Source organism: Amblyomma americanum, chromosome 1 (assembly GCF_052857255.1).
Source record: "Amblyomma americanum isolate KBUSLIRL-KWMA chromosome 1, ASM5285725v1, whole genome shotgun sequence".
Classification (NCBI taxonomy): Eukaryota; Metazoa; Arthropoda; class Arachnida; order Ixodida; family Ixodidae; genus Amblyomma; species Amblyomma americanum.
Genome location: NC_135497.1, coordinates 310,259,073 through 310,331,161, shown reverse-complemented (window position 1 = coordinate 310,331,161; position 72,089 = coordinate 310,259,073). Strand labels below are relative to the sequence as shown.

The window sequence follows — 72,089 nt, the reverse complement described above, 5'->3', positions numbered from 1 at the left end:
TTAGTTTATAGCTTCATTGGTTAAGAAGATTTAAACTTTCTATTTGAATTCAAGAGCCTTCATCATGTGAAATGTAAACAGTTTGTTTTGATGCCTGCATTTAGTTTCACTTGACATGTTTTGCATGTATCCCAACTAGCTTTTAGCCAGGAATCCAGATGTTGTTTCAAATATGCTTTGTATAAATGTTCCGAACTAAACTTCAATTCAGTTTTACCATGCCCAGTGAACTTTAAAAGTTGCATGAACAACTGTGAAAAGAATTCAGGAAAGAGATTACCGACAGTGCGATGCAGCGCCTTTGAATGTGATCTGAGGAAGCTCCTCCGAGAAGTGTAACGAAGTACAGACTGCTGTAGCAAACACTATGGTGACATGGTCATCGAATGTGCTGCCCTAAATGAGGAAAACAAATCATTAAAGGCGGATTACCTCGCGTTGCCTTTTCACCCAAATGCACCGAGATCTGGGCCTCTGATTATGAACTAAGGCTGAATGGCTTCAAGCAGTATTCTAGAAACCAAAACCTAGAAATAACTCTCTGCTAGAATTCTGGACGGAAACTCTTACGGGTATTATTGAGAAGATTGAGGAGGCTCTTAAGTTGCCCATAAGACCTCACGGCATTGACGTGTGGCCCCTGTTCTCACTAAAAATTCCGCCTGCAAAAACAAAGTCGTACAGTTTCAGAAATGATCAAAACATCAAAACAAGACGCTTTGCTTGAAAAAGCCAGAAAATAAAGAATCACAACAAGGGACCTGGGTCACTTTGTAACACATCCTGTGTATATAAATGAACACTGGTGTCCGTCACTGAAGAAGCTGATGGAAATGACAACGGCTCGAAAAGAACACAAGCAGTAGATAGTTTATGTTTTATGGGGGTGTAAGGTACCAAGGCGACTCAGGCTGTCAAGGATGCCATAGTGAAGGGCTCCGGAAATTTCAACCACCCGGGGTCCTTTACCGTGCACAGCCATCGCACAGTACACGGACCTCTACAATTAAGCCTCCATCGAAGTTTTACCGCCGCAGCAGCCGACCGCCATAGCGATCTGAGCCACCGCGGCGACAGAAGCAGTCCAAGTTTGCCTCAACAAGGAATGGCCGCCCAGTACCAGGACGCGTGGCGTTTTGCGTAGCTGCATTCTAGGGCAGGCCCAGCAGTACGCGCAGCCTTTTCTTAATAGGGAGTTTTGTTTTACTTCCCAACACATGCTTACGTAGAAAGATTAAAACACAGCATTCGAACAATAACTGAAATAGCGAACTATTGGGGAGCATGGACAGCATTCTAAACGAAATTTGGCGTGCGTGTCGAGAGCTCACCACCTGTGGTTGGATGGACTACGGCTGGGTATTGTGTATCATCTGTGCCAGTAATGACTCTACGTCATAATTAACAAGACCTCCATTCACTGATTACTATTTTGACCATGTGTGGTACGTATGCACACAGCCTTTCTTGCAGCATCTAGAAGCCCGTTTAATGCAGTTGTACCTGGGGCTTTAACCGCTTCTTAGGAGTGAACAATCCCCCATAGAAAAACGGTCAATGAGTGCTCGCCGAGCGCTTCTGGGTTGTTAAACAAACAATGAAACGGCTAATGCATTCTTTTTATTTTATAAATTGGAATAATATTGACAACTGTATCCAGGTCGTTAATATCTAAAAAAATTATTCAAACTTAAAACTGCGGCTTCTGCTCTCTCGTCACTGCCCAGAGCCGGCCGAATGCGCTCCTGATGCTCACAAGCTCCATGCTCAGCAGCCTGCGTAGGTGAGAAAAGGAGTGAATGAGGGTGGCGAATCAAAAGGGAAACGCAGAAGCAATCACTAAAGAAATTATGTTCAATGCCGCAAATTGTTCGCTAGTGACCTCTGAGGCCCGTGCGGTGTAACACAAAACAACACACTGAGGTATAGTTCAGGTAACAGAGAGACACCTTCGCAAAATGGCGGCTGCTCTTTCAATGCGCTACACCGTAATGCGACAGCAGACGAGCTTTCGCCAGTCTTGGATATTCCACTTTATGCCAACATGAAACGAAAGTATTCGCCGGTATGCGAGCATGTTTTTTCATTTGATAGTCCTTATTTACGCTGTTATTCTACCAGACCGTTAAATAAGGGCCGTGGGATGCAGGCGGTGCTTGAGGCAGCGTTGGACGTTTTTTTTTTTTTAAACCAAGTCAGCTCATCTGAAGGAGGACGTGACGCAGATGAATGTGCTGCACGTTTATAAATTGGAGTTTGGGTGGCCCCGTCGGTGTAGACTCTCAGCACAAGCAAAGATGCTTGCATGAGTTCAATTGATAATGGGAACTCCAACTCTTGTTCTTAGTAAACCACCGATTTTGTGGCTCTTTATGGCCGTTTTTACCTTCAAAATCATGCCTAAAATTCACCACAACACTCGACAGAAGTCCCTGATATCATGACTGAAAACAATTGCATCATTACTGTTAGCCTAGCCTTAAAATTAAGCGCGTAATCACGCATCGCCCTTTGCTTTCGAAGACGGCCGCTGAAGGGGGTCACACGTGTTTCATTGCTACAGGTTTCATAGGCAGTAAAATTTTCGTTTCCAGTGAATGCAGCCGCTTTTGATAACAGCAGGTCAATTTATAGACGCAGATAAACATACCAACTGACTTATTCAGCGGGCCCTGATTTTAAAAGATAAATTTAGCCTTCAGGCGGTGCACTTGATCGCCCACGCTCATTGACTGCGTCAGGGAGCCAGAGGTGGCAGTTTCAAAAGTCTGGTGTGTCGCTGTTTACTCGATGGTTCAACGCATTATATTCAGTACCTCAGCTGTCATAAGGCGACCTGCAACAAGGGACTGACAAGATTATTCTCGGTTTAAGGAGGTAGCCATGCATACTACACCACGGCGTGGACAATGCGCGGCTGGAAAGAGCGAGAAACCGGTTCGGATAACTGCGTAAGTAGTGCAGCCTGGCGTGGAAAACTCTCGAGTTTTCCCGAAGCCTAAGAAACACAAAATCGCTTTTAACTGCTAGTGTGTTGTTCACCGAGGTGTCAGCTTTCGTCCCCCCTCCACCCCCCATGGCTGACAATGCCACAATTTTTAAGAAGTCATGGCACGGCGGCTCTCCCCTCTGCTCGCCTATCGTCGCTATCGCCTCTCAGTCTTCGCCCAGTCTTCCTTATCTTAGGCTGTATTTGCACGCTCAGCCTCTCAGTGAAAAATGCTATGGGAAGCCAAGAGGAAATCAGCGGAAAAATGCTGAGAGAGGCAAGAGTGGTCCGGGGGGATGGCCCCTTGCGGACCCGTCACTCACTCAGGGAACGATCTTCGAAGCTTCAGTGTGTGTAATGGCAACGCGAGGAGCATAAAACGATATGTAAAGTTTTTGCGAATGTACTAATTTTCCTTTCCTATTGAGTATATTTTTAGACCCACGTTCGCTTTTATTATTGGCCAACTTTCTCCCTCAGTGGTCTTCGGCAAATAAAAATGAAGTGAGCTGAGAAACTTGCTTCGCGAAAATAAGGCAGCACGAATTCAGCATATCAGCCGTGCCCATACACCAGCAAATTGTGCGCATTGCCCTTTCGATAACTGAGCGCACGGAGATCCCAGAGAAGGTGTTGAGATATGGGCGGGCAGTGTTCCTGACGTGCAGCCGCTCGGTATGAATTACTGGAAAATTCTGCCCATTGTGTGCGCTCTTTAGCGGACGTCAGGCACAAAGTGACACCTTTAGAAACTCTGTTTCTGAAGCAGAATAATGAGCTAAGTGATCTAGTTTGGATTTTTATAACTTCGGCTTCATGCTCCCAACGCCTCGCGTATGAGAAGGGCTGGATGATGCTTCTACGAATAGCTGAAACATCTGCTGCCGCTGTACGGAACAGAAGACACGCTTATGACGGCCTTATAACTGGGTCCTTTGTTTCTACCTGCTCGGCATTTTCTCTTTTTTTAATGCGGATAGCAACTAATGGTTTATTTCAATAACACTTCTTTTGGGCCTCGTTGGTGCATGGTCATAAAGAAGAACGATGTGCGCAAAACATTCCACGAACCACATACACGGAGGAAACACAAGGACTGGCGCAACACTAACAACTACATTACTCTTCTCACACCAAAGCATAGATACACATTTTTCCACGCTTGCGCAAGCTAACAAAAATTCCAGTCATGCGAGATTACTGGCAATGATGCGAGCAGAAAAAGTTCACTTCAGCGGAGTAAAGTGGTAAGGAAGTAGCGCTCACACATCATCCTTCAGCCTTTTTCTTAATATGGAATGCTTCGAGATCCAGCCGCGCGTGTTGGTTTCTGCTCCTGCCCAGAGTCGCCGTCTCTTCGAATCGCGGTTCACAATTGCTGCAGTTAATAATGTGTGACGCAAGATGCGCACCTTTGTCATTTTTCTTCCTCACATTTAGCGCATGCTCCCTGAGTCGCTCAGTTATGCAACGCCCTGTTTGCCCGATGTACATCTTTCCACACGAGAGTGGGAAATCATACACGACTCCGGTGGAGCAAGGGACAAAGGTTGTCCCATGCCTGATTTGGCAGCCATGCCTTGCATCACCGCACGTGCGGGAGCACAGCTTAGAAACCTTGTTCGGCGCAGAAAATGCCAGAGAGATTCCATGCCTGCTATCCGCTCTCTTGAGTTGGTGGGAGACCTTATGTATGTAAGGCATCACCAGAGGCCTGTAAGTTTCATATTCGGCCACCCTCTTTTTCGGCGCTCTGGTTTTATGTTTCCGAATCAGGGCCTCAGCAACAGCTGTCAAAAGCAAAACAGGGTAACCTGCTGCCACAAGCCGGCACACCTGATTATCAAAACTTGCTTGCGATTTATGCGCCCACGATTTTCTGAGGGCCGATTCCATACATGAAGTTGCTATGCCCCTTTTCACGATCTTTCAGTGAGCAGACTTGAAAGTCAAGAGATCCTTCTTTGGTCGTGGTAGGCATTCCCAGCAAGTATGGCGTTCACAGACCTCAAGCTGGATGTCCAAAAACTGCAAAACATTCCTCTGGGGTAGCTCGTGGGTAAAAAAAAGACCTTGTCTATATTGCTTAAAATCACGTAAAACTTCATTAATCGTATCCTGGTTGGAAGAGTCAGCCTTTGAAACCACTAAATGTCGTCAACGTAGCCAAAAAATTATTAAAATCTTCCCTGCTTTGAAAAAATGGTCTAAAGAACGGTCAATACAAGCTAAAAATATATCGCAGAGCACAGGAGCAACACACGAACCAATACAAATTCCATTCCGCTATGGAAATGGCTAGTCAATAAAACCATAAAAGTGACCTTAAGGTAGTATTCCAACAGATTTAAAAAATTCCCAACAGGAAGTCCAGGAGCATTTCGGAACGCAAATACATAGTTTTCTTCAATGCATGAATTTACCGAACTCGAAAGTTCACGCTGTGGCACTGAATAGAACAAATCTTGTACATCTACTGATAAAACATAACCAATATTTCCATTGCCCTGCAAAAACTGCACAACATCGTCGGATTTTTTGGTTCTGAACGGGTCGTTTACCGCTAACAAATTCAACTTTTTCTGCAGGAATTGACTTACGCAGTGCTGACAACAATCAGACTCTCTTACAATGGTTCTGAAAGGAATGTCCGGCTTATGCGTTTTCGCTGTAAAAAATACCGATAAAAACCTCCCTCTACTGTTGTCGATCTGCTTTCCCAACGATGTCAGTTCCACTTTTTTGCAAAATTCTATAAACTTGGTTTTTACTCTGACCTCGCTCTTTTTAACTGAGACAAAGTTTTTTCAACTATGTCTGATTTTTTTAGAAAGTCGATGACGAGACTTTACTGGTAATGAACGCAATAAATCAGACCATCAACAATAACTAAAGAGTTTATTGTGACAGCCGAACCATGAGTGTGTTCTACAGCGCTAACCTCGTCCATTGCGGCGGACGTAGCACATCCTGTATTACCGCGAGTGTTATTTGAAACGTGATAACGTGGTGAGGGCAGAAGCTGTGCTAGAACACTTTCATGCTACCCATGTTCCCGAGGTTAAACCTGCTCACCAGTTTGTGCAAAGCTTGGCCTTGAGGGTGACCTTGAGCAAACCATCAATAAGCAATAAAGTATTGCCGCGACTGTGATTCGAACCCGCGGGGCCCGAACAGATTAGCTTCGCTAGGCCACTGCATGAGAACAGGAAGCCACCACCGCAGCCGATCACGCCTTGTGTTTAACTGCAACACTCTCGCGCTGTGCATTGCACATCATCGTCATCATCAACTAATACTACTATCAACCTAATATTCGCGCTTTCATCTGTGTGGCGGTAGTGCCAGAGAGACGTGCGCTGCATGCGTTGGCGTGGACAACGTTGTGGCAGAAACCCGACATTAGAGCAATATGCGCTTGAATTGACAACATTGCTGCAGAAATGCAGAACTAGAGCATCTATAGGTTGACGGCGTACATTGCGTGAATGGGCAATTACGATGAAAAAGTTAAAGACACGCATAACTGTTTCCCTGGGACAGTGGTTACAGTAGTCGTGCTTTCACTTACGTGGGTGTGGTGTCCACCTGCTAAAAATTGTGCTTGCGATCAATATTTCGTGCTTAGCAATGCTAAAACACGAGCCAATTTTTTTGTTCCCGTCCGTATAATAGCATAAACTTCACAATGTTCCAGCGGCCACAGAGACGCTGCCGCCATCATCGACCGCATTATCACCGTCATCATCACAGCTACATCCACTGCACGAGAAAGGCCCCTCTCATTGATCTGAATTAACCTAATTAAAGCTAGAAACAAGCTTTTAGTTTGCGTTTGTATTTATCTCTCAAGGAGGGGTTGATGTGTGTACCAGCAAAGTGAGCCAGTGATCCGCATCCCTCAAATCCAGCGGAGTGTCTGGCTGCGAATAATGTGAGACTGGGTAGTAGGCTGCCTAATCTTATTCGCGGCTTTAACACACTTTTGCTTTTGAGGAAAGGGCGCATAACTGGCTCACGTTGTAGGTGGACACTTGAACCGCGCAGTGAGAAAAAATGCTTTCCTCTGGGCTGCTACCGCCGGCTAGAACGCGTTACGCGTGTGATGCTGATGCGTTACACGGCTGTCGTTGTACTTCCTATCATGTGTTTGACTTTAGCAATACTTTTACAGCTCTCGCTGTTAAACCCTGGAAAGTCCACGGCCTAGTTACGAGTGAGGTCCTTGTTCTTTGAAAGGAGGAGACGGCCGCTGCCACCAGCAACACACCGCACCTAGCCACCAGCTGCGAGTTCTTCCTCTACATGCAATACATCCTATATCCCATTCACTATATTCTGAAAAATTTACGGGCAGTGAGGTGCTGGTTCCGAGCATAAGGCGTGAAAATAAAACGATGCCCATGAACGCTATCCGAAATGGATTAAAATATCGATACTTCCCAGATACTGCAGGTGAGACCTGAGCGGCAACAGGCTCAGTCGTTCCGAAAACGAGCATCAACCGATTACCTTGAATGCGAGGTTTGGAGAAGCTTACAGGAAAATCCAGTCAGTGCACCGAAGCAAGCCGCCAGAGAGGGCTTAGAAGTAAGCTCAGCTCGCAGGTCGGTGGGGGGACAGCTGGCTGCTGTGCTCGGCATGGTGTACTCCGGCGGAGGCCTTTCTGGCAACTTAAGCTCCCCTCGGCCACGGTGGCAGTGGTAGTCGCCAGGGGTTCTGCTCCGATGGTACTGGTGCGGCATTGCCCCGAGGCGAGGAAGCAGTTCGCGAGCTCAGCGACCGGTGGCTGGCCGGGTGGGCGCGTGACCTGGGTTGCGCTGTGCCTGCAGCAGTCCCGGCAGCAGCAGTCAGCACCTTGTTCAAGGTCGTTCTGCACCAAGACCTGAAGTGTCCTGGCGGTTTGATGGAGCTGAGCAGCTGACAGGTCGGGACGGACTGGGTGGACGCACATAGCTTGGCGATGCCTCTTTAAAGAATGGGGGTAAACTAAAGATGGCGTGCGTTCGATGCCTCGGGCAGCTCGAGCAGCGGAGTGTGTTAGAACGAGTAGTAGTTGTTGTTGTTGTTGTTGTTATCCTCACACAATGGCACATACCCACAAGGGGGATTGGCCATAACCAGGCGGTGACTATTTAAATGACCAGTTGCATGTGGCAAGCATGGGATGACCTACCAAAATTTGGATCGCACAGTTTTCGTAGCCGAGGTGGTCGCAGGAGGTTAGGGGGGTCATACAAACTAAAATTTAGGCAAAGAAGGGGTTTAGGGATTACTATAAGAGGTTGTAAAAACAGAAATACAGAAGCTGATAATGGGAGCATGCGATTAACTTCAATGCACAGGTGCATTTCTAGCCTACAATCACGTAACGTGGGTGTTCTTCACGTCTTTGGGCTTTTGTCCGTGCACAATGGTAGATGGTTAAGTTCGAATGTCATTCATGTCTGACTTCTAAAAAAAATAAGGATGTAGATGGCCTTCGAAAAAGATGAATACCTGGGCGAAGGAAGAAAACGTTTGCCATTAAGCGTGAGATCAACATCATCATCTGTCTTCGACTCCAATCTTCTCTAAAATGCAAAAATTTTCCCGCCTTTTGTTCTGAAAGGATTATTAGGAGATCATTTAAGGAGCCTTCCTTTTAGCTTAATGGTATCAGTTGACGCCTCACCATGTAACGAAAAGGCACGCGTGGCGATATTGTGTCCGCCTCTATATTAAGGCGAATGCATTTAGTGGCTCATACTTGCGGCCATAACCTTGTACAGTCTAGTCATGCCCGATCCCAAGTCATGTCGCACCGATGACTCGATATTAAAAGAAAATCTTATGCACGGTGGGATTCGTACCACCATCCTTCCGTTCCGCAATCGAGCGTGCTAACGGCTACGCTACCCCTTTCGTTTCTTTATTGTATGGAAATAGTGCCTAAAAGAAAAATCTAAGCATGCTTACGCCAGAAAACTCGAGGCCACAGTATACCCCTGCACGACCCCATCTTCGAAAACATCAAAAGTCTGGGAGGCACACACAAGCATCCAGATAGGGTAGCCAGCGAGGCGGTTCTTTTAGGGTAGCATATACTCCCCGCACCAAAGCGTATTGCTCACGAAACAAATATTTCGACGAACGTGCTAATTCGGTTTGGCGCTCCATCATGCGTCTTTTCCAGAGATTAAATTATCCCAGCAACATGAACAGATCTAATGGCACAACAGTTTTTCTAAACAGGCGAGAATTGGATACTGTAGTGTGTGATGTCAATGGCCTTTTTAATAGTTCGTTGTAATATGACGCAGAAGAACACAGCGTCAATGCACCGAATAAAACCATGTTCAATTGTCTCTGCTGTATTTCACAGGCGTCAATTCACCGTCCAAGGCGCAAGTATATCCTTAGCATGAATTCATGCCTTCATAGGCAGCGTGACGACCACTCTACTTCCTGCGAACGCTTATGTACATCTCCTTCTCTAGCGTATGGACGCTGCAGAGTGTTTGCGGAAAGGCGTCGAATCAGACGGATGCCTTCCAAATGCTCTCCAGTGTTTCCAGCATTTAAGATTCACAAACAATTGTGTTAATCACAATTAATCAACATCTTAACCACTTATAAGTAACACAAGCAGCAACACCGCGCTGAAAGCTTCCGCCTCACCGCACATTATGTCAACAAAGTGCCCCTTGAATTCTTTAGTCCTTTCTTTGCCGCTTCGAGATTACACTGCAATTTTTGCTGTTTCTGGCAGTAGTGCTTGCTCTGCGCCACCTAGGCCTAACTCCTTTCGCAGCGGCACTCATTACTGATTCCTAATTAAAGTACTCGCTCCTATCTTCGAATATAATCTTTCTCATCTTAAGCATGCTTTAACAGCTTCAGCCACATTTGAGATTTGCATATTTCACATGGGTACCCGGTCACAGTTGTCCGACATCTGTGAGGCTGCTGATAACCTGGAAAAGGCGTCTCGCAGCGCTCAAACGTTACCTATTCTATCAAAGCAGCACGTATATCAAAGCAGCTAGGCACCACAGACGTCCGTTATTCAGTGCGCAAAACGGGTCTCTTATAGCATCTGCTGATTATGAACGCCGCTAACAATCCTGCTGCACGAAATTTATCTTACACGGCAGCTTGAAGTCTCTCTTACGAGGCTGAGCAGCCGTGTATCGCTGCTAAATTTCCTTGGCTCTGGTCTCGTTTGGCGCTTACTCCCTTGAGCGCATCTTGCCTTAAACCCGAATCTATCGAACATTGCTGGCTTTCTGGGGCGAAGGCACTACTTAACGGCGTCCAACGCAGCCAAGAATCTTGTGGCGTCGCTATCTTGAGGGTGCAGAAATAAAATAAATATTGTCGCCACTTGGTTTGGAAACCGCTGCGGGGCGAACAGATCAGCCTCGCGAAGAGCACTATGGTATCGCCGATTTTTTTACATGATATTTATTACATTGAAATTGTGTTCTATTTACTTGAATTACGTACAAATATTTCGGGGAACGTCACGGAAAACATGCCGATGACTCTTCGTGTTCAACTTCAAAGCACTGTCGCGCAGTACATTGCACTTCGTCGTCTTCAAGCGCTGCGAAGACTGTGAGACTGTCAGAGAGAATGATTATATGAGAAATATTGCCGGGAACTTTTTGAAGGGCCAAGCTAATAGGAGAAATTCAACAGAAAAAAATTGGTATAAATCTGGGACCATGATGGAGTAACTCCAATTTAAGGCGTGGGAATAAACATTACTGCTGCTTTTTCGCCATGTTGAAAGGAATTTGTGAAAATAACTGCGTGGCTCGGATACTGGAACAGATATTTTTCCAGGAGACCATTTAGCACATTGGCAGTCGAGACTTTGCCTACTGTGGCAGTGTATGGTCGAGTCAAACAGCTGGAGCAGCCGGTACAATGCTAACGCAATGGACGGGCCTAAGCGAGACAGCAATTCCAGACAACAGGTGCTCTGTAAACACAAATTGAAGCAGCTTGCATTGGGGTCATTATTCAAAGCAGGGTTTGTCAAAAAATAGGTGAAGCCAGTCCAGGCATTGGTTTAAGTCCCCGTAAGAAGGTGCGCATTGTGAGAAGCTGAAAGCGAGAGTTCAAGTCCCGTACGCGGGCCTCCAGAAAGAGGACAACATTTGCCACTGATATTGGCATACCCAGGCAAAGCCGTAGAGTGCGCCTCTCCAAAAGCTCCAGAGGTTTACTTTTGTATCTAGGAAAAACTAGACACACAACACAGCCGAATTACAAAACTGTGACGTAAGTCTTATAGAGAAATAATAGCGTGCCTCTACGCATACAAAATTTCTTATTGCTAATTCGCGTCAGTGACCGAGAGCCCGCTTACCTTTCTGGACAATTCTTTTGATACGAGGCCGCTAGTCTAAATGAGGGTCGTATATTGCACCTAGGTATTTTAGACTTAACTTGTGGGATTTAGGCAAGAGGATACTGTAGACAGATATAAAGAGGCATTGCAGTTGGGAAAACGAGAACGGGAGATTTGTTCACGTTGAGAATTAGATGTAACTTACACAGCCAAACTTCCAGGCATTGACGTAGGCTTGAAATAGCTGGTAAATTGAATGAATATCTCTAGCAGAGGCAAAAAACGCCCCGCACACTGCTTAGACATTCACTTTGATGTCACCCTGAATAGGTATGGCCCGCATGAGTATATATGTTAAAACGTAAAGGTGACAGGACCGATCCCTGAGGCACACCTCTAGTCTCAGAAAACGTTTCGGAAGTAAAAGAACCGTCGGAACAGAAGAAACGTCTATCTTTTAGGAATTCTTGTACCCATGCAAGTATGTAAAAAGGTGGCCAAATTTCGTCAAGCTTGTTCAAGAGTATCGAATGCTCTGCAGTGTCACATGTTTTGGCGATATCAAAGTGACTGACGCCACGACCTTTTTCTTCTCCATTGCAACCCTAATTTGGCTTTCCAGATCTAAATGAACAGTCCATATCGAGCATCCTCGAAGAAACCCTATCTGAGAAGCACTGAAGGCTTATAATGACATAACGTGATCCGTAAGACGGCTGTTAACAGTGCATTCAACAAGTTTTACTAAATTAGAGAAGAGGAAAATGGGCCAAATATTATCGATTGCAAATCTCTTTCTACAAAATTTGAGAAGTAAAGCTATTTTCGAAATTTTCCATTCCGGAGGGAGCCAAGCTGTCTCAAGGGACACGTTAACAAGATGCAAAACATCAGAGGTAAAGGTTTGCAAAATAGACCAACATACCGATAGCGACACGGTCGCATACAGGAGCTGTAGGTTTGAGGCAAGAAACTATGAAAAATAATTGAGAAGGTTGAATCGAAATGTAGTCAGCGCGCGATGTAGAGGTCGAATGGAAACACCAACTGCGCTCGAAAGCGCAGAGCAAGACCTTGAGCTATCTGGTCAAGATGATTTCGTCTTCTTGGGGCGGTAACACCATTGACTGACTCCGCTACATGAGATTACGGTGAATAATGATTGCGTTCCATGAACCGTAGAAAGCTTTGCAATTATTTGGAATGCACAGATAACAATTCAAATTCGCATTGTACTCCACATTCGCCTTATCAGTGGTGCTTTTAAATGAAGCCGCGAAAAATTGTTATTTTATCTTATTCCGCGGGCCATGGTAACGAGAAAAGCTCTTCCAGGCAGCTTTTCTATGTCGACATGCTCTCTCACACTCATCGTTCCACCACAGGTAGGGCTGTTGTTTTTTGACCGCAGAATGCGCCATGAACACGGAACGCTCAGTAGCACCTAACACGGAGCGAGAACTTGCTGACCGCGATCCAAGTTATCAACTGATGCAATGGGGAGAAAGAGGAACGCACAAGTTTTTCGAAAAGTGCATGGTTGACGAATTTCTGTGAAGAAGCAGTCGCCCTAATGGGACGAGATCCTATGGTGAAAGTTATTGAAAAGCGATCACTGCAAGTATCACAACCCACTGTAGACTACAAAGAGACCTGAGCCCCTTTCGCTGCCAACGTTAAAGTAATGACAGAGCGAGAATCGGCACTCATGTAAACTATTGCAGAACTGTTGTAGCAGCGCACGTTCCGTGCCGACATCTAGGACCGAAGAATGTGCCAAAATGCATCTGAAGGGAAGCCCCAAATTACGTAATGAGAATTGAAATCGCAAGCTATCGCCCCTCTGTTGCTAGAACGAAAAATATATTTTTTAATAATATCGTTACGATGACGTGGCAGTGGAAGACGAAGTGGCCTCTCGCGTGAAAGGACAAACAAACAAGAGGAGGCTAATGTGGCTCACTGTTCGTGTTGGTGCTCCCTGCTAGGGACTGTTCATTCTAACCCCTAACGCTTGTAAATAAACGTAAATCGTATTTCCCCCTAACATCCTTAGTGGAGGTGCGGCAAGACGGAACTGCGTAACGGACGATACCAACCACGGCCTACAATGACGGAAGCATTCCCCCCGAGATTCGGCAGCATCGGTGTCATCCATCGTCCTCACTCACCCTCGTGATCATGGACCCTCCTCTGGGGACGATGACGCCGATGTCGAGACATTGTTTCGCAGGTATGAACAGTGCAGCGCCAACAACCGCTGAGACTAAATCATGCTTGCGAAAGTAGTTTTTTTCTTTAAGGGCATGGTGTTCAAGTGGTATGATACCAACGAAGAGACACTGACCAAGTGGGATGACTGTAAGCAGAAGCTAATCGACCTTTTCGGCAAACCACTCGTCCAGCAGCTTGCCGCTAAAAGAGATCTTGCTAGCTGACAAGTGGAAAAAAAGTGAACAGAGGTTCAAGATCCCACTGTCCTGCAACAAAGATAATGTTTTAGGAATCACTTTCGGAGACCAAGTGAGGTCAGGAAAGTTAAAATGGCCTTGATATGGGTGCTGCTGGATGTCAGATAACATAGTTAAACACATTATGCAGCTGTGATGTGAAGTTCAGAGAGTAATTGGGAGGTCGATAGTATAAAATGGTTTCAAGGTCACCTTGGACTGTAATTTTTCAGGACTGTATGGTTTCAGATATAGCTGACAAGACACCGCCGCCTGATCGCAAGTTGCTATGGCAATGGTAAAGTGCAAACTGGGACAAGTGATAAAATAACTTACTGTCCTGTAGGTACGTTAGATTCAATCCCAAATTCTTTTACTGTGATGTTAGCCTCACACTTGTTAACAGCGGAGCTAAATAATTCGCATTTGTTACGATTGCTTCAAGCGCCACCTACCAAACGACTTTGTGCGATGGCGGTAAAGGCAGCACACTTCCCCTCGTGTCATGCTGTGGGTTCCCTGCCTCTTCGCTCATCTAAAGATCCGTTGCGTGCAGGGGAAGAGGGCGGCTCTGTGCACTTTCGCAAATGGTTGGGCTCGCAGTTCCTTAATACTCTTAGTTTCAGAATTAAAGATGTAGAACGCGTAATTAACGACCAGCATGTTATGTCGAAGGGGACCTTGGGGACTAAGGTAGGCTTTTCACGAATTATGATGTTAGTTTCTTGCGTGTTAGACGCGTGACTGAGGACAAACTGTTCACATATGCAAATGTTCTTGCTAATTAGCTATGCAGGGAGGTCAACTACGTTTCCCTTGTATTCGAAAGACGAAAGTTGGGTATAATGGCGATAATTTGAAGGTGAAAAAGTGCCAAGTCGATTGACGCGTTTTATGCGTTATTTTAATCTTTACAGATTTATATTTTAATGACTCCGAGAGATACGTTGGTGTTTTCTATAGAGCTGGACAGCGCAGCACAGCAAGGCGCAGAAAGAGCACCTCCTTTCAATAAATAAGTAAACAATGAATTAACTAAAATTAACTAAGCTTTTTATTTCCAAGTTTATGGGGCATGTTTATATTTGGAAAGTGAAGGCCGTCAACACCGAATGTGAGCTGCGTTTGTTTCCTAAATCGGTATCGTGGTTATAAACACCTGAAGTGAAAGATATGCCTTTGAAAGCTCGTTGAGGTGGGTTTATTGCATATCTCTAAAATGGCTTCTCTCACACTTCCTCCGCATCAAATACAGACAGTTGGTGTAATTGATGATGTAGAAATAGTGAACTTGATTACGGCGGCGACATGACGCGCAGCGGTGCCATTTTATATTTAGGTAATGCGGGAAAGCCAACTTAAAAAGGAATCAAGTGCACATTTTTGGCTTTCGGTATTTGAAAAAAACATTGCTGATTAAAAACATTTAAAACCAGGGCTCACCTAACATTTGACGGCCTTCAATTTTGCAGTACAACCGTGCCCCCTATAATAAAATAAATGTTTGTTACCTAATTGAAGTGAATTAATCGTCTATTTGCTTATACATATGAGTGTATAATGTCTGTCTTGCTGTGAAATCCAGCTAAAGAGAGCGCACCGATGCATCACTCAGGTTTTAAAATCAATGTTAAAATTTAAAAAATACATGCTGAATACCTATAATCGTGGATTCGCTGCAGATTGCGTTTGAAAACGAAGCATGTGCTTTCTCTCCTAATTCCATGTTTCAGGTGCATCAGCAATACCACGGAGAACAAGTTATTTCTTCTCAACTTGCCTTCCAGATCATTTAAACAAGATTCGAGCGTGCTTGAAGGGCTGTCAAATATTTAACGGCGTCCTGAATCGATGCCAGCCAGACTCAATATTAGTGTTTGATTCAAGAACTTTGGGGCAATTGAGTAAACTAAGATTTTACGTTATAGTGATGTTTTATTGTCTGTCACCTTAATGTCTGTACACAGCTGGGTCTGGCCTTTAGCAAATGCCAAGGCCCGGTCATTGATGCGTGTAAAATTGCCGATTAATCGTTGGTCGCCACAGGATAGGCCTCTGCTTCGGGTTTCGGACTTCGAACTGTCGGAGCGCGTCCTGGGTGTGCCGGCGGTTTTTTCAATGTTTCCGGACCAGAGTGAGTATCACGTCAACGCAGTCGCTGCAAGTTACGAATAGCACTCGTGGACGTAGGAGCAGTAACAGAAGCCAATTCTCCGATTTTTTGACGTAAACTGAATTATTTCTCCTGACCTGAGTACCGTATACCGGAATGATTGGTCTATACCACGTATGGGTGCACTCAGTCTTTCTTCTAGCCTCTCGAATTATTGACGCGATATCGTTAAAGGCCCCACTGTCCACAAAATCTGTTGTCGGCGTTGTGAGTTAAAAATCACGAGCATGACTCTGGCCGGTGGTGCCAAGAGAGCGACCCAGGAAGAAGCAGGCGACCTAACTCACATGACCTTGCACCATCACACACTAGCCTCCTGATGAGAAAACTGGCGGCCGTGGAAGCTGGCGGTTAATTTAAAGATTGGTCGCTTGGGAAGATCAACCAGGGCCGCACACGAGGCCCATCGCTGGGAGTACCTTCCATCGCAGGGCAGTGACGCATCGCAAAACCGCTGCACCACTGCCGGAGGGGCACAAGGCCTCCCAGGGATTCATGAACGTAGAGAATGACCTTCTGCAACACGGAGAGTTAAACGAGTGCCCTACCGCGTCATTCATTTAATGCGGAGCTTAATGTTCCCTCTAGGCGTCCCTCATAGCCTGACTTGCTTTGGGACGTGAAACCCCATAATCGAAACGTATTGTTCCCTCGATTTCTTTTTAAATTGAGTTATACCTGCAATTTGACCCCATTTTGACGAGTGAACAGTCCCCCAGAGGGGATAAGTGCTCACAGAGCGCTTATTTGTTGTTGCGGGAATTATGAGACGACTGAGGCGTTCTTCACATTTAATTAATTACAACACAATTTACAATTACATCAAATTCACAAATATCGAAATACTAGTAAAAAACAAAATCGAATCTGTCGCCGCGCCTTTCCATGGCGTAGCAGAACCCGACTAACTCGCGCAGCACGCCCATAAACTTCAGGTTCAGCCGTCTGCGTAGGTGAGAAAACAGTGAATGAATGAGGGTGGTGAATCAACCAGGCAGACACAGATGACAGTCGCTTAGTAATCGTGTTAAAAGCAGCAAATTGTTCACGAGTGACCCCTGAGGCCCACGTGGTCTTATAATTAAAAAGGGAGACACTTCGGTATAGCTCCAGCCAGAGTAAGACATGCACCCTTATAAATGAAGGCTGTTCCTTCAGTGACACTCTACCGTAATGCGACAACGGAACTGCATTCGCCAGTCACTGCCTCGGATGCAGCACTTTGCGGCCACATGGAACGATAGTTGAAGTTGATAGTTTATTTGTGATTCCAAAATAAGTTGCAAGAATATACAGCGAGAGGTCAAATGGCACAAGACCGCAGGTGGGACCTTCCATGAGAGAACCTTGGCTACGTTGCATGCTGTCGTTATATTCGACGGTACTCCCCGTGACCATTAAACAAACCGTTGGTGTGAGATGGAGCGATGGTTTCAACCGTGTTGGGTGTCGTTCAAAAAAACGAGCCAACTCTTCGAAAGGAGGACGCGACGCAGATAATTGTTTCGTGCCTTTCATAAATTCCTATTTCGGTATATCCCTGCAGCTGCCGACTGCCAGCATATGTTAAAGGGACACTGGGGACAACTCCAGGCAACTTCCGTTCATAGTACAAAGATGATTTTGTGGCTTTTTCTGGCTATGTTGATCTCTGTCCAACAGGAAAAAGGAACATTTATTGCCGAGAAAATTTCGTCAAAAATTTTTCGTTCCACGCAATTAAACCGGCGAGGTAAACACCAAAAACGGCTCCGTAATCACCATCTGGGAGTGAATAGCAGTCTTGCTAGCCTCGGAGATAAGCGCCGAAAAGGCACTTTGTGAAAACGGCTGGGGGTGGCGAAACCCACATTTGATTTTTATACATGTCACCCTTTCATGGATGTTGCTTTTAATTTCAAGGCAACTTGTCAATTGGCAAATTGTAAGATGGCAAAATAGTTGAATTGTTAGAGGCAGATTGTAAGATACGTTTGTGTACATATCGATGGAAATGGTCTAGCCTTCGATTGCGCAACGAAAGCTTGCTTTTAAAGTATGTACAGGCTTCGAATCGAGTAGTTCTGACAGCCATAGAAAACCAGGAGGGAATATGATTAGGCATGTTCGTGCATCGTTACACAGGTACCATAGCGCGCTAACTACAGAGGGCAACTACAGCACTTGTCCTGTCCTAGCCTCCTCCTCTGTACTTACAGTGGTATGCTTTCTGTGTAGAGAAATAAGCACCGGCGAATAAAACACCTTCCCGTTGACAAAATATACGTTTGCCTAGAAATTATGGTTAGGACTTTTTGAGCTAATAAAATGTCCGTTTTCATGGCATATAGCCTCCTTTCATATGAGCACGTTCATTTATTGATACTGGCAGCCGTCAATTTCTCTTCAGTCTTTTTAAAACTACTCGCCTGCTCCCAACAACTGGCGTGTTAAGCGCCGCTCCTTTCTAAGGATGGAAATGAGCTTTTACGCAATGCATGAGAGTTTCGCCGCTTGATTGATTGATAGATTGATTGATTGTGCCAGTGAACCAGAAGTGGTAGTTTAAAAAGAGTTAAATGCCGATTTTTACACGATTGTTGCACGTATCAGCAGCTCAGATGTACAAAAAAAGGACCTACCACAGCTAACCAGCAAGCTTATTCAGGTATGATGTGGTAGCTACCACAGAATACAGCGCACTGTAAACAAAGCGTGACTCTAAAACCGCGAGAAACCAATTCGGCCACCGGTCTTGAAGTCGAGTTGGGTGGCGAGGCCTACTCTCGCACATCCCACAAGGAAAAACAAAAAAAAAAAGGTTTTTAAGGTGCAGACGACCTCTTGAGCTTGTTCCTTTGCAGTTTTCACTTTGTTATCAATTTCATGTCTACTACAAATATGTTTGGACGATTGTCCGAATGAACTCAACTTAAGCGTCGACGCTAACCGGGGGTTTTTCTTTTAGTCTGTGTCGACTTTTCTTCAAGCAGCCCAGGAAGATACGGCAGTGTGTCTGCGCACGTGGAATGTTTAGGAAATTATTTTTAACCAAGTTTTTTCCTTATTTTTTGTAAGGGCGCAATACTATTGGCAGAATCGGAGAGAATCAAGATCGATCTTTTAGATGGAATTGTGCACGCAAAATGAACCCATACAACAACCAAAGCGCGAGATGGGCCGGAAATAGGCAGCAGTAGTGCAGACTCTGGTTCAAGTTCGTCGATCACTCCAGAGCTCTCAGGAGTGCCGCAGGGCTCAGTCCTCGGGCCACTTCTTTTTCTCATATATTTAAATGACCTCAAGTTCGATTCTCCTGTGCAGGCTCGTTATTTTGCAGATGACTGCATAATTTAACACAAAATTTTCTCTGAATGCGACCAGCTAATTATAGATAACTATTTAGCTGCTGTTAGTAATGGGTGCAACAACTGGAAAATGTCGTTAAATGTTAGTAAGTGCTAACAAATGACCATAACCAGGAAAACATTTCTATTGATGCACTCTTACAAAATTAACAGCGTCTCTCTTGAACGGGTAGATGAATTTATGTACCTAGGCGCAAAGATAAGTTCGAATCTAAGTTGGAGCCCACACATTAATAACATAACCTCAGTAGCATCTAAAAGACTTATGGCTTTTAAAATACTGGCTAAAACATGCTTCCACTAAAACAAAGCTTGTGGCGTATACTTCCCTAGTGCGTCCGTTACTCAAATATAATAACGTAGTATGGGACCCGCATACGAAAATAGATGCCAAATGTATAAAGCGTGTTGTGACATTCCTTGTGTGCTACGAGGTACATTCCTTGTGTGTGCATCGAGTTGGGGCTTAAGGCCGCCCCTCTTTTCCAGCTGCATACCTTTGCAGAAAGCAGGACGCCGGCACACGCGGAAACCGAGAGCCCCCGAGTACATACGGGGAACGAAAATTGTCGCTTGACGCACGGACCCCCTCCCCCCCCCCTTTCGACGTGGGCTATCGCCGGGAAGGCACCCACAGCTTCCCGCCGTGCCTCGTGAACAAAAGCGCATTCCCAGGAGGGCCGTGACGGACACCTGTCATGGCGGACAGGCAAGACTCGCCAAGAATGTGGGAAGACAGGGGCGACCCTTAATCTGGTTTCCCGGAGCGACAGACGAACCCCTTCATGCTTATTAGCTGTGTCCCGCCGTCGGTAGCCCGGCAGCATCGTGGGCCCTTTCGCCCCCTCCTCTGTTGCTGACGGGCGACGCGGACCGATGGTGGGTGGCGGTACGCATGCATGGGGCAAGGATTAGCTCCGAAGGGAGAGCCTGTGGATACTCTCACTTGAGAGAGAGTTGTGGCGTTTTTGTTTATTTAGTTTGTGTTGTTAACAAGACTCTGGGTTCGAGGCTAAGCCCAACCCAAGGGGTTGTCCCCATCTCGCATGTTATTTTTGATTGGAGAATTGATGCTTTGGGCGGGCCACTGAAAATGACCGCCCTTAGTCCTTTGTTAATCAAGTGCTTAAAAGCGCATGTAAACGGATGCAGTCCAGTCTGAGCTGGGGCTCCATGCTTAGCATGTAATGTGATGCTACTTAGGCACTAACCTGCCCGGTCGATGAGTAAAGTAGTGCAAAGTTTGTTCTTTTGTAAATTCAGTTCTGCTTTTTCCAGTTTAACTCTCTGTATATGTATGTTGTAAAATTATGCTCTGCTGTCATCATCTACAAGCTCGCCTCCTGTTCATCTTCCAAGCCGAACGACATTAGAGGAAGGGTTTGTGAACCATCCTCGAAGAAACGGACGACTATTGAAATTCTACTGCATACACGCTCAGGACGACATCGTTCGCGAAGAGGGCCTTCAGCGCCGAAGCCCGACGGCGTGCAGCTTCTGCCAGCAACCGCTCGAGCCCAACTCCGGAGACACTCCATCGCCCCCATGAAGTCGTCGGCACGTAAGCTCGGACGCCCCAGCCTCTGATGTATAATCTTAATCATGTGTAATTATTGAATATACCTGTTTGTTTAAACTGAGCCATACGGTGTCTCTTTGCCTCTCCGTCCCGTGTGGACCTGCGCATTATGGGGGTCATCACACTGGTGTCAGAAGTGGGGTCTCAAAAGCAAATGTCCTCTGAACGCTGCGACATTCATGACTTCAAAATTGTAATCAAAAGGGAATCACGGGACTGATTGTGGGACTTTTACCCCCATTTGAGAGGCTTGAGGCACCGGAGGGCTTGAAAAAAGAAGTTGTCGTTATCTGAGGGAGCTCCCACTCCACAGCCGTCGCTCGGAGCAAGCATGCTGGCATTAGGAAGCGTCATTCCGACGTTTACGGGAGATAAGACAGGGGTTCCAATCTGCGATTTCTTTTCCATGCTAGAAGAGATTGGGAAAATGGGGGGATGGTCCGATGCTCAAATGCTGGGAATGGCGAGGGGTAAGATGGCAGGAGCTGCTCATGATTTTGCATGGCGAGACGAAAAAGTAAAATCCACAAAATCATTTGCGGAATTTATGAAGCTCGCGTTTGAGCATTTTGACACTGAACCACGTCACGTGCGAGTACAGAGGTTCCGTGACGCCGGACAGATGGTAGGGGAGGACGTGCGAACGTTTACGTCGCGGCTTCAGCGCTTAGCGCGCGATACGTTAAGCAGGGAGGATGAAGGAGACCAGCTAAGGAAGAAATACGCGGAGGATCTACTTAAAGAGGAAATGACCGCTTTGTTCGTGGCTGGTCTGCAAGACCCCGTGCGCCGGTTCGTGCTCTCGCGCAAGCCGAGCAATTTCGACCAAGCCGTGGAGGCCGCATTGGATGAGGAACGAAATGAAGCGTTAACGACAGCCGCAGCGAGAGTACGCGTCATAGAGAGAGCGGTGCTCAACCCTGAGGTTTCTCTCTTGACAGAGCGGTTAGATCGCTTGGAACAGCTGCTATCTCAGCAGGTAGAACGCCAGGTTGAAGCGCGCGCTCAACAGCGCCCATTCGCTGGAAACCGGAGACCGCCACAAAGCTACAGGCGCGGTATGCGAGATTTTGAAGAAATCGTATGCTTCGCTTGCCAGGGTCGCGGACACATCGCCAGGTTCTGCCAAAACGTGCGCCGTGGGGAGCCACAAAGAGAAGCAGGCGAGACACGCCCTAAGCAAGCCTACAGCGGGGCTCCAGATACCGAGACAAAAAACTAGTTAGTCCTCCCCAGCCTGAGGAGCGTGGGGAGGGAGCAGTGGATGATGAGGTGGTGGTAGTTTGTGTGGCCGACGAGGCATGCCCTGTTGTGCGTTGCAAGTTAAATGGTTGTTGCATGGAATTGTTGATAGATACGGGGTCAAAGGTGACATTGCTTAAGGAGAGCAGTTTTAACACGCTTCGAAGGAAGGGGGACCGCGAGGTGTTGGAAGCGTCTGGTGGTATGGCAACCAAATTTGTAGGCATAACGGGGGATCCTCTTGGCATAAGTGGACTCTACCGGTTACACTTCTCTCTCGGCGGAATTGCATTGGAGCACCCCTGCTACGTATGCCCGGACACGGTGTCTCTGCCAAACGGAGTGTCAGGTATATTAGGGCAGGATTTTTTGAGAAAAGGGAAGGTAGTAGTCTCATTCTCTGAGGAAGAGGTTAATGCGGGCGGCTCAAAAGTTCCCTTTTTGAACAGGAGAGGGGCTGAGATTCGCATTACCGATATTGACACCCATCAAACAGTGGGATCATTGGAGAAGGTATATTCGCGGGTTGCCGTCCGGCTGGTCGAGGAGGCGGTCGTCCTTCCTTGGTCGGAGCACATTTTGTACGCGTTTGTGCCTTCAGATGTAGAGAGCGGCGCCGTGGGAGTGCTTGAGCCGGTCGACTCTCTCAGCAATGGCCTGAAGGCAGCCGCGTGCCTCGTGACAGTTAATGACGCCCACAGAGTGCCCCTACGGGTGGTTAACTGTAGCCAGCAGCCACTGAGCCTTCCCAAGAACAAAACATTGGCTTTCTTCACCTCTGCGATAGAGCAACGTGAGCCCACCGATACGGTACTCGCAACTGTAGAGCATGCTAGTCCTTCGGCTGCTCCAAAGGTGTCGTTCGATCTTTCTCACGTAAAATCCAGGGAGAGAGAGGCTCTGGCTGGTTTGCTGAACGACTACTCGGAGGTATTCGCCGCGTCCAACCTGGATTTGGGCTGCTGTGGCGTTATAAAGGACAGGATAGAAACCGGCACTTCATCGCCCGTTTACCAGCGTGCGTACAGGATTCCTTACTCCCAACGTGAGGAGATGGAGCGGCAGGTGCAGGACCTGATTGATCGCGGCATTGTCGAACACTCAAAGTCACCCTGGGGAGCACCAGCACTATTGGTGGAAAAGCCAGATGGCTCGTATCGATTGGTAGTGGACTACCGCAAACTAAATGCCGTAGCTCGCATCGATCCATACCCCATCCCCAATATACAGGAGACGCTTTCTCAGCTGGGCTCTGCCAGGTACTTCACGGTAGTGGACATGGCGGCGGGATTCTGGCAGATAGCAATGGATCCGGCAGATGCCGAGAAAACGGCATTCAACACGCCCTCAGGGCACTATGAATGGAAAAGAATGCCGATGGGTCTGGCCAACAGCCCTGCTGTCTGGCAGAGAACCGCTGATGTTATCCTGGCAGGTCTTCTGGGGAGGCTGTGCTTCGTGTATATGGATGACATTATCATATACAGTGACAGTTTTGATAACCATTTGCGCGATATTGAGCAGGTTTTGGTGCGACTAAGAGCAGCGGGTCTCAAGCTGAAGCCCTCTAAGTGCCAATTCCTCAAAAACGAGGTGAAATACCTCGGGCACGTTGTTTCAGCTGACGGCGTGCGACCGGACCCTGAGAAACTAAGGCGTGTCTCGGATTTTCCATCCCCGACTAGCGTCCGCCAGGTCCGGCAGTTTCTCGGCCTGATCGGTTACTACCGAAGGCACATAGAGGAGTTCGCCAAGCTCGCTAAGCCGCTCACCGCCTTAACAGCCAAAAATGTCGCCTTTTGCTGGGACGAAAACGCGGAGAATGCTTTTGGGGCCCTGAAAAGGAAGCTAATGAGTGCACCGCTGTTGCGCCACCCGGATTTTAGTTTGCCCTTCGTTATGGCCACAGATGCGTCAAAGTTCGCAGTTGGTGCCGTGCTATCTCAGGTTATCGAGGGCAAAGAACATCCCGTTGCTTTTGCTAGCCGACAGCTGAGCCCCACAGAGCAAAAGTACGGAGCTACGGAAAGGGAGTGCCTCGCCGTTGTCTGGGCAGTAAAGCACTTCAGATGCTACCTTTACGGCCGCAAATTCAAGCTAGTCACAGACTGCCATCCTCTGAAATGGGTGATGAGTGTCAGGGACCCTAGCTCGCGACTCGCTAGATGGAATCTACACCTGCAGGAATACTGCTTTGAAGTTGAGCACAAGTCAGGAAAGACACATCTGAATGCTGATGCACTCAGCCGCACAGCTGCCGTGGCAGCTATAGATGAGTTTGTCCCCGTAGTCGACCCCGCCGAATTACGCACAGAGCAGTGCAAAGATCCTGACCTGAAGCAAATAATCGAAAGCTTAGAGGGCGCACCGTCTCACCCCGAACAGCTAGGTTATTTCATTGGCAAAGACGGCACCCTGTGTCGGCGCACGAGGCCAACCAGGAAAGGGAGACCAGAGAAAACCGCTTGGGAGAGAGTCGTCATACCTCGGTCGTGGACAGAAAGGGTTCTTCGCGCTTTTCACGATGCGCCATGCGCCGGTCATTTTGGCGTAGCGAAGACACGCAGGCGTGTGGAGCGTTTGTACTTTTGGAGTGGCATGCGACAGGATGGTAGAGACTACTGTGCGAAGTGTCATTCCTGTCTCGAAAGAAAAACACCCAAGGGACGAAGACCAGCTCCAATTCAGCCGTTCCCTGAGGTTTCGGCTCCCTTCGAGCGGACAGGTATGAACATAATGGGCCCCTTGCCCACGACCACTTCCGGAAACAAGTACATTTTAGTATTTGTCGATCACCTTTCAAAATACGCGGAAGCGGTAGCACTCCCAGATCAGAAGGCAGACACGGTTGCAAGAGCATTTGTCGAACAGATCGTGCTCCGACATGGACCCCCGAGGCAACTCTTGACAGATCGGGGAACGAACTTCGTGTCGCAGCTAATGAGGAGAGTTTGCGAGCTGCTTAAGATCGCTAAGAAGCAGACAACACCGTACCATCCGGCTTGCAACGGCGCGGTGGAGCGACTGAACCAAACCGTGGCCGGGTTCCTGTCGCATTTTGTTTCGCGCGACCAGCGGGACTGGGACTTGTGGCTCCCGTATGCAATGTTTGCCTACAATTCCGCAGCACACGAGAGCACGGGCGAATCGCCATTCTTTCTTCTCTACGGCCGAGACCCGGACCAGCCTAGTGAAGTGCCAGAGGGCCCCCGTCGTGTCCCATACGCTTCACTGGACGACTATAAGGTTGAGCTAGAATCGCGCTTGCAAGTGGCGAGGGACATCGCAAAGGAGTCCTTAAAGAAAGCGGCGAAGCGCAGGAAGGAGGTGCACGATCGCAGTGCTAGAGACGCGCCGTTTGATGTGGGGGACAGCGTGTACATTGAAAACTGCCAAAGGCAGATTGGGCTAGCTCGTAAATTCCAGACGAAGTGGAGAGGACCGTGCGAGGTTGTCGAGAAGCTTTCTCCGGTAAACTTCAGAGTCCGAGACGTGAACCGGCGTTTGATAAGGATACACGCAAATCGCCTCAAGTCGGCACCGGTTCAGTATTCACGAAATGAGGAAAGGGAAAGCGCGGATTTTGATGCGGACAGAAGTGAAGCGGAGCGCGCAGATAGTTCGCAAGAAACGCCCTCTCCTGCATTTGTTCGGCAGGCGCCCGAGGTGACGGCCGGAATGCCACCGGATTTACTTCATGCATTGCTAGAAGAAGAAGCGCGCGAGGTTGCCGCGCAGATAACGCCAGGAGAGGCTCCTGCCACGAGCCCTCGCGAGTCCCAAAGCAGACAAAGGGGCACAGACTTACTTAGTATGACTCATGAAGGCCGATATCCGCTGCGAAATCGGAAAGCTAAGTCGGACTAATGGCGTAAACAGAGCGGAGTTGTGAACTGGTTAGAATTGTGTAATGCCGCAGCTCATAACATTGCTATGTGCTTATGTGTTAAGTTATCGGAGTTGGTAGTTAAACCTTTCTGTCATTAAGTAACACCTTCACAGGAGAGCATGCGGAGCGCATGCAGAACCTGCCCTACTTCCTTTCGTTATCTATATTTTTGTCTGTGCCGTGATCGTGCTAGAAGTGGGAGCTCCTTTATAACTGTGGCAAATTTATTTCGTCCAGTTTGGACTAGAAAGGAGAGGCTTGGGTGCTGAGTTTCATGTTTATCTGTAAAAGAAGATCAGTGCTGCCCCTGGAGACGCCAGTTATGACAGCGGAGGCATATGGTGTTGTGCAGTGGTGTTGAGTGCAGCGAAAAGTGTTTTGTCGGACGCACTTTGCGAGGCGATTCAGAAAGACAAGGGGAGCTGCAGGGACTCAAATGTTCGGAGAACATTCTTCTGGAGGGTGAGCGAGTGTGACATTCCTTGTGTGCTACGAGGTACATTCCTTGTGTGTGCATCGAGTTGGGGCTTAAGGCCGCCCCTCTTTTCCAGCTGCATACCTTTGCAGAAAGCAGGACGCCGGCACACGCGGAAACCGAGAGCCCCCGAGTACATACGGGGAACGAAAATTGTCGCTTGACGCACGGACCCCCTCCCCCCCCCTTTCGACGTGGGCTATCGCCGGGAAGGCACCCACAGCTTCCCGCCGTGCCTCGTGAACAAAAGCGCATTCCCAGGAGGGCCGTGACGGACACCTGTCATGGCAGACAGGCAAGACTCGCCAAGAATGTGGGAAGACAGGGGCGACCCTTAATCTGGTTTCCCGGAGCGACAGACGAACCCCTTCATGCTTATTAGCTGTGTCCCGCCGTCGGTAGCCCGGCAGCATCGTGGGCCCTTTCGCCCCCTCCTCTGTTGCTGACGGGCGACGCGGACCGATGGTGGGTGGCGGTATGCATGCATGGGGCAAGGATTAGCTCCGAAGGGAGAGCCTGTGGATACTCTCACTTGAGAGAGAGTTGTGGCGTTTTTGTTTATTTAGTTTGTGTTGTTAACAAGACTCTGGGTTCGAGGCTAAGCCCAACCCAAGGGGTTGTCCCCATCTCGCATGTTATTTTTGATTGGAGAATTGATGCTTTGGGCGGGCCACTGAAAATGACCGCCCTTAGTCCTTTGTTAATCAAGTGCTTAAAAGCGCATGTAAACGGATGCAGTCCAGTCTGAGCTGGGGCTCCATGCTTAGCATGTAATGTGATGCTACTTAGGCACTAACCTGCCCGGTCGATGAGTAAAGTAGTGCAAAGTTTGTTCTTTTGTAAATTCAGTTCTGCTTTTTCCAGTTTAACTCTCTGTATATGTATGTTGTAAAATTATGCTCTGCTGTCATCATCTACAAGCTCGCCTCCTGTTCATCTTCCAAGCCGAACGACATTAGAGGAAGGGTTTGTGAACCATCCTCGAAGAAACGGACGACTATTGAAATTCTACTGCATACACGCTCAGGACGACATCGTTCGCGAAGAGGGCCTTCAGCGCCGAAGCCCGACGGCGTGCAGCTTCTGCCAGCAACCGCTCGAGCCCAACTCCGGAGACACTCCATCGCCCCCATGAAGTCGTCGGCACGTAAGCTCGGACGCCCCAGCCTCTGATGTATAATCTTAATCATGTGTAATTATTGAATATACCTGTTTGTTTAAACTGAGCCATACGGTGTCTCTTTGCCTCTCCGTCCCGTGTGGACCTGCGCATTATGGGGGTCATCACACTGGTGTCAGAAGTGGGGTCTCAAAAGCAAATGTCCTCTGAACGCTGCGACATTCATGACTTCAAAATTGTAATCAAAAGGGAATCACGGGACTGATTGTGGGACTTTTACCCCCATTTGAGAGGCTTGAGGCACCGGAGGGCTTGAAAAAAGAAGTTGTCGTTATCTGAGGGAGCTCCCACTCCACAGCCGTCGCTCGGAGCAAGCATGCTGGCATTAGGAAGCGTCATTCCGACGTTTACGGGAGATAAGACAGGGGTTCCAATCTGCGATTTCTTTTCCATGCTAGAAGAGATTGGGAAAATGGGGGGATGGTCCGATGCTCAAATGCTGGGAATGGCGAGGTGTAAGATGGCAGGAGCTGCTCATGATTTTGCATGGCGAGACGAAAAAGTAAAATCCACAAAATCATTTGCGGAATTTATGAAGCTCGCGTTTGAGCATTTTGACACTGAACCACGTCACGTGCGAGTACAGAGGTTCCGTGACGCCGGACAGATGGTAGGGGAGGACGTGCGAACGTTTACGTCGCGGCTTCAGCGCTTAGCGCGCGATACGTTAAGCAGGGAGGATGAAGGAGACCAGCTAAGGAAGAAATACGCGGAGGATCTACTTAAAGAGGAAATGACCGCTTTGTTCGTGGCTGGTCTGCAAGACCCCGTGCGCCGGTTCGTGCTCTCGCGCAAGCCGAGCAATTTCGACCAAGCCGTGGAGGCCGCATTGGATGAGGAACGAAATGAAGCGTTAACGACAGCCGCAGCGAGAGTACGCGTCATAGAGAGAGCGGTTCTCAACCCTGAGGTTGCTCTCTTGACAGAGCGGTTAGATCGCTTGGAACAGCTGCTATCTCAGCAGGTAGAACGCCAGGTTGAAGCGCGCGCTCAACAGCGCCCATTCGCTGGAAACCGGAGACCGCCACAAAGCTACAGGCGCGGTATGCGAGATTTTGAAGAAATCGTATGCTTCGCTTGCCAGGGTCGCGGACACATCGCCAGGTTCTGCCAAAACGTGCGCCGTGGGGAGCCACAAAGAGAAGCAGGCGAGACACGCCCTAAGCAAGCCTACAGCGGGGCTCCAGATACCGAGACAAAAAACTAGTTAGTCCTCCCCAGCCTGAGGAGCGTGGGGAGGGAGCAGTGGATGATGAGGTGGTGGTAGTTTGTGTGGCCGACGAGGCATGCCCTGTTGTGCGTTGCAAGTTAAATGGTTGTTGCATGGAATTGTTGATAGATACGGGGTCAAACGTGACATTGCTTAAGGAGAGCAGTTTTAACACGCTTCGAAGGAAGGGGGACCGCGAGGTGTTGGAAGCGTCTGGTGGTATGGCAACCAAATTTGTAGGCATAACGGTGGATCCTCTTGGCATAAGTGGACTCTACCGGTTACACTTCTCTCTCGGCGGAATTGCATTGGACCACCCCTGCTACGTATGCCCGGACACGGTGTCTCTGCCAAACGGAGTGTCAGGTATATTAGGGCAGGATTTTTTGAGAAAAGGGAAGGTAGTAGTCTCATTCTCTGAGGAAGAGGTTAATGCGGGCGGCTCAAAAGTTCCGTTTTTGAACAGGAGAGGGGCTGAGATTCAAATTACCGATATTGACACCCATCAAACAATGGGATCATTGGAGAAGGTATATTCGCGGGTTGCCGTCCGGCTGGTCGAGGAGGCGGTCGTCCTTCCTTGGTCGGAGCACATTTTGTACGCGTTTGTGCCTTCAGATGTAGAGAGCGGCGCCGTGGGAGTGCTTGAGCCGGTCGACTCTCTCAGCAATGGCCTGAAGGCAGCCGCGTGCCTCGTGACAGTTAATGACGCCCACAGAGTGCCCCTACGGGTGGTTAACTGTAGCCAGCAGCCACTGAGCCTTCCCAAGAACAAAACATTGGCTTTCTTCACCTCTGCGATAGAGCAACGTGAGCCCACCGATACGGTACTCGCAACTGTAGAGCATGCTAGTCCTTCGGCTGCTCCAAAGGTGTCGTTCGATCTTTCTCACGTAAAATCCAGGGAGAGGGAGGCTCTGGCTGGTTTGCTGAACGACTACTCGGAGGTATTCGCCGCGTCCAACCTGGATTTGGGCTGCTGTGGCGTTATAAAGGACAGGATAGAAACCGGCACTTCATCGCCCGTTTACCAGCGTGCGTACAGGATTCCTTACTCCCAACGTGAGGAGATGGAGCGGCAGGTGCAGGACCTGATTGATCGCGGCATTGTCGAACACTCAAAGTCACCCTGGGGAGCACCAGCACTATTGGTGGAAAAGCCAGATGGCTCGTATCGATTGGTAGTGGACTACCGCAAACTAAATGCCGCAACTCGCATCGATCCATACCCCATCCCCAATATACAGGAGACGCTTTCTCAGCTGGGCTCTGCCAGGTACTTCACGGTAGTGGACATGGCGGCGGGATTCTGGCAGATAGCAATGGATCCGGCAGATGCCGAGAAAACGGCATTCAACACGCCCTCAGGGCACTATGAATGGAAAAGAATGCCGATGGGTCTGGCCAACAGCCCTGCTGTCTGGCAGAGAACCGCTGATGTTATCCTGGCAGGTCTTCTGGGGAGGCTGTGCTTCGTGTATATGGATGACATTATCATATACAGTGACAGTTTTGATAACCATTTGCGCGATATTGAGCAGGTTTTGGTGCGACTAAGAGCAGCGGGTCTCAAGCTGAAGCCCTCTAAGTGCCAATTCCTCAAAAACGAGGTGAAATACCTCGGGCACGTTGTTTCAGCTGACGGCGTGCGACCGGACCCTGAGAAACTAAGGCGTGTCTCGGATTTTCCATCCCCGACTAGCGTCCGCCAGGTCCGGCAGTTTCTCGGCCTGATCGGTTACTACCGAAGGCACATAGAGGAGTTCGCCAAGCTCGCTAAGCCGCTCACCGCCTTAACAGCCAAAAATGTCGCCTTTTGCTGGGACGAAAACGCGGAGAATGCTTTTGGGGCCCTGAAAAGGAAGCTAATGAGTGCACCGCTGTTGCGCCACCCGGATTTTAGTTTGCCCTTCGTTATGGCCACAGATGCGTCAAAGTTCGCAGTTGGTGCCGTGCTATCTCAGGTTATCGAGGGCAAAGAACATCCCGTTGCTTTTGCTAGCCGACAGCTGAGCCCTACAGAGCAAAAGTACGGAGCTACGGAAAGGGAGTGCCTCGCCGTTGTCTGGGCAGTAAAGCACTTCAGATGCTACCTTTACGGCCGCAAATTCAAGCTAGTCACAGACTGCCATCCTCTGAAATGGGTGATGAGTGTCAGGGACCCTAGCTCGCGACTCGCTAGATGGAATCTACACCTGCAGGAATACTGCTTTGAAGTTGAGCACAAGTCAGGAAAGACACATCTGAATGCTGATGCACTCAGCCGCACAGCTGCCGTGGCAGCTATAGATGAGTTTGTCCCCGTAGTCGACCCCGCCGAATTACGCACAGAGCAGTGCAAAGATCCTGACCTGAAGCAAATAATCGAAAGCTTAGAGGGCGCACCGTCTCACCCCGAACAGCTAGGTTATTTCATTGGCAAAGACGGCACCCTGTGTCGGCGCACGAGGCCAACCAGGAAAGGGAGACCAGAGAAAACCGCTTGGGAGAGAGTCGTCATACCTCGGTCGTGGACAGAAAGGGTTCTTCGCGCTTTTCACGATGCGCCATGCGCCGGTCATTTTGGCGTAGCGAAGACACGCAGGCGTGTGGAGCGTTTGTACTTTTGGAGTGGCATGCGACAGGATGTTAGAGACTACTGTGCGAAGTGTCATTCCTGTCTCCAATTCAGCCGTTCCCTGAGGTTTCGGCTCCCTTCGAGCGGACAGGTATGAACATAATGGGCCCCTTGCCCACGACCACTTCCGGAAACAAGTACATTTTAGTATTTGTCGATCACCTTTCAAAATACGCGGAAGCGGTAGCACTCCCAGATCAGAAGGCAGACACGGTTGCAAGAGCATTTGTCGAACAGATCGTGCTCCGACATGGACCCCCGAAGCAACTCTTGACAGATCGGGGAACGAACTTCGTGTCGCAGCTAATGAGGAGAGTTTGCGAGCTGCTTAAGATCGCTAAGAAGCAGACAACACCGTACCATCCGGCTTGCAACGGCGCGGTGGAGCGACTGAACCAAACCGTGGCCGGGTTCCTGTCGCATTTTGTTTCGCGCGACCAGCGGGACTGGGACTTGTGGCTCCCGTATGCAATGTTTGCCTACAATTCCGCAGCACACGAGAGCACGGGCGAATCGCCATTCTTTCTTCTCTACGGCCGAGACCCGGACCAGCCTAGTGAAGTGCCAGAGGGCCCCCGTCGTGTCCCATACGCTTCACTGGACGACTATAAGGTTGAGCTAGAATCGCGCTTGCAAGTGGCGAGGGACATCGCAAAGGAGTCCTTAAAGAAAGCGGCGAAGCGCAGGAAGGAGGTGCACGATCGCAGTGCTAGAGACGCGCCGTTTGATGTGGGGGACAGCGTGTACATTGAAAACTGCCAAAGGCAGATTGGGCTAGCTCGTAAGTTCCAGACGAAGTGGAGAGGACCGTGCGAGGTTGTCGAGAAGCTTTCTCCGGTAAACTTCAGAGTCCGAGACGTGAACCGGCGTTTGATAAGGATACACGCAAATCGCCTCAAGTCGGCACCGGTTCAGTATTCACGAAATGAGGAAAGGGAAAGCGCGGATTTTGATGGGGACAGAAGTGAAGCGGAGCGCGCATATAGTTCGCAAGAAACGCCCTCTCCTGCATTTGTTCGGCAGGCGCCCGAGGTGACGGCCGGAATGCCACCGGATTTACTTCATGCATTGCTAGAAGAAGAAGCGCGCGAGGTTGCCGCGCAGATAACGCCAGGAGAGGCTCCTGCCACGAGCCCTCGCGAGTCCCAAAGCAGACAAAGGGGCACAGACTTACTTAGTATGACTCATGAAGGCCGATATCCGCTGCGAAATCGGAAAGCTAAGTCGGACTAATGGCGTAAACAGAGCGGAGTTGTGAACTGGTTAGAATTGTGTAATACCGCAGCTCATAACATTGCTATGTGCTTATGTGTTAAGTTATCGGAGTTGGTAGTTAAACCTTTCTGTCATTAAGTAACACCTTCACAGGAGAGCATGCGGAGCGCATGCAGAACCTGCCCTACTTCCTTTCGTTATCTATATTTTTGTCTGTGCCGTGATCGTGCTAGAAGTGGGAGCTCCTTTATAACTGTGGCAAATTTATTTCGTCCAGTTTGGACTAGAAAGGAGAGGCTTGGGTGCTGAGTTTCATGTTTATCTGTAAAAGAAGATCAGTGCTGCCCCTGGAGACGCCAGTTATGACAGCGGAGGCATATGGTGTTGTGCAGTGGTGTTGAGTCCAGCGAAAAGTGTTTTGTCGGACGCACTGTGCGAGGCGATTCAGAAAGACAAGGGGAGCTGCAGGGACTCAAATGTTCGGAGAACATTCTTCTGGAGGGTGAGCGAGTGTGACATTCCTTGTGTGCTACGAGGTACATTCCTTGTGTGTGCATCGAGTTGGGGCTTAAGGCCGCCCCTCTTTTCCAGCTGCATACCTTTGCAGAAAGCAGGACGCCAGCACACGCGGAAACCGAGAGCCCCCGAGTACATACGGGGAACGAAAATTGTCGCTTGACGCACGAACCCCCTCCCCCCCCCCTTTCGACGTGGGCTATCTCGCCGGGAAGGCACCCACAGCTTCCCGCCGTGCCTCGTGAACAAAAGCGCATTCCCAGGAGGGCCGTGACGGACACCTGTCATGGCGGACAGGCAAGACTCGCCAAGAATGTGGGAAGACAGGGGCGACCCTTAATCTGGTTTCCCGGAGCGACAGACGAACCCCTTCATGCTTATTAGCTGTGTCCCGCCGTCGGTAGCCCGGCAGCATCGTGGGCCCTTTCGCCCCCTCCTCTGTTGCTGACGGGCGACGCGGACCGATGGTGGGTGGCGGTATGCATGCATGGGGCAAGGATTAGCTCCGAAGGGAGAGCCTGTGGATACTCTCACTTGAGAGAGAGTTGTGGCGTTTTTGTTTATTTAGTTTGTGTTGTTAACAATACTCTGGGTTCGAGGCTAAGCCCAACCCAAGGGGTTGTCCCCATCTCGCATGTTATTTTTGATTGGAGAATTGATGCTTTGGGCGGGCCATTGAAAATGACCGCCCTTAGTCCTTTGTTAATCAAGTGCTTAAAAGCGCATGTAAACGGATGCAGTCCAGTCTGAGCTGGGGCTCCATGCTTAGCATGTAATGTGATGCTACTTAGGCACTAACCTGCCCGGTCGATGAGTAAAGTAGTGCAAAGTTTGTTCTTTTGTAAATTCAGTTCTGCTTTTTCCAGTTTAACTCTCTGTATATGTATGTTGTAAAATTATGCTCTTCTGTCATCATCTACAAGCTCGCCTCCTGTTCATCTTCCAAGCCGAACGACACTAGAGGAAGGGTTTGTGAACCATCCTCGAAGAAACGGACGACTATTGAAATTCTACTGCATACACGCTCAGGACGACATCGTTCGCGAAGAGGGCCTTCAGCGCCGAAGCCCGACGGCGTGCAGCTTCTGCCAGCAACCGCTCGAGCCCAACTCCGGAGCCACTCCATCGCCCCCATGAAGTCGTCGGCACGTAAGCTCGGACGCCCCAGCCTCTGATGTATAATCTTAATCATGTGTAATTATTGAATATACCTGTTTGTTTAAACTGAGCCATACGGTGTCTCTTTGCCTCTCCGTCCCGTGTGGACCTGCGCATTATGGGGGTCATCACAGTGTCCAAAAATGAGCACTACGTTTCATTTTCAACGCCTACGGAAGACAGGTATCGATATCTGATCTTCTTAGCCGTTCCAGTTTACCCACCTTGGAATCTCGTCGCAAAATGCATCGCTTAAAAATGTTTTTCGACATCGTCAATAATCACACCAGAATAGACTTTGACAATTATATGCAGTACAACAGAGCACGAGAAACTCAGCATAAACACGATAAAGCAATTGTAGTGCCCAAATGCAAAACCACTGCATACAACCTGTCGTTCTTCCCAAGAACGATAGCCTATTGGAATTGCGTTGCCTCGCGAAGTTGTCACCTTATCTTAAACCGAAACATTCTTATCTGCAGTCAACCCCAGCAGGTCAAGTTAGGGTGTTTGGTTCGATTCTGGAGTGTTTCCCTTGTCGCGCTTTGTTTTTAATTTTAATGTAGAGTATTTGTTACTAGTCCATTATTTGAGTTGTTCGCAGAAATTTTGCTGCATGACTGCAGGCCTTTTTCCCCCCTTTTTTCGTTGTTGACAAAGTACTGTGCAGTTGTATCCCCACTCCTGCCTTGGCCACCAATAGGTGGCTGGCAGTATTGAATAAATCAATAAACAAAGTTTAATCGAACTTCACACCAGAGAGACGCGCTTAAAACCAACCAAACAAACAAATAAACAAACAAACGAAGCAATGTTCCTTGGGCGTCAGGCAGACCGAAGCCTTCCCTCTTGCTTCACAGGGAACAAATAGTCAACCTGAAGACGGCGGGGACGCTCTGAGCGGTGAGCCGCGACGCCAACGAAACACTGCTGTTTCAGCAATACGTTGAGAGGCTGACAAAAGTGTTCAGCGTGGCTTCACGGCGGGCGAAAATGCATCGGCGAGGATGACTTAATGCGGGAGACAATGCTGGCAGCATTTGCTGCCTCCTCCACTTCGATATAGCGAGGAACAAAGCGGAAACCCCATGCAGCTTGCGTCTGTGAGACCACTGTGAGACGCTTGTGTCCAGTCGAGAGCACCTAACGAAGAATGCAACCAGGCAGGTGAGCGTGTCTCCTAACTCTACTTGGCGTGGTTTTTTCGTTGACCGAGTCCCTTTGCTTGAAGCGGCCCTATACCTCTTCCGGCGCATGTCGCGCGTCTATTTTGGTATCGGGTCATTTTGCGCACTTAATTCTACGTTCTTTATCTCGAGCCACAATGCCGATTTAGAAATTAAAAAAAAAACTGAGTTCGCTGAGAATGTTGAAAGCCTCCTATTGCGCGATGTAAAATTGTGCCGAGATCAACCGTTAAAAAGTTAATCAGTTTAAATAGCTAACGAATTATCTTTTAACTACCTACTACCATGAACATAATAACTGTCATAACGTACGATTCATTTGAAAGGGCCTCACTGTTGTACCTGAGAGGCACCCGGTTGCTCGCGACTGCCATGTGTAGGGAGACCGCACGGACGGGGTGAGATGCAATACTGTTTGCAAAATGAGAAGCAATGAAAAAAAAACGCCTCAAGAAAGGCCAGCCATAAATAACAGGGCCGGTCGCGAGCGGCTGTCTCCGCCTGTCTGCGTGTTTTAATGGAAAGAGCGATACCTGAACAATTACGCATAAAGCCAACCTCTACAGCGGATACTGCGACGGTTAGCAGGGCGGCTTTCGTAGTTACTAAGCATTGCAATATCTTCTCAATTCTTCGGGCGCATGTTCTCCATACAGCACTGTTGCACGACGACCTAACTGAATGCATGTTAAATAATAGCAGGGGACCCAGTTTTGGAGCTGTAGCCTATATGCAACGAATCTTCAGAATGAAAATTTCATTCTCGACAGTACTGCTGAATTTCGCATTTTAAGAACTCCTGCTTGAGGGACATCAGCGTTGGCTTCAATCTGCTGTGTTGTAGAAAAATAGCTCCCCAAGATGTTTACCCACCACACAATAATCTGATTCGTTGCATAACGAAGGCCACCAATATTCAGGTTGATTCCCCGCCTCTATTGAACCATGAAAAATGCAATTCTTACAGTAAAAAAACGGTAGCAAATCGGTTATTATTCTGGTTAACCTCCATGCCTTTCCTGCTCCTCTCTTGATGTTGCGTTGTGAGCTGAACAAATTACAGAGAGCCACCTGCAACAAACACAAACAAAAAAACAGCCATATAAATCTGAAGTCAAAACCTACTAAAACAATTGGTTGGGAAGTTTCTCTGGGAGCCAGAAATTGTGTGATGTGATCGACTTGCGAGTCACATCTGACTGCCCAGCTCACGTGCACATGTCTGAAGTTTAAGACATCTGCGCACGCATTGTAAACAGCGCAGGTGCGCTTGCACCTTACCGGGAATAAAGAAACGTGAAGCAGACATCGCTACGCTGACCTAGGATGCATGCGCCCCAGTTCCTGCAGCGCTTCAAAGAAAACAGGCGCCGCGCGTTCGATCAGTCACAGTTGGGATTCTCAAAAGCGTGTTTACTCTTCGAATGCTTATTTCCACTCGCAGTGCAGAAGACTCTCCCTTTCACCCTCCCATCGTCGCCATACCGTCTCAGCGATCGTCCACTCTTTCTTTACTCTCCCTGTGATTATGCGCTAAGCCTATCCATAAAAACACCCTGGAATGCCTCAGTGGAATTGAGCGGGAAAGCGCTGAAAGAGGGTTGCAGTGAGGAGAGAGACCGACACCTTTCGTACCCGTCACACGCTGAAGGAACGATGGGTCCAATGTGTGTGCGCGCGTGTGGCAGTGATGGGATTAAGTGCGGCACGTAAGCTTGCACACCCGTTCCCCACTGAGGGAACGACCGCCAAACTACAGTGTGTGTGCGAGTGGCAGCGCGGTAGTTAAATGCAATGTAAGCTTCTTGCAAATCTACATTTTTCTTTTGCTTTAGGTCTGGACTGTCGTTTTCTTTCATTACAATGGAGCAACTTTCTGCCCTAGGGAGATGTGTTGAATGATAGTTAGGTCCGTATGCCGGGACACCTAGCTCCGTGCGTGAGCATCTGTGGATGGCAGTTTCATTTTTGTTTAGTTCAGTTTTCTTTATGTGGTGGAATGGACGCATACATGACTTGTGAGAACACGGCAGGTTCGACAATCTTGTGCAGCTCGTGGTGTGGCACGGGTAATTCATTTAAGCCTATTAGCGTGCGGGGGAGGGGGATATTTATTTTTAGGACAATTATTTATGTCCACAGCGTGCTCTTCACATCCCGTTACTAGATGAAGGCAAGGATGCGAACACGTGCCTGACATCGAATAGAGCGTCTGTCAATTTTCAAACTAATGAGAGAGCGGTAGGCATTAGCGGCCCTCCTTTTGTGGTTGAAAACAACTGTGTAGTCTGATTTTCCGGCTGAGCATTCGAGCCCCACACTGGTAGCGTCGGATTGAATAATGTCCAGGCATTGTTGGAAGGTGCCTTCTTCACATCCTGGGTTTCCAAGGGCACACCAGGGCGTGATGCCATCCGCATAGATGGCATAGCATAGATGGCGAAAGCCGGCACATTTAGCAGGAAGAGGTTTCACTACCTAGTTACACAACGCTGAAGACTGAATAGGCCTCATTATACGATTCAGAGTCTTAGTGACCGACAGGACAGGAAGTTTAGCATTAGTTTAATAGTCGGACTCCTGTATCGGCTTACTAAAGGCTGGCTAAGACCCTCGACGTCATCACCCACAAAAGTGCGCAGTTGCACAGCGTTGGGGACTGCGCATAAGTCTTTTTATAATCGTTCCGCAACCTTTTGACAGCATAAATTCTTGCTGAACCGTTCGGGCGGAGCTACTACCGCGCTCAATATGACTTGCAACGCGCGGCAGCGTGGCCGGAGCGCTTACCGGAAGCATGGTGGGGCCGGCAAAGGGCGAGCTTGAAAACGCAAGGGAAAGAGTTTTTCTGTTCCAGCAGTGACCCTTCTCCCCTGTGCCTTCTGGTCTTTAAAGGAGCATAGCGTTACCGCATCGCCAACGCTAATGCAAGGCGAATGTCGCAGTTGATCTCACATTGTATAGATCAGACGGGGCGGTGGATGCAGCTGGCTGGTGGAACACCAGATTCCTTTTCCTTTTGTTTTCAAGCACGACGCTTGTTGGCACCACCGTGCGTCCGGAAAGCGCTGCGGCCACTCGATCGTGTGTTGCATGTCATTTTGAGCGCGGTAGTACATGGCGGAAGTGCTACAGTTGTCATTCCGGGCGAGTGAGCGCTTTGAGGACCATTCTCTCCATAACCTTTCCCATACAGGTAGGGCTGATGCAGGGCGGAGGTTTTCCGGTGAATTCATGCGCACTGGCTGGTTTTAGTAAAAAGTCACATCGGCTCATTGCAGATAGGGGATCTTCCAAACATGATTTACGTGATTCAGTGTAGTTCGAGCAAAAAGCCGGGATGATCACGAAGCATACTGTATATGACATGACTCAGCGTATTGCGGTGCTGTATTCTAGCACTGTCCTAAAAATACTCGCAGCCAACCCATGAAGTTTTTCTTTATGAAATTGAGCAAAAAGATTCAAACACATTCATTACAGCAGGAACTAGAGCAAAAAACTACTTACGGGTTAAACGACGTGGCTATTGGCGTGGTGCGTCCTATAAGCGAAAACTGCCGCAAAACCTTGTTCAGCGACAAAAATATCTCTGTGGGCCTCCCATTGACAGACGTTTTGCTCTGAAGTGGGCGATGTCGAGAGCTTAGCCCCGTGATTATAATGGCCTGGTGGTGGATACTTCGGAGAATTTATTTGTGATGACTCTACGCCACCAATAACAGAGCTTCGTTTCGCTGCATATTTGTCCACCATGTGTGCTATGGACTCAGTCTTCCATGTAACCTCTCTAAGTACATTTCTACAGCCAGCTATAGGCGCTTTTGTGAGTCAATAACCCCTTAGATAACTACGGCGCAGTGTTCGATGAGCGCTGCTAGGTTGCGAAAGGAATAAAGATACCGCATATGCGTTCTTTCGATTTAATAAATTGCAAAACTCTTGATAATATTTTCCAACAGAGCCATATCGAAAAAAAACACTAATATTTAAAAACAAAACTGCCACCAATTATCTCCGTAGCCCACGAGGACACTCAAACACGCTCTGTATGTCCACAAACTTCCGGGCTAGCAGTCTGCAGAAGAAAGAGAGCGAATGAGGGCGGTGAATCAACCGGAGGGATCCCGACACTAAGAAACCCTGCTCAACGCATTTATGCCAGCGATTTCAGTGGCTCCCACGGTTGCTTTACTAAGCAAGAGACAAAGGTACAGTTCCGGCCAGTGTGATACACCCTCGGGAATGATGGCTGCTGCTTCAATTACACTGCCACAACGCAAGAGCTTTTGCTAATGAGTCTTGGATACTCAATATGTGCCGCTGTGGAACGGATGTATTCTCCAGTATGCGAACACTTTCCCTCATTTGCATATTGCCGTTATTTTCTTCAATACACCATTTGCAAGTAAAATAACGACCGTTATAAGCGTGCGATGCTTGCAGCAACGTTGGACGTTTAGAAATACAAGTGAAGTGTTCCAAAGGAGAGGCGATGCAGTTAATTAAGTGGCGCCATTTATAAACTCTCTTTTCGTGGCCCCGTCGCTGTGTACAGTCTACGTAAGCAAAGGCACTAGCGTGAGCTTTTTGTACTTGGGCTGGACACTGAGGACAACTCGCTCTAACTTTTGATCTCAGTAAAAACCGATCTGAGGGTTTTTTCGCTATGTTGATATTTGGCCGGCATCAATATAGAAATTTATAGTTGAGAAAATTGCATCGAAATATGTCTCGGCGCCCGATCCAAATTTGCGCCTTCAAGACCAAAAACTCCCTGATCACCGCAAGGAGTGAGTAACAGTATTGCCTAGCCCCAGAGATGGGCATTCAATGAATGGATTCACGCGTCCCATTTTGCTCGCGAAAACTGGAGAGGACAAAGATTCCAGTGTTTTATTTTTACAACTTTTCTATCCAATAAAACCTCCCATTTATATTTGAGGTAGCCTCTTTTCATATCTACAGTTTAATTTATCCATACAGATAAACATCACTTTGTCGTGGGTGTCTCTTCAGCTTTCTTCGCCTACATCCCACGACTGACGTACTTTGCGGGCGCACATTTAGACAGATACGAGCCTCGTCGCAAAAGGATGAGGTTGGCCCCGCTAGAATGACTGCGCCATTAAGCCAGGGATGACAGTTCCAGATCACTGCTGTGTCGCATAGAGTGCGTTAACACTAAGTTCCTCGATAGCGAAAACGCCGTCTCGTCTGAGGATGAAACCTCGGAGCACAATTAAACTGAAATAAACACTTAACACCCCCGAGTGGATTCGAACCCGAGGTGTTAGTCGGAGAGATGTTAGCCGGAAAAATAAATATCTAGACTGCTACTTTGTAAGTGCCGCCAAAAGATCGCATGCTTTCGCACTTACTGCGCATGATTACAATTGATAGCTCTAAACTTAACCCGCGATTTAAATCCCATAGCGCAATCACCGAGTCTAACGCCTACCGAACGATTCTGGACAAAAGCATTTTTTGTATACCTTCAATAGTTTCATAACAGTAACTTACAATTTTCTAGTTTTAAAAAATTTTCTCCGAGAATGTTGGACACCGAAGACACACAAAGAAAAGGGAATATGCTAGCGCACTTACTTTAAGTAAACGTTTGGCTATTTTTTTCGTTACAACCGCGTTGTATACAACGGAGATGACGTCATGAGGAACCTGCCACAAGGTACGACGCAATTATTCTGCGCATGATGTGGAAGCCATCGAATAATGCAGGATGCTCTGGATAAAGCGCGATTCAAAAAAGCGAGAAGACGGTTTGTTCCCCCACTTTCCCCAAGAGACCTACTGTTGGGCTTGCTGGAAAGGCTCGAAATAAAACTGCGTTGTTTGTGAGTTCTTGGGGCCCCTTGGACTTCTTCCTTTGCTGTATTTTCTTTTGTGATAGATTTAAAATGCCTTATTACCCATGTTCTCGGACTCCTATCCGAATGAACTGCACATAAGCCTCAACTCTATGTTGATATCGACAGCTAATCTCTGTAGGTAGACTGCATGATACGCGGTACTCTTTGGGAACAGAATAGCATAACGAAAACACCACAGAAACGGCGCGCAGTAAATAAGAAGAACGACCGCAAGCTGCTGTATTCGCCTCTCTCTATGTTTTAGTGGTAAAAGTGAACTCCTGATAAGCCGAAACATATAAGGCGCATCACTACGTCGGTTGCTGCAGTGGTTAGCAGAACGGACTTTATAGACAGCAACCCTTGCAATATATGTTCATTACTTCAAATGCATGCCACCTAAACTGCACTGTTGCGCCTAAAGTGACTACTTATTAAATAGCAGCAGACATCCAGTAATGCGGCTATAAATGCACTGAAGCATCACAAACCAAACTTGTCTTGTGTCTATGGCCTAACAATGCATTTAGAACTGCTGCTTTGCTTACATCAACGTTCGCATCATTTATTAGCTCCATGTGAGAAATCAGCCGCCAAAAAACATTTACCTGGCACATATTAGGTCTCTGATTTGTTGCACAGCGGTTACAACAATTTTCACCATGACGTGCATAATTCCTTGCGCCACGAAACCCGGCACGATGTACCGTCATAAATGACATTTGCGGTTTCATTTCCAGGTGAACAACTAGGAGGGAAGACGGAGTGCGCATGCGTCTGTGAGATGCCACTTACGGCAGCGGCTGGCATGGGCAGCCGCGGCAGCACGGCCGGACGCCCTCCTAGCTACAGCGTCTCGGCTGTCATGCATGGCCGCCCATGGAAGCCTGGGCTGCTGCCTGCGGAGTCTGCACCGCACATGCGGCGACGCCTGGGGCCCCAAGTAGATGTCTTGCTCCACTGGAAACGGGTTCGAGGACTGTGTTGTTTGCTGCACGCGATAAGACTTGTGGAAGAATTTCGAGTTAAACGAGCAGCCACAGTGAATTTGGGTTTTTAAGCGCAAATAAACAAACACTCGCGGAAAAAAACTGGCTGAGCCGTACGGGAAGCTAAAATGGTGCGTGAGCACTGAATTTCTTCTTCATGAAAACTGTTCAACGATGTGGTGATGCTCATTAGGAAGGGCAAGCAACGGCCGATGTACAATTACGATAATGAGACATCTCTAATTGGCCTCAGTTGTTTTGTACCACATGCTGTAAAAACGACGACTACCCATATACAATTATTACAATTACAAGAAATTAAGGCAAGAATCTAATTGTCCTCAATAATATAGTCCCTGTTCTGCATGCGCCATCACATTGACGTACAAATGTATTTAGCGAGGCACTGCCGCAGCACCAGCGCCATGGTATGTTTGCCTCATAGCTTACTCACAGAGGGAACCCATCAATTGCAGCAAGGTAAATCCCCTACAGATGATACGGAAAGCTCCGTGACCGTTTCAGTTTTCGACGCCGCATCGAGCCTACAAAACGTAACCATGGTCACAGCACGATCACACGAGATTAAATGACTGATGACAAATAGATGACTACTGAGAAGGATGTAGTCTTCGTTAGTGATAAGGTCCGAAGAAACGATTATCGTCGTGGCTCCATTCCCTTCAGTGCTGAGCATTTTTCTTTCAGGCGATCTTCGGAGGCATCGTCTTGTTACATCAAGATGCAACACGATAGCACCATTAGGATTCTTCAGTAACAGGACACGCAAAATGGAAGGCAGCCTTCGCGACGTTACCTTTTTCGTTTTTTTTACTCTTCACTCGACAGCATCACGAACAGCATCACGGCGTTGCGAAAACTAACGAACGTTGCCATGTCGGACATAATTAGATGGATTCTCGCACAGGCTGCTAGTTGGCGAGTACTGATATTCAGTTGCGAATTGCGAGGGGGCTTATGTCACCATTATCCATGACTTCTAGGTTATAACGTCAACATTTCTAGCACGACAGTTTGAAATCTGTTTTTTTACAGCGCCAGATCATAGGGCTTCAGTTCCATGCATGAGGCGTCGCTATCATTGTCAGTAACCAAAATGATATGACGAGACGTATGCTCCAGTGCAAAGCAATGCTGATTCGCCAGACAGATAATCAATGATTGCTGCCAACAAAATGGGTGACTGCCGCGCCTTTCCTCTCTTTTTTCATCTACTTTACCCCATGCTTTACTGTATATGTTCCACCGGACCTTATAAGGGCATCAGTGCTTGGCGCCCCTACTGTACGCCCCACGCAATTCCACACGCATGCCTGCACACCCCGTGACTGGGGAGCGCTCCTGACTATTCTAGCACTCTTGACAATACGCACACCTACCCTTTTCTGCAAACAACATCTGTATTCCGCTGTTCCTCTCGAGAGGTAGCTCAAATTCTCATTATCAAAAGAGTAACCGCTAGGTCAATTTTTTTTATCATTCGCATATTTTACCGGTGAAGTCCTTCCTCTTCATTCAAATTCACGGAGGGTACTGTCATCAGCAGCCGGCAAGATGCTAGCTTTTCCTCCCCATGAAAGACATGCTACACCAGTGTTACTTTGTTCTGCAAAAGCTTACGGCTATAGCAAGGAGTTGGTTCCAAGCGCTATGCGGAGAAAGCAAAAATTCATTGCCCGCAAGGGCTGCTCGCAATGGAGTACCATCTGACTACCATCGAACTTCCGCTGACGGCACCTGCACACAACGGGATGAACCTTCTGAACGCGCGCACTGACCGAATGCCTTGAACAAAAAGGTTCGCAGAAGCACCTGACAGGAGAATTCGAACAGAGCACCAAAGCAAATCAACGGGGCTAAGAAGCAAGCTCACCGTGCCTGTCTCTGGGGGGATGGCTGGCGGCTGCGCCTGGAAGGGTGCATTCCCGCACACGCGCTTCTCGGAGCCAAAGCGCCCCTTGTTGTAGTCATGGTGGTAGTAGGGACCAGCGCCTTGTTCTCCGAAGGCAAGGCCGAGGCGCCGGACGTAGGCCACGAAGCGCTTGGTGACCTCGGCGACCGGTGGCTTCCCAGCTGGCCGCGTGACGCGGGTTGCGATGTTCCGGCTCCTTTCGTGGCAGCAGTCAGCTCTTTGTCCAAGATCATACTCCATCGCGATGTGGAGACCGGAACCAGTTGGATGGCGCTGAGTAGTGGACCGGTCAGGACTGCTTGAGTGGACGCACTTAGCTCTGCGACGCCTTGCGAAAGAACGGTTCTAAAATAAAGATGGCGTGCGTTCTGTCTCTCGCGCGGCTCTAGTGGCAGACAAGAGAGGAACGAAGACCTCGAGACGGTTTTCTTTGTCCTTTATCTTGTTCGACTGCGATCGCACAAGAAAACGATGGTTATCACACCCTTATTTTGGAGGTCACTGAGCGCGCATTTTATTTCAATGCAGGGAGTCAATTTACATCTGCTATGAGGAACATCCTCTCGCTTTTGTCGTAATTTTTGTCTGGAGACGCTGAAAGATTGAGAAGCTAGAATGTTATCGACGTTGGATTCCGAATGGAAGATTAAGACCTAGACGTACGACGAAGAAAACGTAGAAAGAATTAATTTTATCCTGCATGGATGTGCATCAAACTGGCCAATCCCCTGCCGTGGGTATGTGGAATTGCTTCAAAGGCAACAACACGTTTTTGCACGGGAGCTCCAGTAAGGAAAAGGAGGAAAGCAGAGAAAAGGCGCTGTATAATTTCCCGCGACACAGTCAGCCGCTCCTCTCTTACCGTTGATGCCAGATCTCCGGCGTATGTATCCAGGTTATCTGGTAGTAATATTAAGAAGTGTAAGTAGTAGAAGAAAAAGGAGGAGATCGCCTCGCTCGACTATAGGCTTGCTCCATCTCTTCCGATTCTCCTCTCCTACGAGGGCAAGCGCCAAGGGATATGCCCTGACACCGGTGTGCAATTAAATTCACAACTATATAAATAAATTAGGCAGATGCCGCTACTAAAATATGGATTCACTCTTTTGTTTTTCGTTTTTTCTTGCATTTTTTGTACAAAGGTTAGTCTAAGAAAAAAATTATCCAAATACTCCACTCATGGTCCATTAGTGCGTTCGTTTCTGTAGTGCACACTGGACAATCTCCCGCCGGGGGTATGTGCCATTAAGCCTGAGGAAATCACCGTCATCATCATCATCCTCATCATCATCATGAGGGAGGCAGGAAAAGAGGTACCTTAGCAGTGAGAGGCACTCAGGGGTGCCTTAATTGCCACTACCTAGGCTGCTAGTCAACAGAGAGGTAGGGGCACGGATGATTTCTATAACTGGTGACGGCAGGCGCGGATGCGGGAATATATACACGCTCATCACTAATGCCCCAGATTGTTTCCGCGGCCCATAACCAGATGCTGGCGCACTCCTCAGACCAGAGAAAATAACAGGCCGTGTTGGCGACGGCGCTTTCAGGATCTGGTTTTTTGTGCGCTCAGCTGGGAACGTTGAAAAATGACGCTGTCGTGCTAACGTGCAGTGGTTCTGGGGCTTTATTTTAAATTCCCTGCAAGAAAGACATAGCCTGTTCTAGGAGAGCTTAGAAGGATCATGAGCTGACAAGTTTTTTCCTTGACTGGTCTTAACCAGCGACAGCGCTTCATTCACTGAAATTTGTAATAGTCGACACGCGTGTTGACAGCTAACCATGAGCCAATAAATGTCAGTGGGGTCAACATTTGGTACAGAGAATGCTTGAAACGCCGGTTTCGTTCACATCTTGTGGATGAAAAATGCCTTTGATGACAACGGCTGATAAGTGCTTAAAAATTGCTTGAGGATATGAAAGGAATGAAAAGACTGTTGGTGTGTTCTTTTCATTTATTAAAATACAGTATTTTACAACCACTTTCAATTCACGAATTTGCAAAAACAGACAAATTATAAGATCAAAACTCAGACACGTCTCTCCGTTGCCGCATAAGGGACGCGAAACTTCCTCATCGGGTCCACAAACTTCAGATTCAGCAGTCTGCACAGACGAGAAAAGCGTGAATGAGGGCGGTGAATGCAAAAAGCACATCCAGAGAGGAGTCACTAGGAAATCGTATTCAACGCGGCATACTTTTCCCCAGAGACCTCAGAGGCCTCCGCAATGTTATGCAAAGCGAAACGATGTGGTATAATTCCGGTCGGAGTGAGGCACCAACATGCCGGTCGCTCCATCACTCGTCGGTACCCCACGCTTGACGTATTCAGCATCGGATGATTTCGAAAATACAAGTACACCATCGCGCGGGGTATGAGATATCTACTTCTTGATAAACGTCCCCAGTGGAGCAGACGTGACGAGCTCTGGAAGACTCTTTTGTCGCTTTATACACGAGTGTAGCACGTATCAGCTGCTCAGAGATGATGATGAAACCTGCCAAAGTGGACGACAATTTCTTACGGGTATGGCTGGGCAGCCACTGGATAATGCTCTCCACAAGGCGCGACTGGAAACAGAGAGAGCCTGCTCTCGAGCTTTCCGAGAGGATACACAAACACGTGTTTTAATTCCTAGGCTACCTTTGAACGTCTTTCGTTGCATCTTTCATTTCCGTATCGAGTACATATCCCCTCGTGCGCATATATTTTGGAGCCTGCCCGAATGAACGAAGCATAAGCATGAACGCTCATGGTCCTCGAAGCTGCTCTCGACTGCCAGTGTCTGCAGGGTGACTCCACGAGCAGGAGGAAATGCGATACTGTTTAGGAATGGAATATATCATATACCAGTAAGTCACAACGACGACCGTAGGCGTCTGCGTCCGCATCTCCAAGTTTTTTAGCGAAAAGATAGAAATCCTGACATTAAGTTTCACATAACGTGCATCTTCACGGCCGATACTGCGAAGGTTAGCAGAAGGGCTTTGCAGCTACAAAGCTAAGCTAAATATTTTTCTTTTTTAATACCCATATTCTTCCTACAGCACTGTTGCACCAAGCCTTGAGTTAATGAACATTAAATAACATGAGGGATCCCGTCTTGCAGCTACAAACAAAATGAAGCTGCATTGTACATTTCGTGCCCGTTAGTATGACCTAGTAGCGTATTTTGAGAATTGCTGGTGCACAAACAAGAGGCAGGATAAAATTTTCACCTGGGACACAATATTTTTCTCTTTGGTTGCACTCCCGAGATCTAGAATTTGAAAGCTCTATTGCCGACTGTATTCCTCAACAAAAACACGCAATGCGTGCCGTAAAAGGCAGCTGCTCTTTAATTATCATCTGAAACACCACGAAAGACCGTATATGTGATATGTAAAAAAAATCCAGCCATGAAAATCCGAGCTTAAAATCCTACTGAAACAGCTGGTTGAGAACTGTGCCTGGTGGAGCCAGATATCGTGTAACGCCCCGGGGGTGCTAGTTCAGTCTGACTATACACCACACGTGATCGTACTCCAAAAGACGAAAAATACACCTGTGCACACGCTGTAAAAAGTGCAGGGGTGCTTCAGCGCTACCAGGATGAAGAAATGTGCAACCGGCAGCGCTACACTAACACCTGCTGGTGCATGTGCCCCATTCCATTAACCTCTTCCAATAAGACAGGCGCGCGTGTTTTGTCTTTAACGGTAGAGATTCTAAAATGTGTGCTTATACTTCGAATGATTATTTTCACAAGAATGCCATTCTTCCCGAGTAGGCAAGAACCCCCCCCCCCATGCATTACAGTAAGCGAATGAGCCTGGTGTATGAGCTCAATTTCCACCTCATTGAACGGCATTTATTTATTGTGATGCTCATAGTAGCAATGATTCCTTTCAATTATGCCTCGTGTTTTTTTTCAATTGCACCACGAGGCTTCAGTCATTATGAACGGTATAATAGAAAGCCAGAAAAAAAACTAAGCATTTATGTTCCCGCCGGTACCCCAACAGAAAGCTCACAACATTCCAGCAGCCACGGTAACAACGTCATCATCAGCAACATGACTAGACCTCTGCTGGAAAATGGTCGCTCCTATAGATTTCTAAATCTGACCCCGTCAGCCGCGGCCACACAATACCTGCAAGTTTGCTAACCTCACCTGTCCGCGTGGTTCTCCCAGAACCAGCTACGGCTGCATTCTCATGAAATAAACTCAGACACCCTCGTGGACATTCAGGTTTTTTTTTGGTCCTCTAGGTAATACACGTCCTAGGTGTGGCCACTTCTCTTTATGATATGAGCTATTATATCATTACCTCGCGTACGTTCCCTAACACACCCCGCTCCCTCTCTGTCACAAAACGTAACCTGTTTCGTTACCCATTACATAACTCGCTGCGTATTTCCTGCAACACAGGGGTGTACTTGCTGCATTATCCTGCTATTCATGATCTGTGAGTACCTTGCAAATGTACCGTAGCCCTTTCATTATTTTTCTTCTCATCGTCCCGATATGCAGTAACTAGCCCTCGACCACTGGCACACTGCTCGTTATACCCGTGCCCAAAGCCTCTGTATTCTACAGGCAACCACCATGATATACAGAGCAGTTGTTTCCCATTGGAGTGCTTTGTAAATTATGTGTGAAGCCCTCGCTCTCTCTCTCTCTGTCATGTGGTCTGTACACCCCCCCCCCCCCCCCCCGCAGGTGAATGTCGGTTCGTAAAGAGGAGAAATACACTTGCATTAAAGTGACTCAGCAGTATGGCTTGCTATAAAAGCGCGTGCATACGAAATTTGACAATTATGATTACTGCTCGTCGATGGGGTGAAATACACGAAGAAAGGAAAGCATGTGCTATATAATTGACTATTCTTCAATTTAGAGTATCCCTAATTCGCCCTAATTGTGTTGCCATGCGCTGTCAAAATGACAACTGCACATAGCTGAGCCTTAAGTGCGCTTTATATATGTTTTTTTTTTCTTAAAACGTAAATTATGAAATAAACAAGTATAAAAGTGTTAAACAAGGTTAAAATAAGGAACGGTTACTTGGACCAATGCTGGACAGATGGGCACACACTTGCTTTGCTTAATCATCAGTCAAGTCCGTATTAACTGATGTGTGCATGTAGTTCTTAGGTGATGTGTAAACATTTTATTTGATTTAGTAATTACATATAGCTGTGTTTAAAACACTTAAAAATGGTCACGAATTTATGATAAAAGTACGCCACCCATGTCTGGTCAATTCGTCTGGGAGGCATTCAACTCCGGGAAATATTACTCGCCTGGCAACAATGCGTAACACATAGACGGCTGTCCTATCAAGGCCAGCGGAGCCACTTTCGCTTGAGTCGTGCTTCAGCATCTACAGGCTGTAGTACAAGTTGCCAGTGCTTTGGCAACAGCGAAGGAATTATAGCGGCTAACCATCTCATTCTTATAGGACTGAAGAACCAAACTGATAATCACGCCGAAATCGTCGCCTTGGCGTAGAAACATCGGGATTGCATTACGGGCACAACCCGATCCGTCCAAACATAAAACCTTCTTCAGAGAACCCGACGTGGTGGCAGACCAGCACATGCGTTACAGGTGCCTCATGGAAAATTAAGGTGCGAGCATCTGTGTGCGGAACTTATTCGCTCCTAGGTAAGTAGCTTTATTGTTTTCATCCAACGTACTGAGCAATGATAAATGAACACTTTAGAGTTTTTTCATCGCTTCACAAGTATTGCTGAAATGCTGGAGTTCCCAGCGGCTGTCTCAATAGAGAAGCATCAAATGATGACATGAGAACTTGGAGAATGGCTGCGCTTATTCTTAAGATGTACTTCTCCAAACCACGCTTTGACGCTGAGAATTCTATAAGAACACCAGAAAGCAAGCAGTCCTAACTTTTTATCGAGGAAAGCGTATGCAGGAGTGGTTTCGCGCTCGTACTCATTACGCCGACTGACTGATCTCCGTCTGTATGCGACTTCGGTGTCTGTGTTCATTAAACGGCTGCTACGCCCTCTGCGGATCCGGGGAACTCGATGAGGGCAGGGAGCGCCGAATGTAGGCTCTCTGTCTTGTTTCCTTCTCTTTGTGTGTGGTTTTTCCGCCTAAAAAGTACAATATGCGAGGGCAGTTTGACACTTGCTTTTGCAGGTTCCAAAGCAAGGCGGGTATACATAGAAGTAGGCAGAGGGGAGGAAGGCATCGAGAAATAGCGGCGACAATCTTCTTGGCCTCGACTTTACAGTCCTTCTTCTGCGGGTACTGTGGCATTGATGTACGACTGTGCTGAGCGAGGCACTGTTACAGCCCGAGAGCACTGAAACGTTCTACTACTGGCTTGCCAGAGATAATGACCTTCTTGAGTTGGTGTGACACGTGACGCCAGTAGGGCAATAATAGAGGTATTTGCTGCGAGGGTGCGTTTTCTGCTTTCGTGTGCCACCCACAAGACCTTACCTCACGAATGTTACTTTCTACCGCTAATGACGGTTGATCAAAGAAATCCAGATTCGTAAGGTGTGGTCTGGCAGACGGCGCATGAAGTAATAAAAGGCAACTTTGCAGCAACGACCTGTAGCAGTGGCATCTTGTGTTACACCGCTCAAAAAGGTGGGCGAGAAGGGCGGTGTCCGTGTTGTTTTTTTGGCCTCGGAAAAGTTGGCGCGCATGTCCCGCCTAGTAAATGACACCAGAAGTAGTCCAGCTTGCAATATATGGCACACCATGACATTTGTCTACTGTGAGGCAGACGTGGTGTGCAACGTCCTTCTCGCGTGTGGCAAAAGTTACATCGACAGACTGCCTGCTTTATCAATAAACGCTGGCAAGAGCACCACCGGGCAGATTTTTCTTAAATGGTCGAGATCATTTAGCCGATCACATTCGCTATTGTACGCTCGAGCCAGCATGGAAGGCATTTTAAAACCAAACACGCGTATTGTGCAAGTTCAGCACGAAAAAAGCTGGAAACTTTTTAAGCCTTCTGCGTTTACATTGAAAAAAAGACAAACACATCAGTCATCCTGATTTTGCACTCAGGAAAAAAGATATACTGTAATTACCGGACTATATTCCGCGCCCCATGGTTAGTCTGCCGGGACAAATTTCGGCTGAAAAGTTGTTTCGATTGTCTACAAGCGGCGTGCAGTGGGTAAGAAAGCGTTTTATTACCAAGTAACAGTGTGCGTATAATTACACAGCACAGATTTCAGTCATAGAACCAGTTGAAATCGCTTTTCCTGATTTGCCGTGTAAAAAAACGGATTTCGCTATATGTTCATTAGTGCGGTAACATGCAGTAGGTGTGCACAGAGGGCCTTTTTTTCTTTCTTAACAATCGGCGGACTTCTCCTCCCCTTGCAAACGACCTGAAAAAATAAAATCATGTATATTCCCTGCACATAGATAGTCCTCACGACACAAAATTTCAACTTTTACAGATGTATATAGTCCACGGACTATACACCGAAATGTACGCTCGTAAGCTGAAGGGGAACATTTCCATCACATCACCCACGTAAAAAGAAGGAAGAATACCCAGATGCGAAAGAATTAGCGTTAGTTGTCGGAAAGGTAAGCTTTAGTTTGGTTTTTATCTTTGAATGATAATCATCCTGGTCCTGAAACGTATTCGCGTGCTAGGGGTCCCCAGCGAGGCTTAACATGTACAAAATGCCTACTTTTCTTGGCATAAAATCCAGTTGAGATCCAGCGTTCGTTGTGTGTACTTTCCCTCCGCCTGTGTGTCTTATCTGCGCAGGAAACAGGATTCATTGTTTTGCAATTTTTCATGCCTTCAAGGTTATAGCGTCATCGTTCCGAACAGAAAAGTTCAAAATTCGTTTTACTTTTCACAGCGCTGTTTGTTAAAGCCATGTTTTCGTTTATGCGGTGACATTGTCGACTCCAAACACCAGAATGGCCCGACGACACGCATGGCGTCATTCCAAAGCACCACGCATATTGGCCAGATTGCTGATCACAAAATGGTTCAAACACAGTGATCACAGCCGTGGCCTCCCTTTCTCTCCTCAGCCCCTTTTCCCTCTATTACACTGTATCAGTCCCGCCGAACGTACGCCCACCTTGTAAGGGGTTCTTGCGCGACTACCCGTGACGTGCCGAACGCGGCTCACGCACCTCTACTATACACCCCACACAGCTCCGGCCATTATCTTCGCACCATGCGACTGATGACAGTGCATGGCACCCCCAGCACTCACGTCAAAATGCATCCCTAAGCATATATAGTTACTGAACCGCAGCTGAATTTTCCACTCCCCCAGCCCTCGCTTAAATTCACAAACGTCAGGGGTTGACGTGCTGTAAATTTTTTATATGCATGTATTAAGACCGTTCCTGCACTTCTCTGAAAACGGGCAGGCCGCTGCGTACAGTAGTTCCTCGGAAGGCCTGACTGCAACTTTCTGCCTTTTCCTTTTCACGCATGTAATGCAATGCCCATGTCACCTGTCCTGCAAAAAAAAAATTTGCGCGATACGAGAAGCTTCTTCCTGAAAAAAAAGGTGAAAGCGAAACTTTACGTTCAATACCAATGCTTGTCGCGAAGGATTACCATCTGGCTTCTTCTGAATTGCGGCTGGTCACATGCACATGCACACAGGCTGAGCCTTGTCAACAGGCGCAATGATTATTTGAATGCCTTGATTAGAGGTATCGAACAAGCAGCTTGCAGGAGGATGCAGCCAGAGCACCAAAGCAACTTATTCTGCCTATCGCGGGTGGGACAGTTGTCGGTTCTGCCCGGCTGGATGCATGCCTGATGATGTGCTTCTCGGAGGTTAAGCGACCTTTGGCCTGGTGGTAGTCGTAGTGGTGGTAGTGGTGGTAGTCACCAGCGGCTTCTTTTTCGATGGTACAGATGTGATGTGGGCCGTAGGCGACGAAGCGCTTGGCGAGCTCGGCGACCGCTGGATGCCCAGATGACCGCGTGGCACATGTTGCGACGTTCCGGAAGCTCTCACGGCAGCAGTCTGCTCCATGTCCAAGATCACCCTACATCACGAAGTGGAATCGGTACAAAGTCTGATGGAACTGAGCAGAGAACAGGTCGGGAGAGCCTGAGTGTACGCACATAGCTCTGCTACGCGCCATGAAGGAATAGCTATAAAAAAATATTGCCTGCGTTCGATGCCTCGCGCATCTCGAGCCACAGTCCAACAATGTTGTTGTTCGTTCGTTCGAGGATGGCACATACCCACCATGGGGACTGGGCGCATATTAAACAGTCGAGGATAGACAATAGACTGCTGGTGTCAAAAAAGAAAAAAAAGAAAACTATAATCAGAGCGGTAAGAATGGCCGACAAATCAAAAGACAAGCAAAAGATCTTTTCGAACGATAAGAAATGGAAGAGGATGGCGCGGAATCGTTTGATTTCGCAGCGAATCGTTTCAACGGCAGTAATGAATTTGCAGAGAACGAAGCGAACTATCCCGCTTCTGAGTCCCGTCTCTGTAGCGCCAAGCGATGGTAAATTTAAAGAGAAACATTTTTTTAGATGAATCTCCCGGAAAATTTTTCGGATGGAGGCGCAACGGCGACAGGACAGCAATAAATGACCCAACGTTTCAAGTTCATTGCTGAAGGGGCACATCCCTGAGAGAGAGCATCCAGACCTATGCAGATAAAAGTTCAAGGGATGTATCCTGCACCTAAGACTTTTCATAGACACCTCTAATTTTGGAGCTCGCTGAGCACGCAGTTATTTTGATGCAAGAATACATTTGACACATGAATCATGGAACATCGGCGTCCGTGAGATCCATGGTGTTCTGCTTCTGCGCACTGGATGATGGAACATAAGTTAGAATGTCAGTCATGTGAGCCCTAGAAAAAATTGAAATGCATGCGAACACGCACAAAACCCTCGACAAAATACAGCTGTTCCAGTGGGAGCTCCAGGAAAAAGGGGTGAGTAAAGGAGAAAAAAGGCGGGATGAGAAAGATCAAGAAGAGGAAGAAGCGGGTACGTGCCATTCAGCCTGATTACATCATCATCACCAAGGATATGTTCAAGATCAGATAGGCAAAAGATACGCTTATTTACGAGGAATGGTGCGAAGTGGGTGATAATTACGATTTCCTGGTCTGCTAGTGAGCACTTGGGACGAGGAACAAAGAGGGTATAGTGGGTGAGGATAGGGAAGAACCGAACTGAAATTATGCCATAGTTGAGAAACGCAGCTTCAGGTCAGGACCATGTCAATGGGAGGATTTATTTTTCGCGCGAGGTACTACGGCAAGCTCATTCCACATACCTTTAAACACTTTGCAAAGGTGTATGAACATTGAGAGAAGATGGAACGGGCGGACTTCAGAATTCTCAAAACTGCCGCCCTCGTCGCCCTCCTCGCATTGGCTTCCCATAATCTTTGGAGGATTGAGACACAGCATACGGCAACTGCGTCAGCACAAATGAAATGGGCAAGTGACTGCCCCACGTGAAACAAAATGCTTTGTGTCAAACAGTTTCGGCACCTGGCTATAGGCATACTGTGTCGGGAGAGACAAAGAGAAAACATTTATTTCCAAACATTAGTGCGGGCCGGGTCCAGTCGGAGAGTCAGAGGTCATATCGCCCAACACATGGGTGATATGGGCGGCTAGTAAAGGACACACCATTGGAATGGGTGCTGCAGGAAGAGGGACCCAGGGCAACAAAAAATTGAGCGCTTGGTGGGTAGTTATCTGGGTTGGAGCCTGCGCATCATTGGGATTGTAATCATGCGGCCTAGGGAAAGGTTGCACGGAGACGTGTCTCCGTCGAGTACATGTGCCTGTTCGTTTCTGCTCTTCCCTGGTGAGCGGCTACCGATTCCAGAAAAGAGTGCAGGCCTTGTGGTGAAAAGGTAGGCGTTTATCTGCACATAATATCTGCAGGGAGCACGTAGGTGGCGAACTAATGGAGGGAGTTCTCTCTGTGTACACGCCGACTGTGATGGTGTTAACGTGGTTAGGGTGGTGAAGTACACCCACTGAGTACCTAGAATAATCACATAGAAGAATAGCGCTGAGAAGACGACGACGGACGAAAGTGAGGACAGGCATATGTGCTCAGTAATAAGTGAAATCTTGTTTGGGAGCAAAGGCATACACAAGTTTAACAAAAAGAGCGTGGAGCCGGGGCGATGCTGCGCGATCACCGCAAGAAAGTGACCGCGCAGTACCGCCCGTCCTCCACGCATTTATCTTCCATCGTCTGGTTCGCAGCGCTGTTCTTCTAGGTAAGCAGTGCCATCTAGCCCGACCTTGCTCTTGTCACTGTCAAATCAGGTCGGATAAAAAGTGCCGATGTGCTAACGGACTTTATCATGGCGGTTGCCTACAGAGCGTTTGCAGCGTTGGAGTCGGCTAGCGTTGCCTCTGTGTGGTAAGTGTCATGGGATGTGGTCTCAACGTGAAGAATCCCTCTCCAGTTACATGTTTAGGCGCAGCGGCTGTATGGTTGTGCGTGTTATATAGATGGCCCCACGGCAGTCGAAAATAAGGAATGGGTGGGAGGTGTAACGTCCTCCTTCCAAGTGTGCCTAGTATGGCACGTCCTGGTATGGCACGGGAAATGGTAAAGCGGGGGTGCACAGCTACATGATGAACGCCAGTCTTCATTAATGTGCTATGCGACACTGTCTGTTGAATAAAGTAGTTATAATTGTATGCTTATAACGGGCCACCTAGCTCAGTGCGGAAGAATTTCTGGATGGCTGTGTTATTTGACGCGTTTTTAGGTAGGTCGTGGTATGGGAGGATACAAGACTCGCGAGAACACGGTAGGTTCACCATTCTTGTTAAGAACGTGTTCACTGAGTCTAGGGCTGGTACGGCAAAACGCATTTAGGCTCGCGGAGGGGAGCTGGCTGTATATTTTAGGAGGATTATTGATGTCCACACCCTGATTTTTTTGGTTGTGTTCCTAGATGAAGCCAATAATGCAAACAAGGGCCTGACGTGGAACAAGGAGGTTATCCGTATTCTAATTATTGAGACAGCGCTTCGCATTTGCAGCCCTTTTCATGTGGCTAAAGAAAGGGTGCACTCCGAATTTCCGGGTGAGAATTCGAGGACCCACGCTGGCAGCGTGGGCGTAAATGATGTCTAATACTTGATGGAGGGTAGTTGCTTGACATACTCGGTTACCATGGGCACAATAGATCATGATGGCATCCGGATAGATGGCTCGTTTTAGCTGGGCAATTCGGAAACACATTTCAACACCACGTAAAACAACCGGTGGATATAATCGACCGTCTGGTTGTGCCCCATTTGATGGGCACTGTTGGTTAGGGCTGATTGTATGGAAAAATGAGTCTTAGTGACCGATTGGAGCGGAAGTTTTGTGTTCGTTGAATAGTCGAGCTCCTGAAAAGCTTCCCCGAAAGTTGGCTAGGATTGCAGTGTGGGACATATTCTTGAGAAACCATTCATGGCCATACCAACAATAGTGTGTAGCTGGAGAGCGCAGGGGACCGTGCACCTGTACCTCTTTGTGTAGTCTTGCTTGCGGAAGCCATTGAGGGCAGCGGACAGACTACGGAACTGTTATAGATGTCACTACAGCAGAGTGAAATTTGTGAGCACCGTTTTCTCTATACCATTTCCCGTACAGGGAGGAAGTGATATACGCCGGACGTTTTCAGGTGAATTCTTCGGTCTGCCTAGTTTCAGTACAAGAACGAAATTGGCTTCCTTACATACTGTAGGTGACAGAAGCCATTTTTTTCGATCCTGTATTCGAGCACAGCATTTCGCTTAACATATGAAGTCTTTTCCTTCTAAAAATAAGCAAAAGGAGCAAAATGAAACCAGTACAAAGATAGCTGGAATAATAAACTACTTACGACATAAACGGTGAAGCCCCTCCTAAGTGAAAACTACCACAGGCCATTGTTGAGCGACAGAATTATCTCCGTGAAGCTCCCTTGAGAGGCATTTCGGTCTCAGGTGGCTGATGTCGAAAAATTACCACCGGGATTACATGGCCCTGCTGGTTTGTACAGCGGAGAATCTATCTGGGATGTCACAATTATCATAACTTCCTTTTGTTGATTCCTTTATCGACTATGTATGCTATGCACTCAGTCTTAATCGTAAACTCCTGAAGTACATTTAAGGCCGTTCTAGGGCCATCCTTACCCGCTTTTGTGACTGAAGAATACCTCTAAAAAACAATGGCACATAAGCGCCCGCAGAGCGCTGCTAGGCCTCGAATGGAATGAAGAGACCGTATATGCATTCTTTTGATTTAATAAATCACAACACTGCTCATATTGTTAATCAAATAAGTAATAACTAAAAATACAAAAAAAATGAAATTGCTGCCAGGATTATCCGCTGCCCATCAGGACGTTTCAAACTCTGCAGGGCGCAGTCTGCAAATGAGAGAAAAAGTGAATGAGGGTTGTGAATCAACCGGAGGGACCCCTACCACAGTCACTAAGAAATCGCGCTGAAAGGAGCATATTGTTTATCAGGGATTTCGGAGGCCCTTTTGGGTTTATACTAAGCCAAGCACTGAGGTATAGCTCCGGACAGAGAGATCATAGAAGGTTGTGGCCAAGTACTACACCAGGGTGGCCAAATACTGCTCTAGTGAGAGAGTGCGTTGTCGGTTCTCGTCACCGAGATCAGGCCGCACTCCAGGCCTGGTTATGCAATTCCATCGACACGCGGATTTATTTTTTTGAAACCCGGTGGAGAATTGCGCGGCACCAAGATTTGAACCCCGGTCCTCTTGCACTCGAGGCGGATGTTCTACCTCTACGCCATGGCTGCATTGTGGACAGAGTGATACACCCTGGAAAATGCCGGCTGCAACTTCAGTTACACTCCACTCTAATGCCTCAACGCAAGAGGTTTCGCCACTCAGTCTTGAGTACTGCATGTTCTGCACAAGTGGAACGAAAGCATTCTTCAGTGTGAAAGCAGGTTCGCTTTAGCATCTTTCTGCTATTTTCTCCAGTACTCTGCGTGGGCGTTACACAATGCGGGCGATAAGAAGGCAATTTTCGCAGCCGTCATGAAAGTTTAAAAAACAAGTCAAATATTCAAAATGGGCCACGCAGATGAGTATTCCCAGCCTGTTATAAATTCAGTTTTTCTGGTATCGTCAATGTCGGCACTCTGCATAGGCAAAGTATCTAGCGTGAGTTCTTCGCAGATAAGTAGGACACTCCATCCAACTTTTCATCTCAGTAAAACCTGATCTGGTGGCTTTTTATGCCCATGTTTATATTTGTCGAGCAGTTGTATACTCAATTATTGGCGAAAAATTTTCATGTAAATATTTTCTCGCCACCCGATTCGAGGTCGGGACGTCCAGGCAGAAACAAGATTGGAAGAGCACTTAAGTCAACCTACTTGCGTCAAAGCGAAAGCCTTTCCTTTGTACTGTTTGAGCTCTTTAGCTCAATACGATCACCGCACGCTGCTCGAAGTAGTTTCGATTTCACGTTACAACCTAAAATACCTTTTTTATATCTGATGTGTTCGCTATATCCGGTTTCAAGTTACGACTAATGCATTCTAAAACATCCTCTTTCTGTCGGACTAGGTGGCCGAGTATTTAAGGTAATGGATTGCTTTCTGCCCATTGTAGGTTCGTGTCCCATCCTTGCCGACGCTTCTTTTTCTTTCATTTTATTTAATTGATAACTTGAGCGCACAGTTTGCGACGACACACAAATCCTGTCCACCACGGTGATACTAAGGCTGTCGCCCTAAGAGAACTCCGTGATCACCGCTTTAGAGTGAACACAAGCGTTTCCTTGCCTCAGGGTCGTTGTACGTAGCAGTTGCTCAGAGGTCATGAGGTACCTGCCACAATACACGACACAATTTTTCTGGATATGATGTGGTAGCCATCAAATAAGGCAGCATGCTCTGGACAAAGATCGACTGGAAACAGCGAGAAGCCGGTTTAGCTACCTGTCTTTCATTCAGGCCACGGGGCGAGGTGTGCTCTCGTGCTTCACTGAAAGACTCAAATAAATCTACGCTGTTTTCGAATGCCCAGTAAACATTGAAGTTCTTTCTTTGCTTCTTGGAGTTCGCTCTTCGCTTTGTTCTAGATTACATACGCCTTTTTACCCATGTTCTTGGACGACTGTCCCAATGAACTGCACATAAGCAACAACTCTATGTCGCTGTCGATAGGTAATGTGCTTAGGTACACTGAACACTCGAGTGAAATGGGATACTGTTTGGAAAAGCACTAGCATGAGAAAAACACAAGTACTGCGCCGTAAATAAGAAGGACGACCACTAGCGGCTGTCTCCGAATTTCTATATGCTTTAGTGGTAAAAGTTGGCTTCCGATAAGCCGCAACAGATAACGCGCATCGCTATCTCGGATACTTACGTGGTAAGCAGGGGAGGGTTTGTGGAAACCAGGCCCTGCAATATGTTGTTATAACTAATTATCCATGCCCCTGAAAGAACAGAGTTGCGCCAAAAGTGCCTGCCTATTAAATAACAGAAAGGACACAGTAATGCGGCAATAAATACACTGAAGCTTCGCAAGGTAAAGTTGTCTCGTTTCTACGGCATAATAACGCATTTAAGAACTGCTGCTTTGCGCATATCACCGTTCACCTCGTTTCGCTAGGTCGATGTAAAAAACTAGCCACCAAAAATTATTTACCTGGCACGCATTAGCTCTGCGATCTGTTGCATTGCGGATACTAACAATTTTCACCACGACTCGCATAATACTTTGCGCCGCGAAAACGCTCATGGTGGACTGTAAAGAATGGCATTTGCGGTTCTGTTGCCAGCTGAACAACTAAGACGGTGGACGTAGTGCGCCTGCGTCTGTGACATGCCACTTACGTCAGCGGCTGGCAGGGGCAGCAGCAGCACCGCGGCCGGACGCCCTCCTAGCTGCAGCAACTCGGCCGCCATGACCAAGCGATGACAGCCTGGGCCATTGCCTACGGAGTCTGCAACAGAAAGGCGGCGATGAGTGAGGCTCAAGTCGATGTCTTGCTCCACTCGAAACGGGTTTGATGACAGTGTTATTGGCTGCAGCCAATAAGATGTGTGCAATAATGTTGAGGTACACGAAGAGGTACACTGAATTTTTGTTCATAAACTCAAACAAAATCTCGCATTTAAAAGCTTCCTCTGCAGCACGGGTTTGTAAAATTGCTTGTGCATTGAATTTAGCAGTCATGAAAACTGTTGATCGATGTGGTTAACTTTCTGAGGAAGGAGAAAATGCAGATGTATATTTACCAAATTTCCATCTCTAATTGGCCTCAGTTGTGTTATGCCAAAATCCTGTAACAATGACAGCTGCATGTTTACAATTATTATGAATGGAAATGAAAATGTAAACCATATAGTATTCGGCGGTCTATATCAACCCCAACTGCGAAAGTAAGGAATAAATACTTCGCCACAGACGACACGTGATCATACTTTCGGATTTCCTCATCACCATTCAAGTGCATAATATATAATGTGGACAACACTTTTACGTCAATAGATCATCTCTGAAAACTTTACTTCCTTTCGCAATTGCGGGAAATTTTTTTTTTGAGCACTCAAGCATGGGCACCAATTTACTGATTCTACTTGGCCACCCTACTATACCCACTGCGTCTAAGAGGTATTAAACTCCGGAAAAAGTTTCGCTCCTGGCCACAGCGCGCAACACAAGCATGGCCATCATATGGGTCTGCAGCAGCCTTTCGACATGGTGTCGTTCTTCGGTTTCTATTCGTTACGGCACGGATTCACGATGCTTTGGCGAAGACGACCAGGATATAGTGGACAACCAGCTCATCGTAACAGGTCTGACGAAGCGCGGAAATCGAAGCCTTGTTTGTGGAGGCGTCAGGATTGCACCGTGGGAAGCACCAGGTCCCTTTAAAAAAAATCACGCTTCAGAGATCTCGACGACGTGGAAAGCAGAAACACTCGCGCTGCAGGAGCCTCTCTTAAAGGTGTAAACAACTGTGCGGAGAGCCTACTCCCTCCTAGATGCAAACTCGCTTTACTGTTATCACCAAACTGACTCGGCATAGATAAATGACCAGTTTAAAATTTTCGCAGCGGGTGTATTGGTGAAGCCCAGCATTTCGCAGTATTAGTGCAGCATAAAATTTGGACATCAGAAACGGTGAAATAGCTGCGCTTACTGTGAAGATATAGATTTCCAAACTACACTTTACCAACGATCATTCTTAAACCTTGCTTTGACTCTCACTATCCTGAAACCAAGCTTTGATGTCTACTCTGGGCGCCCGCCCATACTCGTCGTGTTTGAATCACATGGTATTGTGGAACAAGCGGTCCTCATATAGATTTATGAGGAGAACGTATTCCATTGCAGTTTTGCACTCGTGCAGGTTTACACGGGGTCTAATATGCCTTTGCGTACCGATACGTTCTGCGTCAGTTTTGCGAGAGCTCCGTCATGTGTGAGCACGCTAGGCTCTTGGCGGGCAGGGAGGATCGCAAATTTAGGGGTCAGTAGTTGGAAACTTTATATGCAGGTTGCACACAAGAACGGATTTCAACGGGAATAGACTTAAGTGTGTGCGAGTGGGGAGGGGATGGGGGGGGGGAGTTGAGGTATCAAGACAAAGATCTCACTGTCCTCAATTACATAGGCCCTGTTATGCATCCACCGTCACTTAGACGTACAAGAGCGCGGCACTGTCGCGGCACCAGCCCAATCGCATATTTCCCTCATGGCTTACTCTTTGAGGGCACAGATCAATTATAGCAAGATGAAAACAACTACATATGTTGCGGAAAGCTCACTGACCACTTCAATTTTCGGCGCAGCACCGTGCATTAAAAAAAAACCGTGATCACAGCATGGTCATGTGAGATTAAATGAGTCATTACAAAGTAAATTGATGACTAAAGGGAAGGATGTATTCGTCATTGGTAAAATGTTTCGAGCAAACGGTTATGGTCACGGTAATATTTCTTTCCGTCCTGAGCGTTTTTCTCTTAAGCGTTCTCCGTTGCGCTTCGACTTGTTCCCTCAAGGTGCAACACCATAGCACTGTAAGGACTTTTCAGTGAAAAGAAAAGCAAAATGGAACGCAACATAACTAACGCAACTTTCGCTTTTCTGCTTTTTTGATCTTCACGCGACGGCATCATGAACGGCATCACGGCGTTACGAAAACGAAAGCGCGTTGCCTAGCCGGACCTGATTTGGCGGATTTTCGCACAGGCCGCCATTTGGCGAGGAATGACGTTCAGTTGTGAATTGTGAGGGCATATGTCACCATTATCCCTGTCTTCAAGGTTATGACGTCCACATTTCAAACACGACAGTTTCAAATCCCTTTTTGTGTGATTGTTCGTGTGTGCGTGTGTGTGTGTGTGCACGTGTTTGTGTATGCGTGCGTGCGTGTGCGCGCGCCTGTGTGTGTGTGTGTTGCGTCGCTATCATTGTCAGTAACCAAAAGGATATGACGTGACTTATGCGTCATTGCAAGGCAACGCTCCAGCATGCTGATCACTGATTGTTACCAACAGAATGAATGACAGCGGCGGCCTCCCTTTCTTCATCCTCTTAACCCTCCTCTGCAGTGAATATGTTAAACGGGAGCTTATAAGGAGTTCATGCGCGACCGTGCGTGACGTGCGAAAAATGCGCGACGCGCCATTAACTGTACGCCCCACGCAATACCAAACCCATACCCCGCAACCCGTGACTGACTGCTGAATGCTCCTGACTTCTCGAGCACTCTCGACGATAGGCACAGCTACATTTGCTGCTAACGACATCTGCATTCCACTGTTATTCCCCATGTGTAACCCAATATCGCAGTATCACTAGTATACCCGTCTTATCAATATTTTTTCTTCATTTCATTGTGTTACCCGTGAAGTACCTCCTCTTGAAATGCTCGAAGGGCACTTTCATCAGCAGCCTGTAAGATGCCAGCTTTTCCTCTTCATGTAAGACTTGTTACAGCCGTGCCACTATGTCCTGCAAAAGCTTACACCTATCGAGGAGCTGGTTCTAAGCGTAGGAGTGAAAACAAAATTACATTGCCGGCAAGGGCTGCTCGCAATGGAATACCATCTGGCTACCATCGAACTTCTGCTGACGGTCCCTGCACCCAGCGGGCTGAACATTCTGAACGCGCGCACTGACCGAATGCCTTGAATAAAAGATTCGGAGAACCACCAGACAGAATTCGAACACAGCCCCAAAGCAAACCAACGGGGCACAGAAGCAAGCTCACCGTGACTGTCGCTAGGGGGACGGCTGACGGCGGTGCCCGACAGTCTGCATTCCCGCTCACGCGCTTCTCGGAGCCTAAGCGCCCCTTTTGGTAGTCATGGTGGTAGTAGGGACCAGCGCCTTGTACTCCGAAGGCAAGGCCGAGGCGCCGGACGTAGGCCACGAAGCGCTTGGCGACCTCGGCGACTGGTGGCTTCCCAGCTGGCCTCGTGACGCGGGTTGCGATGTCCCGTCTCCTCTCGTGGCAGCAGTCAGCTCCTTGTCCAAGATCATCCTCCATCGCGAAGTGGAGACCGGAACCAGTTGGATGGCGCTAAGTAGTGGGCCGGTCAGGACTGCTTGGGTGGGCGCACTTAGCTCTGCGACGCCTCGCGAAGGAACGGTTCTAAAATAAAGATGGTGTGCGTTCTTTCTCTCGCGCGGCTCTAGCGGCAGACATGAGAGGAACGAAGACCTCGAGACGGTTTTCTTTGTCCTTCATCCCGTCCGATTGCGATCGGACAAGAAAAAGAAGATTATCACACGCATATTTCGGAGGTCAGTGAGCGCGCATTTTATTTCAATGCAGGGAGTCATTTGACGTCTGTTATGAGGAACATCCGCTCGCTTTTGTCGTGATTTTTGTCTGCAGACGCTGAAAGATTGAGAAGCTAAAATATTATCGACGTTGGATTCCGAAAGGAAGATTAAGACCTAGACGAACGACGAAGAAAACTTGGAAAGAATTATTTTTATCCTGCATGGATAAACTGGCCAATCCCCTGCCGTGGGTATGTGGAATTGCTTCAAAGGCAACAACACGGTTTTTGCACGGGAGCTCCAGTAAGCAAAAGGAGGAAAGCAGAGAAAAGGCGCTGTATAATTTGCCGCGACACAGTCAGCCACTCCTCTCTTCCCGTTGATGCCAGATCTCCGGCGTATGTATTCAGGTTATCTGGCAGGAAGATTAGGAAGTGTAAGTAGTAGAAGAAAAAGGAGGAGATCCCCTCGCTCGACTATAGGCTTGCTCTATCTCTTCCGATTCTCCTCTCCTACGAGCAAGCACCACGGGATATGCCCTGACACCGGTGTGCAAATAAATTCGTACCTATATAAATAAATTAGGCAGATGCCGCTACTAGAATGAAGATTCGCTGTTTTTTCTGTTCTGTTTCTTATTTTAATATTTTGTACAAATTTTAGTCCAAGACAAAAAATTATCCAAATAGTTCACAAATCGTCCATTAATGCTTTCGTATCCGCTATGCACACTGGCCAATCCCCCGCCGCGGGTACGTGCCATTTTTCCTGAGAAAATCACCGTCATCATCATTATCCTAATCATCAATATGAGAAAGTCAGGAAAAGAGGTTTCTTTCCTGTGAAAGGCACTCAGCGGTGCCTTAATTTCCACTATCTAGGCTGCCAGTCAGCATAGACGTAGAAGCAAATATGATTTGTATAATTGGTGACGGTAGGTGCAGATGCGGGAATATATAGAAGCTCATCACAAATGCCCCGGATTGCTTTGCACGGCGCGTCACCAGATGCTGGCGCACACCTAAGACCAGAGCAAATACCCGGCCTTGTTGGCGACGGCAATTTCAGGATCTGGGTTTTGTAAGCTCCTCTGGGAACGCTGAAAAACGACGCTGTCGTGTTAACATGCATTGCCTCAGGGGCTTTATTTTAAATGCACTTCAGGAAAGGCATTGCCTGTTCTTGGAGAGCTTAGGTGGTGGTAGCCCCACAGGTTGATGATGAGGCTCATGAGCTGACAGGATTTGACATTGACTGGTCTTAACCAGCGACAGCGCTTCCTTCACTGCACTTTTTGATAGTGGACACGCGTGTTGACAGCTGACAACGAGCCAATAAATGCCGGTGGGGTAAACATTTGGTACACAGAATTAATGCTTGAAACACCAGTTTCGCCCACATTTTATGGATTAAAAATGCCTTTGATGACAGCGGCGGAGAAGTGCTTAAAGAACGCTGCGAGGCTATGAAAGGAATGAAAAGTCTGCTGGTGTGTTCTTGTCATTTACTAAAAAAATATTTTACAACCGCTTTCAAAAACAGACAAAATTTAACATCAAAAATCAGACAGGTCTCTCCGTGGCGGCATAGGGCGCGTGGAACTTCCTCATCGAATCCACAAACTTCAGATTCAGCAGTCTGCACAGGCGAGAACAGCGTGATTGAGGGCGATAAATACAAAAAGGACATCCAGGCAGGAGTCACTAGGAAATCGTATTCAACGTGACATACTTTTCCAAAGACACCTCTGAGGCCTCTGCTGTGTTATACAAAGCAACACGATGTGGTATGGTTGCAGTCGGAGCAAGGCACCTTCAAACATGTCGGTCGCTCCTTCACTGAAACTGTATACCCTAATGCGACAGCGCAAGAGCTTTCGTCCACATGAAACGAAGCATTCGCTGGTATAGCAGCTCATGTTTTCTGCTCTGCATAATGTCGTATTTACGCTTCATGTACTGTTGGGCATTTAGAAGAATGAAACAGCTCTTCAAAAAGAAAATTCGACGCTGGTAATTGTTTCGCGCCTACTGTTACTTCTCTTTTCAGTACACCGTTGCTGTGGACTCTCAGCACATGTAAAGGAGATTCCATGGATTTGTCATTCATAAAGGAGCTCTTAGGGCAACTTCCTCGAATATTTTTCTTAGTAACAAACTATTGTTGTGGCTTTTTCTGCTGAACTTTATACGGCAGCAAAAATTCGCATTTACTAAATGAACGAATAAACTTTGTCTCTGAAAATTTTCTATACACTGTATTCGAAGTCAACATGCCGGGACCACTCTGGACTCCATGAGCACGCTTTGTACGTCATTAGTGGTGTTACGGAACCACACTGATCCGGTTCATATAAGCGCCTCAATGCATCGCACTTTGTTTCCGAAAACCCGAAAACGGCCGGGTATTGCGTCAAGAGTGCTTCAACATTTCTGCCTAATAAACCTCCTGCTTCCACCAATGCGAGTTTTTTTTCAAAAATTTACATCATCAACATATCATGTACAAGTCATGTACAAATCAACATCACTTTCACTTTATTATCCTTAAAAGCGTACTCGTCTGCACCCCACGCTTGACATATTCAGCATCGGCTGATTTTGAAAATACAAGTACACCATCTCGCGGTGCATGAGCTATCCGCTGTTTGATAAACACCCCCAGTGGGGCTGGGGCAGAGGTTAGGGGCTCTGGATTACTCTTCTGTCTCTTTATACACGACTGTTGCACCTATCAGTACTTTAGAGATCATGATGGAACATACCAGAGTGGATGAAAATATTAAATCGTGTATGGTTTGGCAGCAACTGCATAATGCAGCATGCTCTCGACAAAGCGCGACTGGAAACAGGTAGAGCCTACTTTCCAACATTCCTAGAGGATGAAAACAAACACGTGTTTTAATTCCTAGGTGACCCTTGAACGTCTTTCTTTGCATCTTTCATTTCTGTATCAAGTTCGTACGCCCTCGTGCGCATATACTTTGACGACTGACCGAATGAAGCCAGCACGCAGCATAAGCCTGAACGCTCATGGTCCTCGAAGCTGCTGTCGACTGCCAGTGTCTGCAGGGTGACTCCACGAGCAGGAGGAATTGCGATACTGTTTCGGAACGGAATATATCATATACCAGTAAGTCAGAACGATGACCGTTGGCGTCTGCGTCCGCATCTCTAATATTTTTGCGGAAAGAGAGAAAGCCTGACATTAAGTTTCACATACCGTGCATCTGCACAGCCGATACTGCGACGGTTAGCAGAACGGTTTTTGCAGCTACAAAGTCTGGATAATTTTTTTTCTTTTTTTAATACCCATATTCTTCCTACAGCAATGTTACACCAAGACTTGAATGAATGAACATTAGATAACATGAGGGATGCAGTCTTGCAGCTACAAACAAAATGAAGCTTCGATGTACATTTGGTGCCCGTTAGTATGGCCTAGTAGCGTATTATAAGAATTGCTGGCGCATGGACACCAGCGTTGGTATTATTCTAATCGATAGAAACGAGAGGCAGGATAAAATGTTCACCTGGGACACAATATTTTTGTCTTTGGTTGCACTCCGGATACCAAGAATTTGAAAGCTCTATTCGCCGACTGTATTCCGCCACAAAAAACACGCACAGCGTGCCGTAAAAGACATCTGTTCTTTAATTATCTGCTAAAAACCACTAAAGACACTATACTTGAAATATAAAAAAGCGAGCCATGAAAATACGAATTATAATCCCACTGGAACAGGTCATTCAGAACTGTGCCTGGGGGAGCCAAAGATCGTGTAATGCCATGGACGCGCTGAAGTTCACTTTCGATCTACAGTGGAATGCCGGCTTAACCAATGCATGCACCCACGCATGCTGTGAAAGACAGCTAGAATCTCCAGATGCAGCTCCAGATGCAGTAATCCTCTCTCAATTTACCCTGGTAATACCAATCATAAGGCAGGCACAAATCAGGCGAGATCCTTGCAAAATACCTAGGAAAAAATCATTGAATACTTTTAGATACCCACTTCCTACTGTATTGCCCATAAATAATTCGGCACATATTCTGTAGTGAATTATGCAAACTGGCAAAGTACAAAACTTTAACCTAGAACAAAGTTTGAAAGGATCATGCTTCCATTCCTGATGAAACGTGGTACCTTCAAAATTAATATGTCACAGTACCTTATTATTCATCGCGATGTCCACCGGGACATCGCCTTAGATTGTGTAGCGCTCATTCTAAGTATACAGCCCAAGCAGTTTGCTTCTAAGCTGTTTAGTATGGCTCCCTAGCACATCTTGCAGTGTAAGGCTTGGGAGGATTGAAGACGCAAAACCATTCCTCTTTCAGAGGGATTTCTGTCGCTGAGGATGCATAACTAAGCAAGCTGTAGGCCTCACAAGCAGACCCCTTCAACTGTATACTTTTGACTGAGCGGAGGGGCAGAGTGCAGTCTTTGTCAAGGTGATGTGTACATAGTCAAATAATTCTGAAATGCCTAAAATAATATTTATTTAAACATATAGTAAACGTAAACATTACTGAAAACAATACTTCAACTTATGTACCTTGTATTTTTGCTCTGTTTTTAATGAGCTAGAACAATGACTTCTATTCAGCTGAAAAGCAGTTTTTTGTTTTTCTGTATGGTAGCGGGTCTGGCTCATGGCAGACTGGTGAAGAAGAATGAGAAGACCTCAAGAGATTGCAGAAGAAGACAAGAATGAGCCTCGGAACCGACTGTCAGAGGCGGAACGCCAGGCTTGGCAGAATGAACAGCAACTGCAATGTCAGTGTTTCGGCATTTTCATACAGAAGGCGTAACTGCACTTAGTACAAAATTTCGAGCTTCATTTACTTATGTCTGCACCTGTATATATTGAATTGTTTTCCTTGTTGAAATTTTGTGAAATAAAATAATAAATTGAATGTGACCAGTTGTGCATTACTGCTTTGCTTGATTAAATCTGTGGCAGCAATTTTTTGTGCACTCCTAGATTTTTCTGATTGCATTATGTCAACATGGAAGAGTACTTATACAGGCAAGAACCACTTTCAAAGGTTTCAGGTGCAAGACTCAGGTGTGACCTGTGCCACACTGTCTAGGTGCACGTTCCAAATATACAACATACAGCTTTCCTGCAGTCAAAAGTCCTCCCTGCAAGGGATAATATATGCAGGTTTGCTTGACACTACTGTCTGAACATAATGGTTGCAAGCTGTTTGAGGGCACCACTAAAAAGCCCTTTCTTACCTGTTGTAACATTCCTTCTGCACTGCCACTTTGGTTGGGACTGTTGCTCGTCTACCTGTGCACTAGGCACAATACCGCTTTCAATCTGGACTGCGGCACTATTTTCTGCAGTGGCATCCTGCTCGCTTTGCAGTGACTGCGGGCTGTCTGGGGAACATAGCTGCCGGCACTCGGGCTCGCACGAGGTCACCAGCAGCTGTCGGACTGCTGACTCATTGTCTGCAAGAAAAAGGCAATGCAGAAAGTAATAATGCGTCAGTCAATGAAATAACAATTGCAAAGATAATAAACTGGGACAGTCAAGGATTCAAATGCTTTCACAACTTTTGGTAAATGCACAGATTTGATGTACGTTTTATGCGTATACACCATTAAGCTGACCATTTAACCCAAACCAAAATTTGTCGCATTTTACATGCCCTTACTAATCATTGCAGTCATGCAAACACCGATGCTAGACATCTCAACAAGGAGAACGAAGTGCAAAGGAGGGTTAGCGCAGAAATACTTGTGAACAAGACCACAACACTTAGCGCTCATTTGGCTGTCCTCATCCTGGCTGGCCTGCACATTAGATGTTCCCGCCAAAGCAGCGTCCCTTTGTTGTTGGCCATACGCATTTCTGCAGCGGCCGATGTTTTGCTGGCAGCGTTTGCCGATTTGCTGGCGCCGATCCATTCCGCTTTCTAGGAACAGTTGTGAGTATATGCGCAAACTCCCGCGCTAGGTCGGAAACCTCCTGCAGCAACTGCTCTAGCTCATTATAATCCTCTTCTGCGCCGGATCTGAGAAGGAAATACGAGAAGCTCAGGCTTGGTTATGTAAGTGATCACGAATGCCAGTTAGTGGTAGTAAAAGCAGCAAGAGGAAAGATAACGAACCTGTCGAGTACAAACAACAGGGCCACTATCAATGCTGCATGCGAATAGAAGGCAATAAAGAGGAAAAACAGATTCAAGGAAGGACGGAAATACACGAGCGTCGCAGCCATCTCGTGCACCGAAGTGACAGGGACGGTTGCGGAAACGCTGGACAACTAACACAGTACAGGATCTCCCCCCCCCCCCCCCACACACACAACACAAAGCTAAAAGCGGAAACAAACCAAGATAAAAAGCACACAATCACATACTTTCGCAGATTAGCTCGGTCCTGTTGCCGGAAATAACCAATCAACCGGTCCCCCCTGTCACGCACGGCACGAAGAGTGAGCTTGCGCTGGCAGCATCCGCAACATTTTTCAAAACATGGCGCCACCTGAGCGGGTCTTCAAACGGATTCACCGACACCACCTTGCGCAAGAGACACAGATCGTCGCTGATACAAAACCTCCTTCGAGGCGTTCGAATCGAAGCGGGATCTGTGCATTCTGCGGAGGTAGCGGAGGTGGCAGAAGAAACGCTGACGGCAGCCATGCTGAATGTTTTCGTTTGGTTCGGCTGGCGTGAGCCCAGAAGGCTTTGCATGTACCCAGAAGGCTTTGCGCGATGCCCGCTCACCACGCCGCTCCGGGCTCCGCTTAGCTCGCGCGGGAGCGGAACCGAGTAACCGCTCCGCTCGCGCGCTCCCGCCAGAGCGTTTTGCGCATGTGCAGTAGCGTTCCCGCTAGCTCGCTGAGCGGAGCGGACGCAAAAACCCGCTCAGATAAAACTCTCTGATGACCTTCTTGAGGCAGTGTGACACCTGACGCCAGTAGGGCTTTACTACAGGTCGTTGCTGCGAGGCGGCGTTTTCTGCCTGCGTGTGCCGCTCACAAGACTATACCTCATGAATCTTGCTTTCCACCACTAATGCTGGTTGATCAATAATGATAATAATAATAATAATAATAATAATAATAATAATAATAATAATAATAATAATAATAATAATAATAATAATTGGTTTTGGGGAAAGGAAATGGTGCAGTATATCTCATATATCGGCGGACACCTGTACCGCGCCGTAAGGGAAGGGATAAAGGAAGGAGTGAAAGAAGAAAGGAAGAAAGAGGTGCATAGTGGAGCGCTCCAGAATAATTTCGACCACCTGGGGATCTTTAACGAGCACTGACTTCGCACAGCACACGGGCGCCTTAGCGTTTCGCGTCCGTCAAGACGCAGCCGCCGCGTTCGGGTTCGAGCCCGGGAAGTCCGGATCAGTAGCTGAGCGCCCTAACCACTGAGCCACTGCGGCGGGAGCCCGGTTGATCAAAGAAATCCAGATTCGTTGGTTTGCTGCAAAGTTGGGTAGATAAATTCAGATTCGTGAGGTGTGGTCTGGCAGACGGCGCATGCAGTAATAAAAGGCACGTTTGCAGCAACAACCTGTGGCAGTGTCATCCTGTGTTACACCGCTCAAAAAGGTGGGCGAGAAGGGCGGTGTCCGTGTTGTTTTTTGGCCCCAGAAAAGTTCGCGCATGTGCCGCCTAGTAAATGACACCAGAAGTAGTCCAGCTTGCAAAATATGGCACACCGGGACACTTGTCTACTGTGAGGCAGGCGTGGTGTACAACGCTCTTCTCGCCTGTGGCAAAAGCTACATCGGCAGACTGCCTGCTTTATCAATAAATGCTGGCAGGAGCACCACCAGGCCGTTGTTTTCCTAAATGGTCGAGGTCATTGAGCCGATCACTTTCGCCATTGTACGCACGAGCCAGCATGGAAGGCATTTTTAAACCGAACACGCGTATTGTGCAAGTTCAGCACGCACGAAGCCGGAAAATTTTGGGCCCTTCTGTGTTTAC

At 47.6% G+C, this 72,089-nt stretch overlaps 1 protein-coding gene across 1 annotated transcript; it reads right to left on the bottom strand.

The window, feature by feature from the left end:
* Window positions 1-42,261: 42,261 nt before the first annotated feature.
* Window positions 42,262-44,603, bottom strand: LOC144120078 (uncharacterized). The gene is made up of 2 exons (XM_077652545.1): window positions 44,325-44,603; window positions 42,262-42,401 (listed from the first exon to the last, which is right to left on the bottom strand). Exons 1-2 carry the CDS (start codon window positions 44,601-44,603, stop codon window positions 42,288-42,290), a joined length of 393 nt encoding a protein of 130 aa, XP_077508671.1. The 3' UTR covers window positions 42,262-42,287.
* Window positions 44,604-72,089: the final 27,486 nt, after the last annotated feature.

What these genes read in the sequence shown, in the direction of transcription:
- LOC144120078 (XM_077652545.1), bottom strand. Translation starts at nt 44,603, where the DNA reads ATGGAGTATGATCTTGGACAAAGAGCTGACTGCTGCCACGAAAGGAGC. An exon ending in TCCCCCCAGAGACAGGCACG is followed by an intron (nt 42,402 to 44,324) that starts GTGAGCTTGCTT and finishes ACCCGTTTCCAG; the next exon opens with TGGAGCAAGACATCTACTTG.